Here is a 72089-nt window from a genome sequence, read left to right on the forward strand (position 1 = left end):
TCCCTTGTATTGGGACGAGGTTGGTGAGAGGAAGATGTTGGGACCAGAGTTGGTCCAGCAGACTGCTGATGTTGTTGCTGTTATCAGAGAAAGGATGAAGACTGCCCAGTCCAGACAGAAGAGCTATGCAGATGTTCGTCGCAGACCTTTGCAGTTCGAGGTTGGCGACCACGTGTTTCTGAAGATAGCACCTCTCAAGGGTGTGATGCGATTTGGCAAGAAGGGCAAGTTGAGTCCTAGATTTATTGGTCCATTCGAGATATTGGACAGAGTTGGCGATCGAGCCTACAGATTAGCCCTACCTCCAGATCTTGACAGAGTTCATAATGTGTTTCACGTTTCGATGCTCAGGAAGTATGTTGCAGATCCTTCCCATGTTCTTCGCCATGAGCCATTGGACTTGACGTCGAATTTGACGTATCAAGAGATTCCGATTCAGATTCTGGATCGCACAGTTAGAGTTCTGATGAACAAAGAGATCGGCATTGTCAAAGTTCTTTGGAGGAACCATTTGTTAGAGGAGGCTACGTGGGAACCAGAGGAGGAGATAAGAGAGAAGTATCCTGAGTTGTTCGTGCCGTGACGTCAATTTCGCGGACGAAATTCCCTTAAGGGGGGGAGATTGTAATAGCCGAGCCCGGTGTACGGTACGATTTAAGTTTCGTTTGTTATTTGAGTTATTTGATTAGAGGTTTAGAGTTGTGTTTATGGGCTATAGTATGTTTAGTATATTGTTCTTGAGGTGTTAGTTGTTGTTGGTTGTTTGTTTCAGAGTTCCGGATCGATTTTAGTTGCATGGAAATAGTGCTTGGCCGTGGCTTGAGTGCACCCGCGCTCTTAACTGGAGTGCTCCCGCGGTGTACTGTGCAGTTTTTGTGTTGGAGGGCCGTAGCATCACCGCACCCGCGGTGATGCAGTGACCGCGCCCGCGGTGTGTAGCGCACCCGCGGTGCTTGCAGTGCCGCACCCGCGGTATCTGTGGTTCAGGAATTTTGTGGACTGCCGAAAGCTCAGCGCACCCGCGGCCTTTGTGTTGGCGCACCCGCGGTGATGAACAGTAGAGGTATGGTCGAGATTTATAGTACCTTTTTGATGGATTTGACTTCATTCTTTCCTCTTTTCATTTCGAAATCCTCTCATTTCTAGGGTTTTTAGTCATTTCTTTCCTTTCCTATCTTCGATTCAGGCGTTTGTTTGGAATTTCGACTTGAGATCGACGTTCTCCTTGGTGCTAGGAAGCTTGGGTAAGCTTTTGGTGCGATTCTGTTAAGGTTGTAAATTAAGAGTTGTTTAGGTTGGTTGTTTATGTGGATTTATGGATTATTTAGCTTGTAATCTTGGATATTTAGTTGATATTGGTGTTATTTGTGGATTATTTGTTGTAGGTGGTGATCAAGAGCTAAGTTGAGGTGTTTGTTGTGGTTTGTAAGTGGAAATTCATTCCTTTTGCTCACATGATTATATATGTATGTGTTTCAAAGAGTTTATTGTGTTATTCCCTTTCATTTGATCCATAGTATGTATTGTTATATGTATTGGAGGCATTGTATGTCTCATTATTGATTAAAGGGAATACAAAGAGATATATAGAGTTCAAAGTGATTGTTAAAACCAGAGAAGAGTTTAAATGTTTTCGGATTGATAAATACATAGTCAGAGATTGCATGCAATTAGTTGATTAACGCCTATAGGCTTATATCCCTCAGAGTTATCGGTATTTATATCGATTTGGGATACAAGCACCCCAGAGCAGAGATACTATTGATATCAATCCCCAGAGCAAAAGAGAAATACCATCATATTTTTATGCTATTGCTATGTTATTGATATTCAGAGTTTACAGTTCAGAGTTGATGGTATTTATGATTTCAAAGAGATGTTTTACAGAGTTATTGTTCATTGTTATATAAGAGTTCCACTTGCTGAGATTTATTCTCATTTCAGTTATTTTCATGTGATGCAGATCAGAGTGGTGCCTCGGGACGTTGACTGTAGATCGGGGGTCATATGCATACACCGTTGGAAGGAGGATTTTGGCATGATCATAGGAATGATGTTTTGTTTTTTGTTATGTCATTTAAATGATCATGTATTTATTTTGTAAAGATATTTGATGAAATGTATTTTGAAACTCCTTCCGTATATTTTAAAGAGAAAATTTTATTTCCGCTGCGTATTTATTTTATAAGAGGATCGGGGTGTCACAGTATTTTTGAAAATAAAGGGTTTTGAGGTGATTTTATACGCCGGGACGTAAATTTTATCGGTGTTGGTTTTTCAACTAAAATACGAGCGTTTTGGCAACCCGGCTAATAAATTCACATTTTTAATTAAAGAAAACTTTGTTATTAATTTAATTAAATCCTAAATAGACTAATGGGCCTAATTTAATGGCTTATTAGGCCTAAGGTCTAGTTAGGGATTAATCTACTATTTAAAGTGTTAATTAAACTCACAAACCCTACTCTAGAAAGAAAAGAATCGGCCACACCTTTTCTTTATTCTGAAAACTCTCTATCCCAACCCTATAACTCACGGCTGTGCACACACCACACTTTTGAAGGAAAAATTTCGGTAGAAAGCTAAGGAAGGTGATAGCCGCAGTTCTCGCCCGTTCTTCGCAATCGTCAACAAACTTTCGTGCGTATATAACGCAATGGCCCGCCTTAATCTCCTTTTCTCATCCGTTACATCATAGAATTCTTTTATGCATGAAAAACATGAAAACAAGTGTCACTTTTATGTATTTTCGTTTTTGATCATAATATGAATTGTTAAGCAAAGTTTTTGATTCCTAAATCATGTGTGGGTATTGTTTAAGGGCTGCCATGACATAGGTAAGATTACACACATGCACCCCTAACATCACAGAACTCGCCAGGCGCATGAACCAACTAACGTACTACTGCTGTCAAGAGGGGAGGGATTCGGGTTCTTCACGTTGCAGGGTCTGGGGCTTGGTTGGTTTGTCCAGGGGCTAGCCAAGGGTACGGGTGAGTCAGGAGGAGAGTCCTAGCCATGCTAGGACTCGGACCGAAGGGCAGGGTGGAGTCCTTGCAAGCAAGGACTCCCACTCGAGAAGATTGCACAAATTTGTGCAGGCTTCGCGTGGCTTCAGAAGTTTTGGCAGGGAGAAGGGGCTCGGCCAGGGGATGGGCTGGGTTAAACTAGGTCCTTTAGGGTCTAGAGAAGGTGGTCTAAGGTTGGGGCAGGGGATGGCATGGGTGGTTCAGGCAGGGCATGAGAAAAAACCAGAAACGTGGTGATGCATGTAGCGCGCAGGTTGCCGCCTTCTTCAGGTGGCTTGTGCGCAGGGTCCAGGGACTGGGTCAGTTTGGGCTCGGGTCTGGGCGTGGTCCAGAATGGTTAGGGTCAGGTTGGGTCAAGTGGTTAGGGGCTGGAAGTGTCCTAGTTAGGCTAGGAGTCCTAAATATCCTAGGAGAAGCACACACGTACACATGCAAGTTTTGGGCCAAATTTCAGGAAGGTTTTGTGCGGGCTAGGTCTTGTTTCACGGGCTGGGCTTGCACAGTAGAGTCCCTAGATGGGTTGGCTAGGTTTTGGTTCAAGGTGGCTCGGGTAAATTAAGAGATGGCTCGGTGTGTTCGTCGAAGGGTCAAAAACGAGATTAATAAAGCTAAATTTAAATCCATGGGTCCACGGGGGTGGCTCATGACTTGGAAAGGTAGAATAAATCATAAAAATGTTATGTTTAAAATTTGAGATCAAAATAATGAGTTTTGGATTTATTCGGGATTTAATCGCCGCACGAAACACTAATTAATGAGTTAATTGAAAAGTCTAGTTTTAAGCTTTATAAAATCATGAAAAATTAGATTTAAGCTTAAATAATTATTAGAAGTCTAAGTTTTGAATTTGGGAATTTTATATTGATTTTTGGTTTAATTCGGGGTTAAAACGCTATAATACGTCTCATTTAAACATTAATTTAAAAGTCCTCGATTTATGCGAAATAAAAATACGAGAAAATTCATGTAAGCTTAAATAATTACTTGAGACATGTTACAGTCAATGAAATTAAGAAAATATCAAAAACATGAAATTTGACGTCTAGGGGTAAAACGGTCATTTTACACCTAGAAATTAGTAAAGGTCATGGCAGTGCCCTAAATGCTGTTTTTATGGAATTATGACTATTTTTAAATGTTTATGAATTGTTCATGATTAAATTATGATTTTTAAATTTCTAGAGATTTTTATGATTTAAGAAGACATTTAAAATACATGTTGCATGCTTGGTTTCAAAAATGAAAATTTTAAATATTACTCATGATTTTTCTAAGTGATATGAATGTAAAATGTTGAAGGATGTGAAGTGATTGTGACTAATTCGTTAATGTTGGCGACGTCGTGAGGGTTATGGTCCCAGTGGGAGCCCGACGATCGTGTTTCCATCATTGCGAATATGTGGTAACGGTCATGTGGTAACGGTAAGAATGGGAATGTCGTGAGGGGAAAAGGCCCGAGAGAGAACCCATTTATGGGAAAAGGCCCCCGAGGGAACCCCGACGAGCGTATTTCTATTCGATCATGATAGGCCAGGGCCCAGTTGACCGGTGAGAGTGTTGCTGGTGTCCCCCGCCGCCCACTACTGAGGTTTCACGTAGATGGATCCATCGTCATGTCATGTCATGTCAGGAAAGTCACAATTAACGATCTGAATTCAACAAAGGAAAAAAAAAGGAAATTTTCATGATTATGTTTAAGGTTTTATGTCATGTCATGCTGTGGAAAAAGGAAATTCATGTTTGCATGTCATGAAAATGTTTATGTTTAAAGTTTTATGCATAATGAAAATGTTTACGAAAATGTTTATGTTTGTGCATCTTCATGAAAACTATATTTAAGTACAAGTATTTTTCACCGTTATATGTTGACTGTATTACGTATTACTCGTTATAAAGATTATGGTGTGTTGAGTCTATAGAATCACTAGGTGTGATGGATGCAGGTGGTATTGAGGGAGGACTTGATGAATAATTTGACTGGACTGATGGTGCACACAATCCGAGGACCAACGCTTCTACTTTTTCCGCATTATGATGTATGACTCATGATTTACGTTAAAGATTTTTAAGACTACTTATTTATGCTTTTGAGATATTTTTGAGAGGTTTAGTATGTGCTTTACCTTTCAAATTATTGCTTTTTAGGTTTGGTAAACAGTAGACGATTTCAGTTTTATGACTATTTCACTTGATTTTAAAATGCTAGTTGGTTGATGATTTATTTTAAAGAGTAAAATATTTGCATGTGGTAAATGTACATGGCCAGAAATTGAGTGTTTTAAAAAAAAAAATTCTAGTACTTTTAAAGCAATAAAAAAGGGCAGGACGTTTCATTATGACTGGAATTGGATCAAATAATTTCATATGCATCAGTTCTAAATATCGGGTTGAGGGTTTACTAACTTTATTTTTAAAAAAGGATCTAACTTGCTTCCCAAACTGAAATGCTGAACAAAATTTATCTTTAGAAAAATCATATTTAGGCAGACCAGTTACCAGCTCGTGCTTGCTCAGTTGTGCAATGATTTTGAAGTTTAGATGGTTTAATCTCTTGTGCTACAGCCAGTTCTGAGATTGAGTAGAAGCTACTAAAAAAACTGGCTTATCGGGTGGATTGCTCCAACTCACTTTGTATGTGTTTCCACATCTGTTTCCTGTCATGATTAAGTCACCCGTTTCATTTCTAATTGAACATGCAAGCATATTGAATTCAACTGAATAATCATTATCTCATAGTTGACTGATGCTGATTTAGTTGTATTTTAAGTTGTCAACAAGTAATAAATCATTAATGATAATGCTGCCATGTATAAGCTTACTCTTACCTATGGTTTTACCTTGTGAGGCATCACCAAAATTGATCTTAGGACTAGAATATTTGATCAATTGAGATATCAATTCAGCATTTCCAGTCATTTGTCTTGAACGTCCACTGTCCAAGTACCACACTGAATCTTTGATCAGTTTACCTGTAACATGCAATCACGAATAATAAATAAATTTGGTACCCAAATCTATTTGCGTTTGGTTTGGAGGATAAAATAAACTAATGATTAGTAAGTAAATGATAAAGAAAATGATTGTTTTAGGAATGTATTATATGGTGTTATGTTTGGTATGATTTTTAAGTGTGGGATAATTTTGAATTTTTTGATGAGAGGACAAAATTGCCCCTTCTTTTTTTTTCTTCCACTCCGGCGGCGACGGCGACGGCGGCATCTCGACGGCGACGCCGGCGGTGGGTGGTCTGGCGGCGACGGCCGGCGACGCCGCCGGTGGGTGGTCTGGCGGCCGTCGACGTCGGCGGTAGGTGGCGGCGGCGACGGCCGGCGGTGGTCTGGCGGCGGCGGGGCGGTGGCCGGTGGCGGCGGTCATGGCGGGAAGTGGTGGTGAGTTTGGATATAGGAGAAGGGTAAAATTGGAAAATAGGAAGGATTAAGATTTGGATTAATAATCCTAGGTATTATTTTAACCCACCTAATATAACCTAATCATTCATAGGAGGTATTGACTTGGTTAAATAATCACGCGAACCAAACGACTGACTAGGTAGGATAAAATAATCAATCCCTCCTAATCACCCGAACCAAACACTACCTTTGGGTATAGATCTGATTAGTCCTTTAGGAACCCAAAATTTGGATCAGTCGAGCTGATCTATCAGTTTTTGTGTTCCAAATAACCTTCCCTGATTTTTATGTGACTTGTAAGTGCGGTGAGTTTGATATAACATTTGTTTTTGTTATTTTATCCTTGTTGTTCGTCCGATATCGCTTTTGAATAGGCTTGCTATTATAATAATTGTAATAATAGCTTACAGCGGACTTTCGTTTGGAATAACTGGACTTATTGGGAGATCAGTTGCAAGGAGACCAGTTGTTTGATTCAACCGAGCTTCTGGGACTGTACTCAATTCCATGTCGCTTTGCCTTGTTCATATTTTCAACTTATTTTTCAGTTGGTTTTTCTACCGAATTTTTGAACTCAGGATTCTCATGTACCATGAATGATTTGACAAAGTGAATATATTTCCCTTTGTTTGTATTCAGTTTTTGTATTGTACCATTGGTTGAGGATTCATCTCATCTATCAAAGCCAGACCAGTTTTATCTTCAACTGGTTTTTGCAAGCCTTGTATTTCCGTCGGTGTAACTGACTATTTGTTCCAAGCTTGAATTATTTCAGTCAGTTTAGAGTTTTCAGCTCTCAGGTGCTGAATTAAAAAATCACTTTCATACCTTTTCGCTTTCAGCTTAGCAATCTGCTCTTTGAAATTTAAGTTTTCAACTGATTTAAGACTATCAGCTGTGTCAGTTGAGTGATCATTTTGCTTTGTTTTAGCTTTCTCAAAGGAAATAACTAGTTTGTGGTACTCATTTACCATTTCATGCAGTGTAAAGATAAGCAATTCTCGTGTAAAATAGATTGAGCTAAAATAAAATACATGATCACTGCTGGACTCTAGCTCAGCATCATTAGCCATGAGGCATTTCACCTCCTCTTCATCACTTGAGCTGCTAGAGCTCTCAGTTTCAGATTCTTCCCTGTTTGAGTCAGCCCAGTTTGACTAGTTTTCTTCTGCTACCAAAGCTTCATGCTTCTTCTTGGATGAATTATTTTCATCCCTGAACCTTCTTCTGTGCTTGAATTGTTTTTTACCCTTCTCAACTGATCTCATAATGTCCTGTTTTGGGCTTTGTACAGTCAGTAATAAAATGGCCGATTTTTCCACAGTGAAGCACGAATTAGGTTCATCATTGGGTTCATTCCTATGATAGTTTCTTTGATATGAGCCTTGATCCTTTCTCATGAACTTCCCAAATTTTCTCACAAAAAATGACATTGCATCATTGCTTAGCTGATCTGCCGACTTTCAATTGAAACTAATGGTTCCAATTTCATTGCGCTTAAAGCAATTGTAACTAGTGGAACAGTTGGCTCGCCTTCTCCGGTTTGCATCTCAAACTCGTAGGCTTTTTGATTTGCAAATAGTTCATGTAATTCAACTTTGTTCAAATCTTTAGATTTCCTCATGGTCATGGCCTTAACGTCCCACTTCTTGGGAAGACCACGCATAAATTTCAGGGAAATATCTTTATTTGAGTGCACTCTTCCAAGTGTATTCAGTTCATTCACTATGCTTCTAACTCTTTCATCAAAATCATTCATTGATTATCTAGCTTTCGTTTTGATGTTTTCAAACTTTTAAACAGCATCATACAACTTATTTTCCTTTGTTTGCTCATTTCCTTCACATAGCTGAATCAGATTTTCCTCCTAGATTTCTTTAGCTGATTTAAACATTTTGATTTTGCTAAATGTGTTTTTGTCCAGAGTCTTATACAATATGTCATTGGCCACATTGTCCAAGTTATCTTTTCTTTGTTTTCTGTGGTCCACTCATCTCGTGGCTTCTCTAGTTGGTGTGGTGCTCCATTAGTCAGAGCAACAGCTGTATTGGCTTTCATGATTTTCATCGGTCCATATGTGATGACGTACCAAATTTCATCATCTTGAGCAGCTAGATGAACCTGCATTGTTATCTTCCAATCATCGAATTCTTCTCCGGAGAACATGGAAATCTTTTTGAAATAAGAAATGATGATCTTTATCAGTTTGAGTGTTTGTAATTATTCAATGACAAGATTTGTTGGAATATTTCATGTTCGTAATCTTGATATTGATGTTTACAAAACTTGTTTATCTGTTTCTAATGAGTTTACCTAAGTGCATAGAAACTGAAATTGATCGGGTTTCAAACTGATCAGTTATCAAGCTTAAACTGAAGCTATCGAGACGTAAACTGAAAACACCAACTGATCAACCAAACTGAATCAGTTCAACTGTAGTATCAAGAGCAGTTCAACTGATTGTCCAGTTGATAGGTGATTCAGCAGAAGACCTTTTGAAGCCCGGCTAGCTGATGGAGTGTTCAACTGATGAAGAGCTCAACTGACCAGTTCAACTGAATCAGTGAAATTAGTTCAACTGATGAATCACCTGATTTCACCAAGACCAACTGAAGATCAGTTCAGATGATCAGTTAGGAACACCAGTTAGGAGCGAACCAGTTTGCAGATACGACAAGCTTAATCCAGCTGTGCACAAAGGTATAAAAGCTATTGTACGATCAAGGTACAATAAGAGACGTTGCAGCAACGCTTAAAGCCAATTGTTCCAGATATCTGTTTGGGGGAACAAATTCAAACTGCCATAGATTATTTCACTGATTCTCACTATACATTCAGCCAAACGCCTAAAAATAGAAGCCGAAGCTCAGTGAAGACAATGATGAGAGTTGACAAGTGAAAATAAGAAGGGCACGCATATTGCATATCAGCCTACAAGAAAGAAGCAGTCAACCCAGAGGGAACACTTCAATGTGTTATCAGCTTAGATTAGAAGCTTACTTCCCTCAGTGTATGAGAACACCTTCGTGGTGCATTCCTTGTTCAGTTCTCTCACACACACGCACACACCACCACTCAAATTCCGTCTTGCAAAATGACGTAAAACTTGTGTATGTAGTTTTTGACACACAGACGTTAAACAAGTTTTGGCTGGAAGGTTATTCCTTCAGTCTAGACTAGGAGTTCAGTTAGGCAGTGGATAAGTCCTAAGATGTGTGGGTTATTAAACTTGGTGTAATTAATCAAAGCCTTCTAGTTGATCCTACCCGATGAGGTAGAAGGGGTGACGTAGGAGCTGTTGAAGTCTCCGAACATCCATAAACATATCTTGTGTTCTCTAACTGTTAACCCCTAGCTTTAAACTGACTTGATCAGTTCAAGTATCTATCAGTTCAGTTCTCACCATAACTGAACTGATACATGCGAGAACTGATCCCCCTTATCTTCAGTTAATTAGTTACACAAGATTAAAAGCTTTAATCGATCAGTTTTCTTAACGAAATATTATTTCGAGTGTTTTATGCTTGATTTAATTTCAAACTCGATCTAATTCATCGGTGTAAATATTCTTAGAACACGAGCTATCGTAGTTCATCACGTTTTTAGAGGATTTTCCCGATCCAACAAGATTAACCGCTCTGTTACTACTTGTTAGGATCGGTTAAGGTAGTTGAAGTGTTTAGAAGGGGGGTTTGAATAAACACTTAGGATTTTTGTATTATTTTCTGAAATGTGAATTAGTTCTTTGAGGAACTGATCCTAGAATCTTGTTTGTCGATATAGATCAGTCAACTGAAAGTAGTGCGGAATAAGACTGAAGTTTAAATTAAATAATACTTAGTGTAAACTAAAATGATAACTGAAATGAACACATGAAATTTTTCTGGATATTCGAAGACTTCAAATGCTCTTATGCCACCGCTTCTATCACGAGGATAGAATTTAACTAAAATACTTTGATATATTATAACATATTGTAATAATCCATTCCAGTTGGTCTTACACACTACCAGACTGAAACTCGTATTCTAACAACTCTTACACAGTTACAAACTGAAATGTGCTCTAACTAGTAGCCTGAATGCTACTGATAAATACAAAGAAAGTGGAGCTTGAGTGTGCGATCTGTAAATTAAGAATATACTCGAGAAGTGTGTCGCAATTGATTGAAGGTTGTAGTTTTATTGCTTCATGTGAGTTCAGTTGTTTTAGTCACCAACCTTCTTCAGCTGATTCAATCAGCTTTATATATTCTTCGATCTCAACAGTCGTATTGAATGCATTTAATGACCATGTAATGAAAAATATCCATTGAATCATCGTACAATACTTTACCTGTCAGTCTGTCTGCTGATACTTCAACTGATGACGTGACTAACTGATTAGAAGTCAATTGATCAGCCGATCAGTTCAGCTAGGCATTATCAGTTGTAACTGATGTCCTATCAGTTACGAATACTTCAGTTTATAAGATTTTTCAGTTTGGTTCAAGCGAAGTCTTCAGTTATGATTTCACGATTGTTCTATCAGTTAGTTTCTTTAGTTCTCTTGCAGATTAATTTATCAAACTCTAAAATTTTATAATATTCCAGCATGTACTTCGTACAGGCCTTGGTTTGATTTACAGTTTTCTTGTTGTTCTTTTATACACGATATTGATACTTTTAATAGTATGCTCATTTTCGTTTAGTGCTTTTTCTTTACGAGATTGCTTTCGTTCTCTGCTTCTATAATTTTTGTGACATGATCGATTAGGGAGATCATTGTTGAGCTACAATAGCTCAGTTCTTGAAATATTGAACACCGATGAATTAAATCGAGTTTGGTTTTCAAACCAAGCGGAATACACTCGAATAATCCTTTCTAGAAACCAATTAAACATTTTGTAAAGCATTTAAAATATACGCAAGTTGAATGAGTTAAAAAAATATTGGTTGAAGCATTTTATTAAACACTTGGTATGCAATATTTTGGTATTTGAAAAACACATACAATGCTTCTTTTAAAAAGTGGAAATGAACAGTAATGCAATAAACAAATAGACACGAATTTGTTTTATGGATGATAGGAGACTTCAAATGTTCCTATGTCACCCCTTCTTCCCCTTGGGAAGGATTCACTAGAAGACTTTGATTTATACAATTCTTTGTACAAACCCACTCCAGAAGGGCAACACCCAACTAGAACTCCTAGTATTCAAGATTTTAGGCAGCACCTCACAATAAGCATATTGTTTAATGTCTCATATGCAAAGACTACAAACACAATGTTTTACGTCTTTGTGTAAAGACTCACTCAACTAATATTTGAAGTTCAATTCTCTTGTATATGTGTGAGTGATTGTGTATGAAGAATTTATCCTTTACAGTATACATCTCAAATATATCCTCACACAAGGGCTTGTGCTCTCAACTAGCTGATTTCTTCATGCAAACTGCTCATGCTTTGAATCATCTTCAAAAGCTCTTGTTTGATCTTCTATATGCTGTATTTATAGGCCCTAACAATGATATTTACGTTAGATATAAGAATATGACCGTTTGTAAAGTTTCTCTACTGTTCTGAAATTGCAATGTCAAATTCGTCTTGCTGGACATTTTCCAGAGTGGTCAACTCTGGTCAACTGGTTTAGTTCAACTGGTCTGGTTCAGTTCAGCTGGTCTGGTTCAGTTTCAGCTAATTCAGTTTCAGTTGGTCAACAGCGGGTTCAGTTCAATTAGTCAGCTGCTGGTTAGTTCTGAATTGCTGGTTCAGTTCAGTTCAGTTCAGTTCAGTTTAGTTCAGCTGGTCAGCAACTGGTTTAGTTCAGTTCAGTTCAGCTGGTGTGCTGAAATCGGTCTAGCTGATTTCAGTTTGTACAAAACCAGTAGCTTCATCGTCTTTTAACAACATCTTAAACTTCGATTCAGACTTTGACTTCTGAAAATGATTTGTAGATCATCGTCTTATATTTTCAACGCATAGTGAATCGCTTCATTTCAATAACCGAGTTGAGAGATATGACCAAAATACCGCAGCTGCTCATACTCAACTATTTGTTTTTTTCGTGCAATCAGTTCGGTAATTCAGCGATCAGTTAGACCTTGAAAACATCCGAATTTTTCCAACTGACGTGACATACGACTTGTTTGAAATTGAGTTTTCTGATCAGCCAAGTTTGCGTACTGTCATTTGAATCATCCAGATATATCATCAAAATACCAAAGCTTGCTAGAAATTTAGTTTGTGCAGAATTCATTTTCAATTTACTTCTTGTGTTAATAACTTCACGCTTGAGTAATATGTTAGAAACACAACAACAAGTTTTGTTAACATCAAAATCAAGATTGCAAATATGAAATGTTCCAACATTTTGCTTTTATATTTTTGTTATTAGCAATTTGGCTAACAATCTTAAAACAGATTTTGTTATCGTGATTTGTCGAAGACATGGTTACTAATTCTAATGTCTCAAATGTGTCAAAGTTATTCCCTAATTATGAATTCATTGATGTCGATGTGCCTGTGGTCCATTCTAATACACCGAAGAAATTCGACGCCTCAAATTCCAAAAGGTGGCAATAAAAGATGTTCTTCTATCTTACCGTCTTGAATCTAGCAAGGTTTCTTACCGAGAATGCTCCCAAACCAGAGAGGTTGACGGAGATGTGTAGAGAGCTAGTGATATTGATGCATGTCAACACTCATATTTATTTTGTAGAAAATGAATGGTTTGGCCGATTCGCTATAAAATGTGTATAGTGAAAAGAAGATGCCTCAAGAATTGTGGGAGTCTCTGGATCGGATATACAAAACCAAGGATGGCGGTGCCAAGAAATTTATTATTAGTCGAATCTTGGACTACAAGATGGTCGACTCCAAACTGGTGATCAGTCAGGTTCAGGAACTCCAAGTGATCCTACATGATATTCACACTAAGGGGATGACTTTGAGCGAATCTTTCCAAGTGGCTGATGTAGTGCCCAAATTCAGTACACGTATAACCCATGTATTTATTTAATTATTAAAGCATTTATTTAATTTTAAAATGAGTCTTAGTGGTGCATGATTTATTTAAATACATTATTTTATATTTTTATGTTTAGGTGATGCACGTTAAAATGTTTTTTCGAGTTTCATGTTTCAGGCGATAATTCGAGGCGGGATCGAGGAAAAGACCGGCGACAATTTTTGGCAAAATTTTAACGTGGTATTTTTAGCTATGGATGGGGATTTTTTAAATAATTATTTTAGTTTTAGTATTTTAAAGGCCTAATTTAATTATTTGGTGATTTTATGATTTTTTTAAAAGAATTTAAAAAGTTAGTGAGTGTGTAATTATTTTTATATAAATGTTTTTACTTTAAGTTAGAAGAGGTTAGTATTTTAATTAGTGGTTATTTTATTTAAGCAATAATTTGGCCCTAATTAAAACACACACACACGTTACACACACAACTACACGCACACATACTTTTACACACACTAGAATTCGCCTAACACACACACACACACTATCACTATTCAGATTTTAATTATTTTTGAGAAAGAACAAAACCTAGGGTCCTTGAGAGAAAAGGCAGCCGCCCCTCCCTTATCTTTTCCAGCAAATTTTCGTGTGCTTTAGTGGAAGAAAATTGAGCCACAATCATCCCGGATCAAGTCTCGCATCATCTCCGCTTCGGTATCGTCGTATCGTGAGTTTCTCACATCAAAAGCATGTATATTCTTTGGTTTCTGCTTCGATCTTGTCATAGTAAATATTTTCATGTTTATTGTATGAAAATCGTGTGTATGTTATGTAAGAGTTTAAGCAAATATGGTTGGATCAATTTTGAAACGGTTTTTGGATCTGAAAACTCGAATTTGTTGTCTTTTTAATTACTGCGATTTTTCGGTCAATTTTCTGGAAATACTTTCAGCATATGAAACATAGAACTTTTTGACACCTTCGATTTGATATAAAATTCGAAATATTTGGATAACAAATGAGTGGGTTATGATTGTTTTCGTGGGACTGCTCAAACTGCGACTTTTATGAAAATGTGTTCTTGACATGTTCTTGAAGTTATTTGTTGCAGGCTTCGTTGGGCATCGCCGGGCTTGTGCTACTGCATTTAGATACGTTATGGGATGTATTTAGGTGTTATTTGGTGGTTCGTTTGGGACGGGATTGGCTTGGGATGTAATAGAAGTCGTAGGAAGCGAAACGATGCCGAATTACGAGTTATTGTTGTATTGAAGTTACTTGTCGATGCTTGATGACGTTTGGGGTATTTTTACGAGTTTGAATCAATGTAATAGCATCCTAGGATGAGTCTCGAGGTGTTGGTTCATGGTCCTTAGCCTTGGATTGAAAGGGTGAATGATTAAGTTAGTAAATTTTCGTGAATTTCCAAATACAGAGGGTACCCGAACCCCGGTATGGAGTCCGTGTCTATTTTCCTTCAAAATATGAAATTCCAGTGCCTACCCAGACCCGTACATGGACCCCTACACGGGTTCTGTGTACCCCCCTCTTAAAAAAATAAAAAAAATTAGGATTTGTTTCGAGGTTCTATATCATGGTTTAGTACGATGGTTAAAATTTATTTATGTAAAAATATAGGATTTGTTTTGGGGTTCTATATCATGGCTTAGTACGATTATTAAACGAGGTCAAGTCCCGAGTGATCTAGAAGGTCATAAGCTAGTTATTTCCTTTGGTGGCGAGCACGAGTTACCTACGTATAAGTTACGCAAGATAAGTATTTGAAACTTATAATAGTATGTGCAGCAGTGGCCCCAAGTGAGATCCAACGAATCCATCAACGCCAAGCAAGTAGTTGACGTGCAAAAGAAAATACTTTTAAGTTTTTGAGGTATGCTAAATGTCTTGTGACCAAATTTATGTATGTGATTGGAAAGCGGTAAAGCATGACCAGGGACCAATCCACCACGTTAAATCATGAACGGGTTTAGATCAGGATTGGAAAGCGTTAAAGAATGAACGGGGACCAATCCACCCGTTAAAGCATTAACGGGGATCTCATGTATGTGGCAGTGGATTCTTCGTTGTCAACCCAGTACTGTGGTTTAGTCTGATCAGGCGATTTATGCATGTGTCACTTGCTTTGAAACATGCCTCTACGCAAAAATTACGAAGTGTATGTATGTACAAGTAAGCAAGCATGTTCACGTTATGGCACGTCTATGTTATGTATGTATGTTCAAGTTTAGTGCAAGTTCAAGTTTCAAGTAGGTATGCTCTATTTTAAAGTCGCATGTGGTTTTATTACGTATTATTCACTACTACCAGTTTATACGTGTTGAGTCTTTAGACTCACTAGACTTGATCGATGAAGGTGATTTTCGAGGAGAAGGGGTGGGGACCAAGGAGCAGGCTTGGACTGAGCAGGAGGCTAAACCCGAGGACCGCCCAAGTTTTAAGCTTTTATGAAAATGTTCAAATACTTTTGTCAAACTTTATTTTCATATCTTTTGTGGAAACAACTTTTGAGACGTACATTTTATTTTATCGAATTTTGAAGGCTCCTGAATTATTTAAGAAAATTTTTAATTTTTCCGCAAATTTCAAGTAATAAAAAATACGGTACGTTGCAGCTGCTATTGTTGAGAAGCTACCATCAGCCTAGAAGGATTTCGAAAAATATTTGAAACACGAGAGAAAGGAGATGAATTTTGAAGAGCTCATTGTTCGCCTTCGCATCAAGGAAGACAACCAGAGTTCTAACAAAAGATTGTTTTCTCCAGTTTCTACCAAGTCAATGTTGTCAAGCATGACCAAAGCTTGAAAAGGAGAAAATTTTCTCCTTCCAACAAAAAGAAATATTGAACCACTTGATCTAACTCACAATGATATATGTGATTTAAAAGGTGTTCAAACATGTGATGGAAATAAATATTTTATTACTTTTGTTGACGATAGTACAAGGTTTGTTATGTGTATCTTCTTAAAAGTAAATTTGAAGCAATTGAAAAATTTGTTCACTACAAAAGTAAAGTTGAAAACCAACTTAGCAAAAAAATTAAGGTGCTAAGAATTGATCAGATAGGTGAAATGAATCATCATTTACTAAGTTTCATGCTCAACATGGCATCAAGCATGAAGGAACTGCACATTATTCTATTCAGCAAAATGGCATTGCAGAGAGAAAGAATCGCACCTTGATAGAAATGATGAATGAATTGTTATTAAGTTCAGGTTTACCACAGAACATGTGGATGGAAGCTGTTCTAAAAGCAAATTACCTTTTAAATAGAGTGTCTGGAAAGAAGCAAGATAAAACTTCATATGAGTTATGGAAAGGAAAAACTTCTTCCTACCAATACTTACGAGTATGGGGGTGTCTTGCCAAGGTAGCAATACCTACTCTGAAGAAAATAAAGATAGGACCAAAGATTGTTGATTGCATTTTCATTGGATATGCTCAAAACAATAGCGCTTATTGTTTTCTCGTATATGAATCTCAAATACATGATATTCGCAAAAATACAGTAACGAAATCAATAAATGATTCGTTCTTTGAACATGTGTTTCCATGTAAATCTAAGGAAGAACCAAGTTTATCCAAAAAAATCACATGAGACAAAGAACAAGAGGTTAACCATGAGGTTTAATCTACACGAAGTAAGAAAGATAGGATAGAGAAATCCTTTGGTCCGGTTCGGATTTCATCTCCTTCATGTTGGAGATTGAACCTCAAAGCTTCAAGGAAGAAACAAATTCATCTGAGGGGCCTCGATTGAAAATAGGCTATCGACTCCAAAATATAATCCAATTTACAAAATCATACATGAGAATTAGTGAATCTTCTTCTAGGAAGCAAATCACTAGGCTATAAATAGAATTTCAAACGGAAAATGAAATCAGATGGAATCATAGATAAGTATTAAACAAAAATGATAATCAAGGGTTACCATCAATTCAAGGGCTTAATTACTTGGCACTTATTCTCCTGTAATGAGAATAACATATATTCGTGTGATACTTGCAATTTCCGCCTTGCGGAATATTGAAATACACTAAATGAATATAAAGATGGCTTTTTTTCTAAATGGAGATTTAGAAAGAAAATTTACATGGAATAACCCGAGGGATTTTCTGCGAGTGGGCAAGGAAATAAGGTCTGTATATTGGTGAAGTCTCTATATTACTTAAAACAAGCGCCAAAGCAATGTTATGAAAATTTTGAGAAAGCCATGATGCAAAGTGGATTACATTCAGTGAATGTGACAATTGTGTATACGTAAAGAACGATAAAAATGATTATGTCATTTTATATTTTTACATAGATGACAAAGTTGTCATTGATAGCAATGATAAGATGATTAAATTTACCAAGAAGTTGTTAAACTAAAAATTCGACATAAAATATTTGGGTTTAGCTGATGTGATCCTTGGAATTAAAATTCATAGAACATCAGAAGGGCTAGTTCTAAGTCAGTCACATTATATGGACAAAATCCTTGAGAAATTCAATAAGGATGACTATGCATCTATCAAAGAATCGAGGGGAGAGTATCTCTCAATTAGAATACTCTCGAATCATTGAAAGTATGATGTACTTAATGAGTTGTACAAGACCATACTTAGCTTATGTAGTAAGCAAATTGAGTAGTATCACGATTAATCCAGGAGTTGAACACTATAAAGAAATTATCAGATTCGTGACCATGGACTGCACTATACCAGATATCACACTGTTATTGAAGGATATAGTTATGAAAACTAGATATCTGATATAAATATTCAAAATCTACAAGTGGATTTGTATTCACTTTATGAGGTGCATCAATTGTGTGGAAATCTTCTAAACAAACTGTAATAGCCAGATCCACAATGAAATCTGATTTTATAGCTCTTGACAAATGTACACAAGAGGCTGAATGACTACGTCGATTCTTAGGATATGTTCCAAGATGAGAAAAACATGTCCCTACTACATGTATACATTGTGATAGTCAGTCTGCGATTGGAAGGGCACAAAATAATATTTATAAGTGTAAGTCTAGACATATATGTCGTAGACAAAATACTATTAGACTGCTACTCTTAAATGGAATTATCTCTGTTGACTCTATAAAATCAAAGGATAATATAGAGGATCCGCTAACCGAAAGATGGAACAGATAGTTAGTTGCGAAATTGTCTAAGAAAATTTAGATTAAGCCTAAAGAATAAATTGGTGCGAAGGAAAACCCAACATATGCTGACTGGAGATCCTCAAGAATTAGGTTCAATGGTACAACATAATCTCACTTTAGGGGTTATCCATATCTCATTCCTATAATGAAACGTTGAATGGAGAGGATAAGCATATAGCTTTTAATTATTTTGATGATAAGCAATAAAGAATCACCTATGTGAGAGAGAAGTGGGGCCGCTTAGGAGGATTGTTAGGCTCAATTCTGGACCCTCTCGCAGAACCAGGTGTTTAATGTACCGTACTTTTTACTACATAAAATTTGAGAAAAATTAAAAATTTTCTTAAAAGAGTAGTCAAACTTCAAATTCGATAAAGTAAACCGTATGTCCCCAAAGTAGATGAAACCAAAGATCTAAAATTAGAGTTTGAAAAAAGTATTTGCTTAACATCTTATAACTAGTAGCGTGAAATCAGAGTATTTGACTTTTCATGAAAACTTAAAACTTGGGCGGTTCTCGGGTCTAGCCTCCTGCTCAGTCCAAGCCTGCTCCTTGATCCCCACCCCTAGTCTCCTCCAAATCATCATCACCTAATCGATCAAGTCTAGTGAGTCTAAAGACTCAACACGTATAAACCGGAAGTAACGAGTAATACGTAATAAAATCGAGGCAACTTCAAAATAGAGAGTACATACTTGAAAATTGAACTTGCCATTAAACTTGAACATACATACATAACATAGACGTGCCATAACGTGAAACTTTTCTTAAACATGCTTGCATACTTGTACATACTTGAACATACATAAACTTCATAATTTTGCATCGAGGCATGTTTCAAAGCAAGTGACCCATAACATAAATCGCCTGATCAGACTAAACCACAGTACTGGGCTGAAAGTGGAAAACCCACTGCCACATACATGAGATCCCCGTTCATGCTTTAACGGGTGAATTGGTCTGCGTTCGTGCTTTAACACTTTCCAATCCTAATCTAAACCCGTTCATGCTTTAACGGGGTGGATTGTTCCCTGGTCATGCTTTACTGCTTCCCAATCTCATACATAAATTGGTCACAAGACATTTAGCGTACCTCAAAAACTTAAAATATTTTCTTTTGCACGTCAACATACTTACTTGGCGTTGAGGGATTCGTTGGATCTCACTTGTGGCCGCTGCTGCACATACTAACATGAAATTTAAATACTTAACTTGTATATCTTAGATGTAGGTACTCGTGCTCACCACAAAATAATTAAATAGATTATCACATTCTAGATCACTCGGGACTTGACCTCTTTCAGTCATCGTACTAAACTATGACATAGCACCCCAAAGCAAACATAATATTTTTCCCAAAAACGAGAGTACATGGACCCCATGCCCTGGTCCGTGTAGGTCTGCAAAAGAATGTTTGGAACAAAGTAGGGACACGGATCCCGTGCTAGGGTCCGTCTAAGGGTCCGGGTAGACACGAAAAGTTGACAACTGGAAAGAAACAAAGGCACGGACTCTGTGTCAGGGTCCGTCAAAGGGTCTGTGTAGACTCTGTTTGTTGACACTTCGAAGGAAACAAAGGCACAGACCCCGTGTCAGGGTCCGTGTGGGGGTCCATGTAGCCGCGGTAGGAGAAAACCCACGAAATCTATGTTCATGTGCTGCTAACGCTCTAAACTCGATTGTACGGACTATGAATCGACACCTCGAGACCCATCTTAGGTTGCTACTACATTGACACCACCTGTACAAACACCTCGAAACGACGATATCAGACCTAAACATCAAAAACGAGATTTTCAGATCTAAAAACGTTCAAAATGCGATCTAAACAATTTCTGCTCAAACTTTACACATCACACATGTATTTTTACGCATAAAAACAACGCAACACATACTATGACATGATCGACGCAGGAAAAATAGAATATACATGCCTTTTGATGATTAAAAAATACTGAAACGACAATACCGACGCGGAAGGATGCGAGAGATGATCCGGGACGAACGTGACACTATTTTCTTGCAATGAAAATGACGAAAACTCGCTGGAAATAATCAAAGGGAGAGGCGGCTGCTGCTCTTGCTATAAACCCTAGTTTTCTCCTCTCAAAATAATGAAAAACTGAATTGAAAATATGTGTGTGTGTGTGTGTGTTGTGTCGTGTATTTGTGTGTGTCAGTGTGTGTGTGCGTGTGTTTGGTAAATTAGGGAGAGTAAAATTTGTTTAATTATTAATTAGCAACTAATTTAAAATATTAACTCTCCCTTAACTATAATAAAATCTCTAATTAGAAAAATAAAATACACAATGTAACTTTAAAATTTTTAAAATTCTAAAATTACTAAATAAATATATTAAACTTTTAAAATTGATAAAAATTAAATAAATTATTTAAAATGCCTCATCCTTAACTTAAAATAAAATACCACATTTTAAAATTACCAACATCGTCACTGGTCTCTTCTCCTCGATCTCGCATCGAATAAACGCCTGAAACATGAAACTCGTGAAATATCTTAACGTGCATCACATAAACCTAAATAATTTAAAATAATGCATTTAAATAATTAACGCATCATTAAGAATAACTTTTAAATTTAACTAAATGATTTAACCGTTAAATAAATGCATGGAATTTACGTGCACTGATTTTTGGCTCTACAGTTACTCTCTCACTTATATAAATTTCGTCCTCGAAATTGAATCTTACAAAACAACTCTGGATATCGACTTCTCATATCAGTTTGTCTCCCAAGTGGCCTCTTCCACTGATTGGTTTAGCTACCAGACTTTGACTAGCTTCGTCACCTTGTTCTGAAGTCTGCGCTCTTGTCTGTCTAAGATTTGGACAGGTCTTTCCTCATATGACAGATCTGGAGCAAGCTGCAACGGCTCATAACTCAAAACGTGCGAAGGGTTAGCTAGGTACTTCCTCAGCATTGAGACGTAGAACACATTTTGTACCCCGGCCAGATTCGACGGAAGGGCAACACGATAGGCTAGTGTCCCAACTCTGTCAAGAATCTCAAAAGGTCCAATAAACCTCGGACTGAGCTTGCCTCTCTTCCCAAATCGCATAAAACCCTTCATGGGTGCTATATTTACGAAAACATGATCACCTACGGCAAACTCTAGATCTCTTCTCCTCTTATCAGCATAACTCTTTTGGCGACTCTGGGAGGTCGTCATTCTGTCTCGAATCTTGACCACCACATCAGCAGTCTGCTGAACAATCTCTGAACCAAGTTATGCTCTTTCACTGACTTCATCCCAATGAATCGGCGATCTGCACTTCCTCCCATACAATGCCTCGTAGGTTGCCATACTTATAGATGATTGAAAACTGTTGTTGTATGTAAACTCCACTAGAGGTAGCTTCGATTCCCAAGTCCCTTGGAAATCGATCATACAGGCTCGCAATAGATCCTCCAAAATTTGAATCACTCGCTTAGACTGGCCATCTGTCTGCGGGTGAAAAGCTGTACTGAATAGAAACTTCGTCCCCATGGCTGCATGTAAACTCTTCCAAAAAGACGATGTGAATCTAGGGTCCTGTCGGACACAATAGAGACTGGGATCTCGTGCAATCGAACTATCTCTCTGATATAAAGCTCAGCATAGTGCATCATGAAGAAAGTCGTCTTTACTGGCAAGAGATGCGCTGATTTAGTAAGTCGATCCACTATGACCCAAATGGCATTGAAACCTCTGACTGACTTTGGCAACCCAACGACGAAGTCCGTGGTGATATTCTCCCACTTCCACTATGGGATAGTATTCCTGCTGGCCTCTGATACTCTGACTTCATCTTCTGACAAGTGAGGCATTCAGACTCAAATCAGCGGATGTCTCTTTTCATCCCCGGCAACCAATACAAGATTTGCAGGTCCTTGTACATCTTAGTACCTCCTGGGTGAATGGAATACGGAGATGCATGTGCCTCTGTCAGAATATCCTCTCTGATCGAATCAACACTAGGCACCCACATTCTACCTATGTATTTCACAATAACATCGGAAACTGTGTATAGTACATTGCCCTTGGCCTCATCCTTCAGTCTCCATTTCTGCAACTGCTCATCTGATGACTGACCTTTATGGATCCGGTCAAACAACGATGACTGGACTGTCAGATTAGACATCCAAGGAGCTCTGTCCTTACAATAAAGCTCTAACCCAAATGTTTGAATCTCTAACTAAAGAGATCTCTGCACTGACAACTGTGCTACAACTGCGACTTTCCTGCTCAAGGCGTTTGCGACAACATTAGCTTTCCCCGGATGGTAGCTAATTTTTCAATCGTAATCTTTTACCAACTCTAACCATTGTCTATGTCTCATATTCAATTCTTTCTGCGTGAAGAAATACTTGAGACTCTTGTAATCAGTGAATATCTGGCATTTCTCTCCATACAAGTAGTGTCTCCAAATCTTCAATGCAAAGACGACGGCGGCTAACTCAAGATCATGGGTCGGGTAGTTCTTCTCAAGCACCTTCAACTGTCTGGAGGCATAAGCTATAACCTGACCCTGTTGCATCAAAACTGCGCCTAACCCGAGCTTCGATGCGTCGGTGTACAACACAAAATCACCTTGCCCTGCTGGCATGACTAACACTGACACTGAAATAAGAGCTTGTTTCAAAGTATCAAAGCTCTTCTGATATTCATCACTCTACACGAATTTTGAATTCTTCTTGGTCAGTGAATTGAGTGCCATTGCTATCGAGAAAAACCCCTGAATAAACTTACGGTAGTAACCGGATAACCCCAGAAAACTACATATCTCTAATGCATTTTTCAGTTCAACCCATTCTTTGACTGCCGCTACATTAGCTGAGTCCACCTCGACGCCACTGCTAGATATTATATGGCCCAAAAACGCTAACTTCTCCAACCAGAATTCACACTTAACTTCGCAAATAACTTGCGACTCTGCAGGATTTGTAAAACTGTTCTCAAGTGCTGGTTGTGCTCCTCATGGATCTTCGAGTAAATAAGAATATCGTTAATGAACACTATGACGAATTGGTCTAAGTAGGGCTGGAATACTCGGTTCATCAAGTCCATGAAAATTTCTGGAGCGTTAATCAGTCCAAATGGCATCACTAAGAGCTCGTAATACCCATACCTGGTCCTGAAGGTTGTCTTGTGAACATCTGCATCTTTCACCTTCAGCTGGTGATACCCTGATCGAAGATCTATCTTAAAGAACACTGTGCTCCTTGCAACTGATCAAATAAGTCTTCGATTCTAGGGAGTGGGTATTTGTTCTTGATCGTTACCTTGTTCAATTCTCGGTAATCGATACACAGCCTCATGCTCCCATCCTTCTTTTTCACAAAGTGCGCCCCACTGTGAGAAACTAGGGCGGATGAATTCCTTGTCAATAAGCTTCTGAATCTACTGCTTGAGTTCTAACATCTCGGCTAGAGCTAGTCTATACGGTGCTTTAGATATTGGCAATGTGCCTGGCATGAGGTCAATAACAAACTCCACCTCTCTCTCTGGTGGAAAGCCTGTGACGTCATCAGGAAAGACGTCTGGGAATTCTTTGACTACTGACACATCAGATATAGACGGAGTGGGCACGTCGGGTGTGGAAATAATGCTGGCCAAGAAGGCTTGACACCCCTTAGAAATAAGTTTCCTTCTCTGCATGCAAGAGATCATGCGACAAAAACTCCTCCATCTAGCTGGTTCAAATAGAAAATGTTCCATACCCAACGGTCTAACCAAAACCGACCTTTTGTGAAAATCAATTAGGACTCTATCATTCGTCAGCCAGTCCATACCCAAAATAATATCAAACTCTGGAATCGGCAACACTATCAAGTCGGCATATACCAGGTGGCCGTGCAGCTCTAGATCAATATCCCTGACCACACTAGTAGCTGATAGCTCTTCCCCTGATGGGACTGTCACTGAGTAGCTCACGTCGAGTCCAATAGACTTGACGTCCAGATGATTCGTGAATGCCTCTGAAATGAAAGAGTGGGTGGCTCCTGAGTCTACCAGGGCCTTCGTTGCGACTCTTTTTATGAATATGTTTCCTGAGAGATGTTAGCCCAACACAAGACTTATATCCCAAATTCTAACATTAACCTCAAACATAGTAGAAAATTTTATTTCAAGTCATCAAAATATAACTAGCATCCTAATAATCCCAAATACAATTCAAAGCATGCATGGCAAAATAACAATGTACTGAATTAAACAAGTTACCAGTCAACAGTGTCGTGTCTGGATTCGCTTCTTGTGCATACATGGCGAACACTCTGCCCTGAGTCGGCTGCCTCCACCGAGGGCACTCCTTTAGCATGTGGTCACTGGCTCCACATTTAAAGCAATTTCCTGACCCATATAAACAATGTCTCAGTTGCTGACGGTTGCACTTCGGGCACACCGGGTGCTCACCCGGCCTCTGTTGCGCCTTCTGCTGTGGCATAGGACCCTTTCCCTTTGGCGGTCCTTGATATGGCTTCTTCCCTGGCTGCCCCTGGAACGGCCTCTTAAATTGAGGTCGGTGATGCTGCTGTTGTGACTGCTGTGGTGCCTGGTAGAGCCTCTTGCCCTGCCTGCCGCTCTCGATATCCCTCTGATCCTGTTCTGCTGCCAAAGCTCTGGACACGGCAACTGCATATGTAGTAGGACCATCTACACGGACATCTCGACGCAAGATCGGCTGCAATCCATCCATGAAATGCCTCAAATTTTCCTGGGCATCGTTAGCTATCAGGGGTACAAAGTAACACCCCCTCTCAAACATTCGCACAAAATCTGCTACGCTGTTGTCTCCCTGCCGCATCGCCATGAACTCCCTGGTCAACCTGGAGCGTACTTCCTCAGTGAAGTAGTTGGAGAAGAACACATCTTTTAAACCAGTCCAAGACAAAGTCTGCAAGTTAAACGACACAGACGCACTTTCCCACTATAGCCTGGCGTCTCCAGTCAACAAGAAGGTGGCACATCTAACCCTGTCAGCATCTGCCAGCTCCATAAAGTCAAATATCACCTCGATGGATTTAATTCATCCCTCAGCCACCATCGGGCCAGTCGTCCCCAAGAACTCTTTCTGACTCATCCTCCTAAATCGTTCATACATAGCTTACGGTCGGGGCCTCGCCCCTGCATCTACTGCAGCCTGGTTCCCCGCAAACTGCGCAAAGAACTGATTCATACCTGCAAGCATCTGCGCTTGCATATCTGGTGATGGAGGAGGAGGAGTGTTTCCTCCTTCAACTTGATCCTCTTTGCCCTCAACCCTTGCTTCCCGGTTAATCATACGTCTAGGAGGTATACTGTTCCAATAATTTACCCACCACGTAAACCCGATATGCATTAACATAATACCAATAGAATAAGATGCACGAAATTTGAACTAAAAACATAACATGCTGAAATCATGGCTTAATGCTTAATACATAACATAATTTAAACTTTAAACTTACAGACTTGAAGTGTGACTTCGTGAGCTTCTTGCGACTGGCAGTAGGCATAACCCTTTACAAAAACAACGCTCTGCTACCAACTGTAACGTACCGTACTTTTTACTACTTAAAATTTGCGGAAAATTAAAAATTTTCTTAAAAGAGTAATCAAACTTCAAATTCGATAAAGTAAACCGTACGTCCCAAAAGTAGATGAAACCAAAGATCAAAAATTATAGTTTGACAAAAGTATTTGCTTAACATCTCATAACAAATAGCGTGAAATCAGAGTATTTGACTTTTCATAAAAAAAACTTGAGCGGTCCTCGGGTCTAGCCTCCTGCTCAGTCCAAGCCTGCTCCTTGGTCCCCACCCATAGTCTCCTCCAAATCATCCTCACCTGCATCGATCAAGTCTAGTGAGTCTAAAGACTCAACACGTATAAACTGGAAATAAGAAGTAGTACGTAATAAAATCACATGCAACTTCAAAATAGAGAGTACATACTTGAAACTTGAACTTGCCATTAAACTTGAACATACATACATAACATAGACGTGTCATAACATGAAACTTTTCTTAAACATGCTTACATACTTGAACATACTTGAACATACATAAACTTCAAAATTTTGCGTAGAGGCATGTTTCAAAGCAAGTGACCCATAACATAAATCGCCTGATCAGACTAAACCACAGTATTGGACTGACAGGAGAAAACCCACTGCCACATACATGAGATCCATGTTCACGCTTTAACGAGTGGATTGGTCCTCGTTCATGCTTTAACGCTTTTCAATCCTGATTTATACCCATTCATGCTTTAACGGGGTGGATTGGTCCCTGGTCATGCTTTACCGCTTCCCAATCCCATACATAAATTGGTCACAAGACATTTAGCATTCATCAAAAACATAAAATATTTTCTTTTGCACATCAACATACTTACTTGGCGTTGAGGGATTTGTTGGATCTCACTTGTGGCCGCTACTGCACATACTAACATGAAATTTAAATACTTAACTTGCATATCTTAGACGTAGGTACTCGTACTCACCACCAAAATAATTAAATAGGTTGTGACATTCTAGATCACTCGAGACTTGACATCTTTCAGTCATCGTACTAAACTATGACATAGCACCCCAAAGCAAACATAATATTTTTCCCAAAAACGAGAGTACACGGACCCCGTGCCCGGGTCCGTGTATGGGTCCGTGTAGGTGCGCAAAAGAATGTTTGGAACGAATTAGGGACACGGACCCCGTGCTAGGGTCCGTCTAGGAGTCCGGGTAGACACGAAAAGTTGACAACTCGGAAGAAACAAAGGCACGGACCCCTTATCAGGGTCCGTCAAAGGGTCTGTGTAGACTCTGTTTGTTGACACTTCGGAGGAAACAAAGGCAGGACCCCGTGTCAGGGTCCGTGTGGGGGTCCGTGTAGCCGCGGTAGGAGAAAACCCACGAAATTTCTGTACATGTGCTGCTAACGCTCTAAACTCGATTGTACGGACTATAAACCGACACCTCGAGACCCATCCTAGGTTGCTACTACATTGACACCACCTGTACAAACACCTCAAAACGACGATATCTCACCTACGACACAATACAACTCAAAACATGGAAATTAACCCCAAAATGTTTCCTACGACTTCTAATGAACTCAAGTGCCTATCGACACTAACCGGCGTACCAAATACAAACCCAACGTCATACTAAACATACCTATATGCAGCAACGATCACACGTTGATTTTTAACGAAGCCTGCAACAATAAAACTTCAAGAACACATCAATAACATAATTTTTCAGAAAACGCAGTTTGAGCAGTCCCACGAAAACGATCATAACTCACTCAGTTTTTATCCAGATATTTTGAATTTTATATCAAATCTAAGGTATTGAAATGTTCTACGTTTCATATATTGAAAGTTTTTTTCCAGAAAAGCGACCGAAAAATCGCAGTATTTAAAAGAACAGCAAAAACGAGATTTTCAGATCCAGAAACGTTTAAAATGCGATCTAAACAATTTCTGCTCAAACTTTACACATCACACATGTATTTTTACGCATAAAAACAACGCAACACATACTATGACATGATCAACGCAAGAAAAATAGAATATATGTTCCTTTTGATGATTAAAAAATACCGAAACGACGATACCGACGCGGGAACGATGCGGGAGATGATCGGGACGAACGTGGCACTATTTTCTTGCAATGAAAATGACGAAAACTCGCTGGAAATAATTAAAGGGAGGGGCGGCTGCTGCTCTTACTATAAACCCTAGTTTTCTCCTCTCAAAATAATGAAAAACTGAATTGAAAATGTGTGTGTGTGTGTGTTGTGTCGTGTATTTGTGTGTGTGAGTATGTGTGTGCGTGTGTTTCGTAAATTAGGGAGAGTAAAATTTGATTATTATTAATTAGCAACTAATTTAAAATACTAACTCTCCCTTAACTTAATAAAATCTCTAATTAGAAAAATAAATACACAATGCTAACTTTAAAATTTTAAATTTCTAAAATTATTAAATAAATAAATTAGACTTTTAAAAATGCTAAAAACTAAATAAATTATTTAAAATTCCTCATCCTTAACTTAAAATAAAATACCACATTTTAAAATTGCCAACATCGTCACAGTCTCTTCTCCTCGATCTCGCATCGAATAAACGCCTGAAACATGAAACTCGTGAAATATCTTAACGTGAATCACATAAACCTAAATAATTTAAAATAATACATTTAAATAATTAATGCATCATTAAGAATAACTTTTAAATTTAAATAAATGATTTAACCGTTAAATAAATGCATGGAATTTATGTGCACTGATTTTGGGCTTTACAAGGTGTGTGTTCATGGCCAAAACGAACACGATCATGAGAATTGAATATTATCAGGGAGAGTCTTGTTTGAAATATATCTTAATTTACATAAACAACAGAACATTTCAAGTACATCGTGTCTACTGGTCAGCAAGTAAAGAAAATATATTTCATAAAGGAAGGTTGAAAGGGTAACACCTACTTATCCTATGCAGGATTCAACTATAGAACTTTATTACCAAGATTTGAATCGATTTTCATTCATGTAGGGGATTGTTTGAAATTTGAATCAAACTATAAGTTTGAATAAAAATTATATCTCATGAATGTGGGGGTGTCTTTGGCTTCTCCATATTTTTGAGTTAGTTGTGGCTCATGATTGTAAAGGTGTCTTTTGACTTTCCACATTCTTGAGTTAATTGAAACTTTTGGCTTTTCATATTTTTGAATTAGTGGGAATCTTACATGAATTTTGATGTTCATTTTGGAACTTATAAATGTTGTGTTAATTTCCTCATTCCATATACATAAAATAATGTTTACAAAAACTCAAGATCTCTCAAGCATTCTCTTGCATTTCATATTGTTAAATTTTCATTTGGCCTCCGTTAGATTTGATGATAAAGTGAATATAAGTTTTCAGTTCGCCGGTGTAATTACTTCGTGCTAAGTTGCTACAAGATTTTGCCGTTGTATCCTAAGAAACATTTGTCCATCCAGATCCTCAAAACACAGTTGGAGGGGACAAATCTGTTTTAAAGAAACTGTATTTCGTATAAGCCTCGGTTTTATTTACATTTCTCTTGATGTTCTTTTATATACGATATTCATACTTTTAATAGTATGCTCATTTTTGTTTAGTGTTTTGTATTTACGATATTTATTTTGTTCTATGTTTCTATATTTTTTGCTTCTATATTTTTGTTATTAGCAATTTGGCTATCACTTTCTAGGGATAAGATATTCTATGAGTGACGGTGTATGGACATGGAATATGGCCTATACTGGACCAACCTACGATCCATGACCAGTAGTGGTGCATAGGCATGAGCTGAGTCTCATGTTTGGTCAGCTTACGACCCATGGTTTTACACTTTTAGTGTTCAAATCATATAGCTTACATTATTTATTTGCATAGGATAACCTAGGAAAACACAACGACATGCTCTAGAGTCAAATTTGGTTTTCGTTGCATTGGTATTGGTTGTAAAATACAAAAAAACCAAATACTCTCAAGTTATTTTAAGAAGGAATGTACCCAAAAAAGTAATTTATAAGGTGTTTTTCTTGAAAGAAGAGGATTGAACATTTTGTTTATTAAATATGTGACAGTCAAGACACACACTCTCCAAAACGAAATTGGAAGATTTGCTTGAAAACACAAGAATCTAGCAACATTTAACAAATGACCATGTTTTCTCTCCACAGCCCTATTATGTTGAGGAGTGTTAATGCAACTAGTCTCATGAATGATCCCTTTAAGTTGATAAATTCTTTCATGTCAAATTCATACCATTATCTCAACGAATGATTTTGATTTTTCTGTCAAATTGAGTTTCATCGTAAGCATGAAATGATCGTAAAGGATGTTTATTTCACTTTTATTTTTCATAAGAAAAGCCCAAGCGTTCTTCGTGTAATCATCCACAATGGTTAAAAAATGAAGAACCCCACGAGAAGATGGTGTATGAAATTTGCCCCAAATGTCACAATGAATCAAATCAAACAGGGTATTAGATTTTCTATTACTTAGGAAAAAGAGAACGAGCTTTTCAAGAAAAATGGCCAAATTGACACAATCTCATTTCAAAAGAACTCAAACTAGAAATCTATTTTGAAATTAATTTGATGCGACCGAAGTTAAGGTGTCCTAAGTTGATGCGACTAAAGCTAGGGTGACAAAGACAACTATACAATCCACAACTTGGATTATTTTTACAAATGAAATCATGTTGTCATTGAAACTTGGCACACACAATACATTTGGTACAATGATGTTGGAAGTTATATGGACAACTCCAACATGAGTTGTGGATTGTTTTGAACCATTTTGTAATAGAACACTTCTAGAGCAGTATGAAGTGATATGAGAAAAAACAAAAGGAAAGACACTATACGAGTAGTGGCCCATGAATCAATCAACAATACAAGAAATTTTATTCGGAGAGGAGATGACATTTAAGGCAATACCTGATAGATTACTCTTTGTAATAACGTTACCTACAATATTTGATCTTGGATGGGCACCAATTAAAGTCAAAATCTATTGGTACTGCTCTGTAGTGAAAGGTGAAATATGAGAGGTTGACAAGGCAGCATAAACTTGGTTGGTTGATGTGTGGTTTGGAAATTAATGTTTTGATGATTTGTTCCTTTGTAAAGTTTATGTTTGGGAGGGTATACATGTAACTTGTAACATTTCTTTTGAACATGTCCTCGGCATCCACAAAAACCACATATTCGTTTTGATCCACTCGATTCAATTTGTTTTTTGGGCTTTAATGTTGGGAATTGGTTTTCTCATGTGCAAAACACAACAGAAGTTTTAAAATTTTTAATTTGATGTTCTGATAACGTATTTGCACATTCGTATGGTTTAAACAAAATTAAGCATTCATAAGGTATTTATGAATATACCTTTAATGAATAAATCACTTGGCACCAACTATCTCGAGATTGGCGGAAATAGCTCTTGTAATATTTTCTACGAACGATTGAAATATTCTTTCTTTAATCTCCAATCAAGTCCATGACTAGAACATTTACTCCTCTTCTAAATTGCACTAGAAAAATTAGAAAACAACGTTGAGATCAAAAATTAAACGAGGGCTCAAACCCAAAACTTTTTTGAAATGGCCGAAATTTTGGAGAGAAATTGAAGGAGACTTTTCGAAAATTGCAACCAATGGAGGCTAGGGTTTTGTGTCTCTTTTTAAAACCATGAGTTCTTAACCTAGTTTTCTTAATTATAAGTTTAGAGTTCCTTAATTAAACATTAATAGGCTTAATTAATTAATTTGACTAGTCCAAATAATTTAATTAATTAATATATAAGAGTCCATTAAGGACTTTAATTATTTAGCATGTTGGACTTGTACTTCTAAACGCTCATTATACATCTTATTACATTTTTTTTAATCTTTTATAAATTCAAATTTTTAGTTTAATATTTTAAGCTCTCAATTTTTCATAAATTCAACTCATTAAATTTATTCTCTCCAAATTTTAATTATCATAAATTCAACTTCTTGAATTTACTATATCACAATTTTATATAAATTCAACTCCTTGAATTTATTGTCTCAACGTGAACAAAATATTTAGTACTTGTGTGACCCTTGATGGTTCAGAGATAAATCTAACCGTGAGTTCACAAGTCTTTGTGATTTTGGACATCACCCTTTATCCGGACTTACCTCTTTTTGTCACATTTTATGTACCAACATTTGATCATGAGAATGTCATAAATCATTTTCGGATTAGACCCATCGATGGTAATAAGTCTAGTAATATCGCCTCATTATTCCCTAGGTATCACTGATAGTTCATGGAAAAACCAATCAGTTATGATTAACATACAGTACGGTTCATTCATCTCATATATCCCGATCGAATCTACAACATTTGGTTCATCGATTATTGCATAATAGATTCGATAGTTATGTGATACATTCATGAAATATTCACAGTGTCATTGCATGCACAACTAGAGAACCCTCGTCTCTAACGTACATTTTACACACTGGTCAGATATCTCATGCACTACTATTTTGTTAGCTCATATAGGATATCCACAACTGTAGGTGAGCGGCGATATCCACAACTGTAGGTGAGCGGCGAGTTCTCAACTACAATGCACTGGCTCCTACACATGTCACAATTGCACCCAACCTCGCCACCTCGTCACCTTTGCGAAGTCAGTAAACGAGTCAAAGCACAATTCTAGTATGTAGAGCATCGGTTATGTCCTGGGTCGTAAAGATTAATTATGCATAATCATAACCACTGAATTTTCATCTCGATAAATAATAACCACTTGAAAAGTCCAAGGGAAGGTTGTTCGGTACAATCATTATATGATTATCATCTGCATGATTGGAATCTTTATGTCCTTACCATGAGACAACGTACACAACATCACAAATGTTAGTCTCAAGCTCAAGTTGTGTTTATCTTTGTTTTCAGGCAGTTGAATCGACTAGAAACGAATTTAGAATATACCATGTTTACAAATGAGTTTCAAGATCAAAGTATGATTCATTTGTATTAAAGTATAATAAAAGTCTTTATCTATGATGATTGCATTAATATATAGATAAAGTAAAACGAAACCATGAAATATAAATTATATTAAAATAAAGACTATTTATTACAACTAAGCCAATAAATTATTTAGCCAATCGTTGGCTTACATGACATCTACTCTAACACAATGATCTTATGGATTTATATTCGAGATGAGTCAATCGATCCATACCTATAATAAAAAAATAATACTTTTAACATAAAAAAATATTCAAATCAACATATGTGATATAATATATTTTTGACATAAAAAAATATAACTGTTAATTCAAATCAGCTTATATTACACAATATTTCTTTAAAATATAATTAACAAAAAATGATATATTTAATTTTCAATAAAAATAATATTTTAAACATAAAAAATAATAATATTTTTTTTTTATTAATGGGAGTATCAAAAGGTTAAATGGTTTATATGTTAGAATCGATCTCTCAAGTCTCAACACACACGAGAATTGTGTGTGTTTAATGTGTACTAGTGTAGCAATCATGGAATAAGAGGTGGCAATGGAGTCCAAGAATGAGACACGTTAAGTAAATCCAGCCCGGAAACAGCTCCCATTCATCGCTCACGCTCTCACGTTATTCCATTAATCAAATCCATCCCACAGTCGGTAAATTCTTCCTTCTTTCTTCCCACTTGCTTGCTTTCCTTTCCACATTTGAGAGAGGAAGCCTCGATTTTTCTAGGTTTTTGTGTGATTTTCTCGGCTGATGGGTTCTGAAAGCCCGTTTGCAGCTCAGAAACGGACTTCTAGCGCGCTACCGACGACAGTCGCCGCCTCCAACGGCGGAGTTCGTGGCCGTGCTGCCGCTCTCCTCCCACGTGGTCGGCAGATCAATAAAACCTTCAACAACATCAAGATCACGATACTATGTGGATTCGTTACTATTCTCGTACTCCGCGGCACGATTGGTATCGGCAACCTTGTGTCCTATGAAGCGGAAGCTGAAAATCAGAATCTCCAGGAAGAAATCAATCGGATCCTCTCCGAGATTCGTTCGGATAAAGACCCGGATGACCAAGCCGAGGAGTTTTTCAACCCGAACATAACTTTCACTTTAGGGCCCAAAATCGATAGCTGGGATGGAGACAGAAAGGCATGGCTTGAAAAGAATCCGCTCTTTCCCAATTATGTTAATGGAAAACCTCGGATTTTGCTTGTCACAGGATCCCCACCAAACCCTTGTGATAATGCGATCGGAGATCATTATTTGTTGAAAGCTGCAAAGAACAAGATTGATTATTGCAGAATACATGGGATCGAGATTGTGTATAACATGGCTCATTTAGATAAGGAATTGGCAGGGTATTGGGCTAAGTTGCCGTTGATACGAGGGTTGATGTTGGCTCATCCTGAGGTGGAGTGGGTTTGGTGGATGGATAGTGATGCTTTGTTTACTGATATGGCATTTGAGATACCGTTATTTAAGTACAAGGATTATAATATGGTTATCCATGGTTACCCTGATCTGTTGTTTGATCAGAAGTCGTGGATCGCGTTGAACACTGGTAGTTTCTTGTTCCGAAATTGTCAGTGGTCATTGGACTTGTTGGATGTTTGGGCTCCAATGGGCCCCAAGGGTCCTGTTCGTGTGGAGGCTGGCAAGATCTTGACAGCAAATTTGAAGGGTCGGCCAGCATTCGAGGCAGATGATCAATCTGCATTGATATACCTGCTGCTTTCACAAAAGGATAAGTGGATGAATAAGGTTTTTGTTGAGAACTCATATTATTTGCATGGATATTGGGAGGGTCTAGTGGACCGATACGAGGAAATGATTGAGAAATACCACCCGGGACTGGGTGATGACAGGTGGCCATTTGTGACACATTTCGTTGGTTGCAAACCTTGCGGGAGTTATGGGGATTATCCGGTTGAGAGGTGTTTGAAGAGCATGGAGAGGGCTTTCAACTTTGCGGATAATCAAGTTTTGAACTTGTATGGCTTTAGGCACAGGGGATTGGTGAGCCCCAATATTAAGAGGATTAGGAATGAGACTGTTACTCCTTTGGTGTATGTAGATCAGTTTGATTTTCGACATTCAGTTCATCAAAAGGGTGAAAATGGGAGTTAGGTTCTGCACCGCCGCATTCAGCAAAGCTGTTAGGTAATGTTACTTTTTCAGTTACAAGCTGCAATTAAGTTGTTTGTATTTCAGTCCGTTGTTGAACTTGTTAACCAACAAATTACTTGAACTTGCTTGTATTTAACATGTATTTACTATTTACTATTTTCCGCAACTGCGGCATATCATTATTCAACTAATTTTTTCAGTTACAAGCTGCAATTAAGTTGTTTGTATTTCAGTCCGTTGTTGAACTTGTTAACCAATAAAGTACTTGAACTTGCTTGTATTTATATGTATTTACTATTTTCCGCAACTGCGGCATTTCATCATTCAGCTAATTCTTTGAAAGTGCATTCGCTAGATTCATAGCTTGGTTACCCTTTCAAAACATGCTATTTCAGTATAAGCTTGTTATGTTCAGCTCTAATATGATTTCTCAATGGTTGGTAGAAAGTTGTTTTCCCTGGTTTGCCTTGTAACAAGTAGCGTTCTTTTGCAACTAGCCAAATAATTAGTGTAGAATATAGTTATACTATGTAGCGGATTGTTGCAAAATCATTGAAGGATAGTTTGACCTTTTACTAAAGTCGAATAGGCTCTATCATTGATATTGAGTATGTTTTCTAATTCAAACACTTGTACAGTCAGAAGTCTTAGAGCTAAAGATCTAGTTATAGATGATATAATCCGCCACTAGTCTTCACCATTTTGTTTGTTTTCAACAACCAGATTGAGGGATTAGAGTTTAGACACATTATGTTTGCTAGCTACTTTATTTTTAATGAGACTTCAGTATTGCAGCTCTATCAACATCTGATAACTATTTAATGAAGCATGTTCACCAAGTCATTCTCTTGAACTGTGAATGACAGTGAAGATGCTTGGCTAGGCTGTTTAAATGATTGGTATAAGAAGATACGTTTACCTCATTCTGCATTCGAAATCTGATAGGGGGTATACTTTCTTATTCAATAGTCAATACATATATTATGCACTCAAAAGTTTAGAAACAAAATGTGAGTTATATGCATTATAAGCCTCACTGGAATCAGGAATTAAGGCTGAGAGTTTGCACACGGTATTATGCATTGTTGTCAAAACTTCATTGGTTCATAATGGAAAATTATTAATTTCATAACTTGTTGACAAAATAATTGAAAGAATGTCGATATTGCCTGAATTTTGAGTTTTGGTAGTAATTTCTTTTTCTCTGATGTTTGTAAAAAGCCTTCTTCTGAGGCATGCTTGATACTTGAATGCAAAACCATTAATATTTTAACACTGAGGTTAATATCTGATGAAAAATTTATCCACATTTATGAAATATACTTTCTTATGTAAATGATGTTCCAAAGGTATATTCAGCACCCTAGTCACGCCATGTGAACAAATTTTTTTACCGTACTCTGACGATTTCCTGGGAAAGTTGTTGAGACCTTAATAACTTATACAGTAACCAAAGGGCATTTATTTGAGGTTCTCGATCCATAAAGGCCAAGTGTACTGACAGTTCTCCACACACCAATACTCCCTGAAAAAGCAAGACCTTCGCATCTAAAACCATATAAGAAAAAATTACTCGCTTTTCGTGATAGGTAGCCAACTTTTGTGTTTATTTTTTTATTATAAGTTGCCTAAATTTAGGAATTCCAACAGAAAGAAATGGCTGTCTATATATACTTTATCGGAGAATCTAGGATGTCAAGCATCTTTTTTCCCAGACAATTCGACTTTGATGGAAAAAGACTCCTAAGAGTGCTAGGGCAATCACATGAGAGCTGGACCTGCAATGGGACAGCCTGGGCTTGGAGTCTACTTCCTTTAGTGCCAAACCTTGTTCTATAAAGTAATGGAAACATAGGGCCACGAGCGTGACTTGTATTCTAGGAATTTTCATTTCTCAAAACTTATGGAAGTTTTCTATTTTTTAATTTTTTTTGAAGATTGAAGGATATGATCTGGGTAAAACCTTGTAATTCCCATAGTTTGCTTGAGGATTTCCCTCCTTATATATAGAGATCTCATCGACGGGGTGTGACAGAGACCAACTGGTTTGAAGATAAAATCTCTTGATCTAGCTGGGAGAGCTACATTTGTTCGAACTGTTACCGCTGCCAATCCTATTCATGCCAGTAATTCTTTGCGAGGTTCATATCTGCAATCCTTAGGCACCCTTCAGGTGTTCACAACCATCGGGGTAGACTCAATAGAACTTACTTTCGGCCACTGCCATACAAGAAAATTCACCTTGTCGCAGAACAATACCAAAAATGAAGAGAGTGGGGATTGGATATCAGGGAGTCTAGAAACATAATTATCTATTTGCTAATTTTGCTTGCCAAAATTGGGTGGAAAACGATTAAGGGAGAGTAGTCTGTCCTATTGACGAAAAAAAATATGAAAAAACTTTTGATTTCCTAGGAATGGGAACTCTTACATCTAGAAAGAGTTGGTTAGAAGCAAAATAGCCTTTGGCTCTCGCTCATTTAATGGAGAGGAGGTAGTGGGGATAAATTTCTCTTTGGTTTAGATGGTTATGTAAGGTAATGTCTGCGGTATTCTGGGCAATGATAACCTTGAGGAGGATACATCTGCAACATTCCAGATCTTGAATTTTAAAGTTCACTGGAATTTCTATTCCATCCAAACCACCATTTCCAACCCGGAAATCCTTGTACTTATTACACCCAACTGAAATAGAGAGGATAAAGAACTTTGACTATTTCCATTGATTGGTCGGTATGATAATAGTCATGTTACTATGACCTTGCTTGGTGAAACCTATTTTTTTTTTTTATCAAGTTTGCTCTTTTATGCAGCTTCACCGTAAGACGCTCTTGGAATTTCATCTCATTGCACTGTTTTGAGTGCCGGAGAACACGAAAGAAAGTTGTCCTTTTAATGTTTCATATTTATGCCGAATACCAAAGTTCTTTCATTGGGAATGTTGTAAAACTCACACTATCCTTGTCCAGAAGGATATCGTGCTTTTGGGAGAATGCAGAATGATAAGTTCTTCATACGTTTATTACTCTTTATGATTTGTATTTGGCACAGAAGTAGATTTGGTTAGTGAACTTTACAATTATAATTAGGCAAGCACAGTGTATATGTGCACTAAGTTTTTAGTACGCCACGATTCTCGAGATATATTATAATTTTGTGTATAATAAATATAGTTTTAAAAAATTAAGGCCCTTCAATTATTGAAATGGGCAAATTTTTGATGGATTTGATTCTATTTGCCTTTGTGAACATCTTTTGCAAATGACAAATTTCAAACATTTAAACAAGAGTATGTAAGTGAATGATAAAACGATGCTCGATGTATATCGTAGGACATTGCCATAATTTGCATTATTGCTCTCATGAAAAAGTTTATACTATGATAGAGCACAAAAATGGAACTTTATGGTTCCTCACAATGGTTGTACTCAAATAATTCTACATCACTGCTTTAATTATGTTTGGCTTTTTGAACTAAATTCCGAAACAATAACTGGTCTAATTATACTTGGCTTATTTAATTAAATTCCGAAACAACTGAACAAAGTTTAATTCAATCATTATGTAGATGACAATACATGTGATTTATCAAAGTAGTTTGCTCGATGGTACTCGCCCTATGTTTCAGCATAAACAATATATATGTTTACTATAAATCTTAGTAAACACAGCCGTCACAAAACTCGCAAAATGAGATGCTAAAAGATGAGATAATATATTGAAAAATAATGACATGACTTTTCTTAAAATTTAATTATTGTAAAACTCCAGACAAATGAAATGATGCACACCAAACGATGCCTCATGCTAGATTTGTCAACTTCTGTAAATTGAATAAGTTTCACTTTCCATATCTCTCAGCCGCCGCAATCAAATTTCTCAATGAGGCTCTGAGGAGCAAAGAAGCTGACATATGAATGAAGGACCAGAAAGACAGATGATACATATAAAGACTAATTTTATCGATTCAACACAACAGTGTTTGCACACGCTGAGTCTATAGATGGATTCGAGCCATTTTAGTCTCTGAAAAAATAAAATAAAAAGATATCCTATGGCAGTCCCGGAACAATGTGTTTATTCATCAATATATTGAAGAGCTTGCATAAATTGAATCAAAATTTATTAAGCCTAAACACTGTAACCTGACTATATGACTGAACTAGCACAGCCTACTCTTACAACTTCTCTATACTTTCTTCTATACACAGCAAAGTTTTATGGAAACTTGAGTACATACTAATAGCCAAACCAATTTATATGATACAACAAAGGAATTAGTGCTGATATACCTACAGGGTTAGTGTTCTCTGTACAAACGTCGTGGTACATTTTGTTGAGATCTGCTTTTACAATTTGAGTCGCCTATCCTTTCGCAAGCAGATGTCCCAAAGGGTCAAGGCACCTAAATTTTCGCAAGCAGATGTCCCAAAGGGTCAAGGCACCTAAATTGAGCCAAATTCGATGAAACAATCCAACCAACTCGAAACATTTCTCTCAACAAAGGTGAAAGTGCCGAAATCATTCCCCCGACAACTCATTTGGCCTGAGGCTTGTGATAAACTAGACATTTGCAACATCTAAGCTGCAAAGTACCATGGTTCACTTCTCGATTTCCTTATCAGCAAAACTCGGGTTTCCTAAAGCCTCGACAGCTCCCTCCAACTCCATGTTCTTTGAACCCATAAACCAAATAAGTTCAGTAGAGTTAATAGCTCATGGCCGATCAACAATCTCAACTCATCATATACTGACCAATGCAAAAGAAATCATCAAAACATTAAGCAATTCTCAATCTTTTACGCCTTTCTTGGTTAGATTTATTCCCTTCGCATTCTCCATTTCAGCCTCCTTTTGAGCTTTCTTCTTTTCTAGTTCAGCCTGTTTACAGTTTTCTTCACGAGCTTTCTGAAACAACCTCACAAAGTTTAAGAGGGTTGCAGTAACTGCATACATGTTAAGACATCGACTCAGTGATCTGCAATCCCAAAAGTCAATCGAGAACAGAAAAAAGATCATCATGCTACCTTGCTCAAATGGGCATCGGGCTGGATCCTCACCAAAATATAGAGCTAGTGCATCTGCATTTCTTCCCTGGTAAACAATAGCATTGATGAAAGCCATTATGACCACGGTCACATGTGAGGTTATCTAATAATCTTTACAAAATAATCCAGGTGGATAGGTACCGCAGTGGAATACAGATTTGTTACGGAGGACACTTCTATCTCAGCAGCACCGACAAATTCTGTCAAATTCTGTCAAAGAAAATAAAAGTGAAACTTCTGGTGACATTGTAGCTTTCAAATCTTCGGAATGAAAGAACAAGGAAAAAATAATCCACAAAACAGCAACTTAAAGCAGGTAAAAATAATACCCTGCGAAAAGTTTCAGATACAGGACCATCATTCTCTGAAGTAGCCAACTCCTGCTTTACCTTTTCTAAGCCCTTGATAATGGCTTGCATTTCCTCAGCCAAAGATTTCAATTGTATCTACAAAGAAACTTCTAATTACGCAAGCCCTTCTACAGTGATTTAAAATCTATGGTGAACTCTGAGAACAAATACCAACCTTTGAGGCCGTTTCCAGGCTAATAAGATCTTTGTGAAAGTCTAAAAGAGATGGTGATTTAGATGCAAGTACCTAATATAAAAGATGATAAAAACACAAATGAGTTACTGAGTAGTGACCTTTCTCAAGATGCCTAAGCACTCTAAAGTAAATGGCTACATCACGGAAAGCAGGGTAGTCTGCAACAATGTGAAGTTGTTCCAAAGTTTAGTTTTTTTCATGCTACAGATTCTGAGCTCAAATTTTCTATGTGGTACACTATGGCTTTCAAAACCTGCTAATCAGATGTACCTGTAACTATATTTTACAGTCTACCTGTAACTATATTTTACAGAGACTGGACAAATGTAAGTAGTCATTACTTTGTTGTTGTACATAGGTAATTACTTATTCAAGCCCTTTTCCTTTCTTATAAAGGTTCATTGCAGGTAGTCGCACAAAGTAACACTAGGCAAATAAAATTGATGCACTCTAAATTAGCATCATATACGAACGGAAGGAGAAAAAAAAATATAATGCATTGACAGCTGCATTCTATCTCGTGGATGTGGTGTAATGTAAAAGCTGCAGTAGAGAGAGAGAAGAAAGAAAGAAAGAAAGAAAGAAAGAAAGAAAGAAATGGTAGAAAGGTCTGGATCAATTAGTGAGGAAACAAGAGAATAAGTAGCAGTTTGACAGATGCCAACAAAGCTTCCTGCTGTGCTTTCAGTTCTTAAAAAAAAGGACTGTACATCCAGATTCAACAAGAAACAAATGTTCTCCCTGGTCCATTGTAAAACATGACAACATTGGGACAATTATCCCAGTAAGATGGAATGGAACAGGAACGGACCGGCAGGTTGAAGAACTGGTTTCATAGAATTTTTGCCTTTCTGAAAACCGAACACGTGATACATTGAAATACCTTGCAAGGACCAACAGAAAAGTCGTAACAAATGCGAAGCTTCATCCATATATCCTAATCTTTTCTCATCCCACCATCTCCCTTCCATCAGCCATGCACTGTATCATACTCAATCAGTGTAACGACCCGAATTCTTATTTTGAATGAAATGCTAATTAAGATATAATTAAAGAGTTGTTAATTAAGCATCATTAAAGAATTGATAACTCGGCAACCTGTTGGGATCCACGAAATTTAAAATGGACCACACAATCTACTTCATATTACATTATCTCGATAAATCCAACTAGACGAATGATATTATATAACACATGGCAGATAAGATTGATTTCGGATCTTCTGAACTAGTCCTGATACAAGCTATAAATAGAAGCTGAATTCCTACACCGCTTTCCCACAGCTAACTGTCTCACGAGTTCTAGCCATATACCTTAGGTTTTCTAGCTATTTTATAGGACAGTTCAGTGTCGGGAAGCTTCGGAGTTAGTGTCAACTCGAGAAATGATCGGTGAACCAGGGCACGCAGATCAAGATGGACAGGCAGATCGAGACGAACACATGTATAATCCTGAAGCGTTCAAAAATAATTTAAAGATCGTTAGGAAGAACATTAAAGCATGTTTGGTAATTCACGATATGGTTTGATAGTGATTTCTTTATGTTGGTATCGTCTAGGTTCAGACGAGTAAACTTTATGTCAGATTGTTTTAGTGAGGTACGTGGTGTACTGACTGAGATATCCCAACGTAGTATACACCCTGATATGTTGCATATTTATTTGATGCACAATACATGTTTTATTGTTTTGGCATTATATGCATGACGTATCATGTTGGGTCAGATATCTTTTGTGATGTACCGCGCTTTTCAGGGCCGCTCAGCCCTATTTATATTGTGGACGGTTGGGCATCGAGAGATACAGTGTCCGACGGGACATGCCGACTCTGATGACCCTGGAGATTGTAGGTCCACGTCTTAATGATAAGTGTGGGAGAGAGGCTACACACTCAGGCACCTCTAGACTAAGCATGAGATTTTTGACTTGATCATTGATATCAGAGCATATTGAATGTCACATGCATCATATCAGTTTGTATACTCGTACATTCTCGTATTGGGCGACTCGTACATTCTCGTATTGGCCGATTGTCGCTCACGTCCTTGTTTTCATCTTGGGCACCCATTCCACGAGGCAGATCTTAGGTTGGACGGTTCAGACGGCCATAACAGTTTGGTTTTCGGTGGTGATCCAGTGGAGGTTTTAATTGGTTTCTCGTATTCTCGTGCACGATTATATTTTTGATATAATTGTATTAATGTTTAAGACTGAAATTATTATTTTGTTTTCGTTTGGATTGTAAGATGATTAAGTTATTTGATTTTCGTTACTTAGTTGTTGTTATCAAGTTTTAAATTTTGTATGCTTATTAATCTGTTCTCAAGTAAGAATGCTACAACCAGCCCTTTTGACATCATCCGTAAAATTATGTCAAGTTCATGGTATGACTTTGTCAGTTATCACTGAAATCCAATTTTCCAATTTCTCTCATGGACACACCTTTGCCATTTTTCTTTCTACATTGATTCTCAAGCCAACCACCAATATTGTTTAGCACAGATGGGAGGGGAAGCACCTCAGAAAATCTGTCAGTTTTGGAAGATAAATGTAGACATGAAAACAAAAAATCATTGTTTTGGAGAACTAGAGGGATACACTAACTCATACATATTCTCGAATTTGTACTTTTAGAAGTACACATTGTCAATGAATTACAGCACACATTTATAAATTATATAGGAATTGAAGATACATATCCCACCCACTGGTCGAGTCGGATTCACTCTGAAACTGGGAAGGAAGAAGATGGTCAATCATAATTTGGATTGATTCATGCAGGACAAAAAAAATTAGCATTTTATCATATTGAACTCAATATTATGTATATCCTAGGAAGCAGTGGAGGTATTTGGAAGACCGGCTACAGCAAATTAAGAAAAGGAAGGACCAAAAAGCAACAGGTCAATACCTTACACAGATAATGCATGAGTGTCATCTTGCTATTGGAGGCACGTGTGTCAGTGAGTTTCAAAAGACTGTCCAACTTGAATCCAATCGCTGCACCTGAATGTGGAACAATGATGTCAGAGTAAGATTCTTCCCAAATTTTTTTCTGCCACGTGATATAGCAACCACAACACATTAATCCAGCTTGGGCCTTTGGATTCAGTTTCTTCACACAACTACAAAAAGACAGGGGGGGGGGGGGGGGGGGGGTGGGAAGAGAGACCATATGGAGGGAAAGAGATATGATAGAAATTAGAAAAGGTAGGCAGACTTGGTCAAGGGTATGAATCGTATGATCCAGCTTTGAATTTACTGGTGCTTGTTTTTTTCTCTTTTTCTCTTCTTTTGTTTCCTTTTCTTTTTTGTTTTTTTTATTTTGTTTTTTGTTTTTGTGTTTGTCAATGGACATGGTTTGGACTTTGGTGGGTGATCAGATGTGGAAATCATATAGCCTTTCATGTTCATTTTTGTAGTTGGAACTTCATTTATGCTTGAGAATCGCAGAGGTTGATTGAAAAATAAAAAACTTCACTTATACAGTAAGGTAAGACATTTATCAGCATATGCAACAAGGCCACACAGTCCAAAAACCATACATGACACCTTTCATGAAAAGGTTAGTACCTCTGGCAGTTCCCTGATTCAAAGTATTTCCAAGGTATAAAATTTTCTTCATGATTTCTTTCAGTTTGAGGGATTGTCGAACCTAATGCGAGTAAAAGGTAAATTTATCATATCCAGAATGTAAAAACAACCAACACACAATCAGTGGCATTTTTAATGTACCTCTTCACAAGAAGAATTTACGATGGTCAAGCTTTTTTTGAAATCAGAAACCTGAGATGAAACACAAATTCAGGCATGCACACTATGAAATTCTCAGGAAGTTCATAAATGTCCCACAACAAACCTGAGAATAGAACAGAATCTTGAATAAGAAAACTCTTAGTTTAGATTCCACTCGTGGCACCTTCATTAGCTCCAGGAAAAACTGAAAGATTGAAGTAAATCATCGAACAATGGATACCTTTAGATTTTAAAAATGTAAAAATTGTCATTTAAATTTAAAAGAAAGGTAAACAAATAGCACACATTAAAAGAAAGGTAAACACAAAAATAACACACCACATATACATAAACAAGTTACAACCAAAGTAAGATAATTGCCAATGCCTCATATGCACTTTTTCCCAAATTATAGAGGATATTAACCAATCTTTTCTCAGAAATGCATTTCTACGTAGAACTGGAAAAAGAATTTTTACAACTGATCAAAACGTTACAAACCAATTCTCTATCACAGCTATCTGAAATTTGATTTGCTAAATGGAAATATTTACTATTTCAAAGCTCTGTCAATTTTTGTTGAATAACTAGCTGTTCTGACGCCTTAAAAGTTTAACCAGGCTCTGACTTAAGAAACAGTGTAATAGGCATTTTTGAGGACTGTGATGTTGAGATGATTTACTATGGATAGAAAGTGGTGGTCCAGTAGTACTAAAAATCAGGTCTCCAGAGATATCTTGTAGTGATTTCTATCAAGTATTACAGAGCACGAAAAATAGTTCTGTGACTACACAAAGATACCAGCAATAGATTTACGAGGAGTCAGGAATCCCATTTCTATGTTACAAGCTTCTCCAATGCAGGCATTAAAAGACGAACAGTGTTGGTCCAGTCATTGGTGTACAAGTACTTGCAATTGCACTTGCATAAACAAAATTTCAGGTATTGTCAAAAAGTACCAACACAGTATCGATGCTGACATTTGGGTACAGTCAAAATCTGGATGCACACTGAAGTTTCAATCAGTTCAGTATCAAACCCAGTTCAACTCGCATAAACAGACATTATATATTTATATGAAGAAAGAAATCCAAAAAACTCGAAAAACAAAAAAAAAAAGTCAAGCTCTTATGCCATGGAAACTGTCCATTTATAGGCTGATCTCAATATCAGTTGTTTGGAATACGCTTAAAATTCTACCTCTTTGCATGACAGACCATTATTAACTAGTACTTGATCAAAACCATATGCTACTACGAAAAAAGAAGCGGACTAAATCCATACACTACAGGCACAAACATGGCAAGCAAAATCAAGAACAAAATCAACAGAAAATAGCACAAGTCATGATCCAGTGTGCACACCTGTTCACATTTGCCCAAATTATCAAGGTCTCCCGTGTATCCCTAAAAAGTGAAATTTAAAAATCAATGAAAAGAAAATAATGGATCCCCAGATTAGTGAAATACCATGAACTTGTGTAAAAATACATGAGGAAATAAGCTTCACCTTGAGAAGTTCCATCTCTTCCTTTGTTGGACAAAATTTAATAAGATTTTCAACTTGATCCGCATCTAAAATTGATTCATCCAAAGCAAGTACTGCAGCCTGTCAAAGTGAACCATCCATGCTGTTGTAAGAATATCGAAAAGCAGCAATTTAGTAGGCATAACCACAAACAGTTAGGAGGTAGGATCACCTCCACCCATAGAGTCTATTTGAACACGAAAGAAATAGACAAAAAGGGTTGAAAAGGACATTTTTCTGAAAGCTGGTGAGTGGCCTGGTCTTAAGATATTTAACTTCAAATTACTATCTAACTTTCTCTAAATTGTTTCTCTTTTTTGCAATTATGTTAACCACTGTTCTAATGGGGAATGACATGTCACGCAAACAATTTTTATAATCTGCGATACGTGTTTTCTCCATTCAGCAGAAAATAAGCTTTTGAACTCCATAAAAACTCGACATCGGATTATGACAGTCAGTAGTCGGTTCTAACACCACCATATCCTCTTATATAACTATTAGGTACATTTTCTCCAGAATATGTAATCTGAAGTTTGTTGCTTTTTTATTGTTATCCTCGAGTCATTCTGTTGGAAATTTCAAATGATTCAACACAACAAATTTATCTCCTTATGCACACAAGACAATTTTAAACAAAAAATGTATTCAAAGTACTAAAACGGTTTCCAAATAATAAATTAAATTACCGAAAGAGATAAGATATCAGTTTAGCTGTTTAGGTCAGACATTTGGTTGTTGTCAACTGAAAGAACTTACATATTGAGAACAAAAATAATAAATAGGAAACTTATAGCATATTTAGCTTACCATCATGTCTGGAAGTGGCATTTTCACTTTGGTGAGCATAATTTCGGTATTATTTGCCCTCCTAAGGTCAACCTGCAAAGAGAATGTGTTGAATTGAGAAACTAAAAGCAAGAAAAAATTAGTCAAAGTGTGAAATAGGTCCCCAACCCACGTATTTAAATTGGTAATCAGACACATTCATGATCCAAAAGATACACACCGCTAAAAACAGAGGGGGGAAATATTAATAAAACGAGATAGAAATTTTTAGCTACTTATACATTGAAATAGTAAAATCTAATTTATCACCGCTGTGCAGGTTTCCCTTCCGATTAAAAAGGTGCCAATATAATGAACACCAACTCTGAAATTATGCTGATATCTGGACAGAGAATAGTATAATTGTGCATTTCACAAAAAGATTCCATCTTCATGAGTATAACACAAATGAATATACCATTTGTTAGCAGACAGTTTACTTTTAGGTGTTCTCAAGCTATTTGGGCTGTCGCCTATACATAACTTTAATCAACTGAACTTATATGTACATCACAATTTCACTACTACAACCTCATTAATCATGGTCGCCTAGAATCTATTAACCTTATATTTTCCCAGAAACAAATTTCTTGTGAGACAAGACGATTATAAGATTCATACAACATTACCATATGGACTTTTTCAGGCTTAGATCCAGCAGACTTCCGGCGACCACCAGATTTGCCTCCTGCACTATCTGACTTTGGCACTGTCGCAGAGAATAGAGTCTCAAGTTCCAACACATCAAATTCTGGTGCACTAGATTACAGTGCAGAGTATCAGCAGAGAAAGGAAATCGAGAAGCAATAAAGAAAGAAAATATAAAATAATTGTTACATAGTGCTATGTTAGGTAATTCTTTCTGGGGATTGGGGAAGGAGTGTTAGAATTTTCAAAAAATTAGTAAAACTAAATGAAGAAAGACAAGAATTGCCCAGTTCAAAATAAAAAAGTTAAATCAGCAGAGATAGAGAAATACACTTGAGGTTCTCCATATCTCTGCAATTCTTCCCACAAGCTTCCTTGTAATGCCCTAGTAACCTTGCTCCAATGAAGTGGTTTTAAGGTAGATCTTCGAGGTGCCGGAGCACCTAACATACCAGGAGGACGTGAAGGCACACGCCCACCACTTGCAGATAACCCTCTCCCATCTACTGCTGGTCCTTTTGTACCAAATGGTGGTGGTGGGGGTGGTCCAACACCTGGAGGTCTAGGAGGTCCTGGAGGTGCTGGTGGACCGGGTGCCCGACTTCCAGGAGGGGGTGGTGGAGGTGGGCCTCGTCCTGTGGGCGGAGGAGGTGGAGGTGGGCCACCAAACATGGGCGGAGGAGGTGGAGGTGGGCCTCTTCCTATTGGCGGAGGTGGTGGGGGTGGACCACCAAACATGGATAGAGGAGGTGGAGGTGGGGCTCCACGTGTAAGACGAGGTGTTGGGCCTCCAGGAGGAGGAGGAGGTGTTGGGCCTCTAGGAGGAGGAGGAGGAGGTGGAGGCGAGCAACCAAACATGGGCGAATGAGGTGGTGGAGGTGGGCCTCCGAGGGGTGGAGGAGGAGGTGGTGGAGGTGGGCCTCTACCTATGGATGGAGGTGGTGGAGGTGGGCCACAAAACATGGGTGGAGGAGGTGGCGTTGGGGCTCCATGTGTAGGAGGAGGTGTAGGTGAAGGTGGACCACCAGGAGGTGGCGGAGGTGGTATTGGGGCACCTGGAAAAGAAGGTGGTGGTGGCGGCACTAAGGCCCGGAGCATAGGAGGAGGCAAAGGTGGTTCAGGGACTCTATTGATTGGTGGAGGTGGAGGTGGCACCCTCATAGATGGAGGGAGTGGTGCCCTATGAACAGGGGGTGGTGGCGGTGCAGAAGACAAGGATGGCGTAGTGCCAAGCAACGGAAGTGGAGGTGGAGGGGGAGGTGGAGGTGGAGATGACACCCTCGTAGATGGAGGGAGTGGTGCCCTATGAACAGGGGGTGGCGGCGGTGCAGAAGACAAGGATTGCGTAGTGCCAAGCAATGGAGGGGGAGGTGGAGGTGGAGGTGGTGGAGCTCCACGTAAGGGAAAATTTGGGACCCCGTGGATTGGAGGTGTTGGTTGGTGGTTAAATTGGATGCCAAGTGAAGCCGGAGATGGAGGTAGAGGTATCTCTATATTGGAAGATCTTTGCGAGAAGGATACATGAGTAAACGGTGGAGGCGGTGGTGCGGGTGGGGAATTTGGCGTAAGTGCTAGAACATAACTCCTAGATGACCAAGGAGGAAGAGGAGGAGGAGGAGGAGGCGGTGACGGAGGTTTAGATGGTAAAATCCGACTAACATTCTGAAAATTAGAAAGGTTGGAAGGTGGAGCAGGTGGTGGAGGTGGAGGCGGAGGCGGAGGTATTGATGGAAAATTTCGACTAATGTTCTGAAAATTGGAAAAGTTGGAAGGTGGTGGTGGTGGTGGTGGTGGTGGTGGTGGTGGTGGTGGAGGTGGAGGAGATGGTGGGAGAAAAGTCACCCCCGAATTGGTACTTAAGTTTGAATTTTTAGAAGGCAGGGATGGTGATAGAGTAGAAGACAGCAACTGAGTAAAATCTGTACTTTGAGAATGTGGCAGGGAAGGAGGTGGGGGAGGGCGTGGTGAGCTTTTAGGAAAAGCAATGGCAGCACTTGCAGATGAAAATATTGGAGGTGGAGGAGGTGGTGGCGGTTGAGGAGGAAATGATGGAGCTGGAATATGTTCATGGGCCTCACTCTCTACCTTTGGTGATGAGGGTAGACTTGTGGAAGAGACCTCTCGTACGGGCGACAAATCTAATGATGATGGACAAGATGAATGCTTCCCATGGCCTGATGCAATTGGCCTGTCAGTTGTAGCTGTAGATTCTGAAGATGCAGTAAAAGATGGGGATTTAGATTTTTCCCCTGGGGAACCCTTGCCAAGAGATAGTGCTGCAGGAGCACTGTTATGTCTTGACGGAGGATAATATACATGCATTGAATTAGTGTAAGAACCTTTATTAGTAGGTATCCACCTGGATACAGAAGTTGGCTTTGCTTGTCTTGCTAGGGAACCCAGCGACTCTTGCTGCTTAGTTTTCTTATTGGAACTAGCAGCATCTGAAGCAGGTTTTAAATTGGTGACTGGCTGCTTGATTGTGACCATTGAGAACCCCTTAACCAACTTCTGATTATCATTATCAGCGAAAGAATTCTGTTGTGAACCTTGATTTTCAATCTTCTCCATTACAGAGAGCGGTTCCAGACTTTCCTTGTTCTTTTCTTCAAAATTTCCATGCATACCGGCATTTACAGATATGGTTACTGCGTTAGTAGACACATCAGATATCCCCAACATGGATTCTAATTTTCCATTACGTACGAATTTATTATTTGAATCCACCTTGATGTCTTGTATGTGAATTGCCTCATCTGCGGCACAATCTTGAAATGCATGATGATCCAACTCATCCTTCAAGATTTCTTTGTGATGATTTTCATCAACTCGAGCGCTAGCTTGGGCTGTAAGGTCATTAGTCTCCCCTCCCTTGCCCTCCTGACCATCAATTACACTGCTGAAGATCTCTTCTGCCTCAAAAAATTCCTCGGGTGAAGCACCTTCGGTTTCATTGCCATCATCACTTTCTGTTTCTACGGTGGTAATGAAAGGAAGAGAATTTAAGTCTGAAAAGAGCACCTGATCCAGAAAAAAAAAAGGGTCAAAATCTGAATCCTCATAAACAGAGAGACATAGCACAAGCAACACAAAATTTCTACCTCTGCTCTGAATTCCTTTGAAAATTGGTATTTGGCATCCCAGAGAACATCGACTTCATCACGGGCCAGTATCAAAACATTTGACCTGACAAATGCAGTATGCAACATAACTCTTAATATTATTTCCTCCCTCGCTAGATCATTTTCAAAATGGATACATTCAAGAACGACATCTCCTTGAACACGGCAATGAATACCAATTTTCACTAGTTCACACTCTTCCTGCAGCAAAATATAATAAGAACCCTCATAAATTTTTGTTTACAGCTTACCCTATTCAATATGAAATAGATGAACTGTGGCTTACCTGACTATACAGACGAATATGCTTTTTCAATTTAGAAGATGAAAACAAAAGCTTTGAACTTCTAGTGGATTCTTTCAAAGAAGGATCCTGACCATATACACGAACTACAGGTCGGCATCCTCTCCCACCATCATATAGCGGAAGGTTTCTAAATATTATAAAGTCCAAAGCCAGAGGTGTATCTGATGGGGGCCAATCAGACCCAAAATTTCTCCTAGAAATGTACTGAAGATATCTAAGTTGAGATGGCTGTGGATTCAAAGGAGACAAAAGATGAAGAAGCTCCCTCGGTGCCTGCTTGTACACCATTTCCAAAGTCTTCTGCTCACCAGTGTACTGTTTTCTGTAAAGAAGAAGACCAGCGAGCATAAATGCAAGGACAGGCCATCCTCCCCTTTCACAATGCATCAAAAGAACATTTTGCTGGCCCTCGAGGGATAACCAGCTCTCACTGGATCTTAAGAAATGGTGGATCATCTCCAATGGTAAAAGGGGACACCCTTCATATTGCCGAGGGTAATCCATGACTGTCATATCATACTGAGATAATACATCAGAGAGTTGGCTCCGCCGTTCCCCTTCTTTGAAATTAAAAACCATAAAAGCAGCGTCAGGGTAGTGATCTTGTAACTGAGCCACAATCCCATTCATGTATGATCGGTATTCATCTTCATCAAGCACATCAGTGGAGAAGCAGCAATCGAACACTGCATCGAGAACAAATCAGATAGAATCACCATATCATGCAAATCACAAACTCGGTAAGAGTCCTAAAAGCTGTTTCCCGTGGAACCATGTTACATTGTAAAACACACAGCCATAAAATACGGTTTTCAGCAAATTCAATACATAAAGTATTTCATAATTTATTACTTAAATTTGCAAAATAACAAATTAAAAATAGGAAAACCCATAAAATAATAACTGTTGTTGAAATTCAAGAATCAGTTTCCATCTTATGATATGTAGTCAATGCCTTCGAAAACAATATGGCTCTCATTAAAATCATAGAAATTTTACACCGCCTTTAACGAAACAAAAATGAAGTAAAATGATGTCACGGACTAATGATCTGAAACCCTTTTCACCCCACCTGAAATCTTAATGACTGACAAGTTTAAGATTTTGTTTTGCTGTATAAACTCAAGACGAACTAAAATACCAAACTCTGAAATATCAACACTCAGCAGCTCTTAATACTTTCAAAACAAACTACAATATATCATTTTCAGACTTAATCCGAGGATAACCAGACTTCAAAACTTCAAGTTCTAGTAAATAGTTGTTAAGGGCCTAGCCAAGTTAAACAGCAACAAAAATTCTTGCAAGCAATCAACCCCAAAAACTGGTTGATTAAAACATGATTGAGCTAAAAAAACCACACAAAAAAAAAACAATAAGAAAGGGGGCCACGACATACCATATACCCTTTCAGAAATCTCAAGAAGCCGATCAGGCGGCTTCCTATAGAAGAAGCGTCTGAACAGCGCCATCTAATGGCGCTGTTTTACCCCCGATCGGATCCAAAACCCCTTCTTTCCAGTTCAATTTCCCAAATATCCCCGTTCAAGTCTACCCAGCTAACCCCCAGATCTCCACAATCCGCCAATCACTGCCACAATGCAATCAAAATCCAAGAATCAAAGAAACCCACGTCAAATTTCACAATTCCAGACGAGGGTTTTGACCTCGAAGCAATCCAACAGTAAATCACCAGAAAAAAACTGAAAAATCAGATGAAACAGGTCTAATAAATCCAAGAATGAGAAACCTCAGGCAGTGTCAGTAGTAAAAATCAATGCACATTGCAATCTTAGGGTTTGGGGTAGAGGAAGAAATGCGACGGGGCAATTAAAGTCGGATTGTGATTGAAAAATAGATGAAAATAATGTTCCGACAAACGATAAGACACAAGTTTTTTGGGCAAAATGATGAAATAATGTGATCTTTCGCCATTTGCATAAGAAAAGGGGGGAAATTGGATCACAGGGGAAATGAAATGATAGAGACAGACCCGACCCGGACAAAATGGACCCGACTTTATATTTTTGTATTTTTACTCTTTTATTAGTTGTCTTTTTTTACTCTTTATTCATAATATAATTATATAATTTAATTAATTTTGTTTGATAATGTCACGTGGGCTGTGATTCAAAACACGGTTGTCAAAAATTGGACATTTATGAGTTGTCTAAAAAAAAAACATAAAATTACATTCTATAATGTAACTGTGATTTTTTTATATAAAAAAATTGAGTCCTTGCCCTTTGATAATTATGAAACCCAATTTTTAAAAAATCGTATATTTGCTAGTAACTAAGTCGAATTATTCATGAATAATTCGGTTAAAACTCAACTCGAATTATTTGATCGAACTCGATTCGAGTTCGAGTAGCTCGATTATATATTCGAGTCCAGTTCGGTTTTCAATTATTTGTACTCGCGAGATACTCGAGTATTAACTGCTCGTATATTTTTTATTAATATTATAAAAAATAGTGGATAATTTTGTAAATATATATCTAAACTCGAGCTCGAACCCAAGTATATTCTAGAACTCAAACTTCCAAGCTCAAGTAACTCAATATATATGAGTCGAGCTCGAGCTTTAAATGGGTTACTTGATCGAACTGGAATAGATAATTTTTAAATTGAACCAAGCTGGAATAGGACATCTACTCGTATTTATAACAGCCCAAAGATGGGCCTTGGTTGCTCCCGTGGTGAGGATAATTATTAGTACGATTACTAAACTAATTGGTGGGGTTTTCCATTGATGCATTACTAATCTTGCGTAAATAGATATTAATATTTTATTATAGGTAGGTATAAATGTATATTTGATGTGACTAATTACTTAAAATCTCACATTTTTAATAAATAATTAATTTTTGTCGTATATAATCTTACATGCAAATGTATTTTGGCTGATATATATATTATTTTAATACACACTTACGAGAATATAACGGACAATGAGTTAGATTACATTCGTTTATGTTGAAAATTAATATTTAAAGTGTGGGTATTGAATATTTGAATGTTGAATATTTGAATGTTGAAAATAAGAGTTGTAAATATTGAAAATTAGTGTGTGATGATGTAGGTAAAGATGTATTTTATTTTTGGATTATATGTAAGAAATTCTATAAATAGGCTCACCATTTGTGAAGAAATTCATGATTTTGTAGAGAGAAAAATATTATAAAGTGTGTAGTTTGGTAAATTTTGAGAGTTTGAGATTTTTACTTTTTACCATAAATTTTTATTTTTTACAACACGTTATCAGCACGAAACTCTAAAAGTCCTCCATACTTTTCCAAGCTCCAAACAGAAGAAAAAGGTAACAAAAGTAATAATATTTATTTTACTGTTATTTATTTATTGTGTATATATTTAATATATAATATAATGTTATTATTAGAAATAATAAAAATAAATTTTTCGAAAACTTGTTATAAATTCTGGGAGGATGTTAAGACGACATCTCACACTCCCGGTAAGGAATACGACAAGTATAAAACCCTATAAGATTTTAAACAAAATAACTTATGACGCATCATTATAATAATATGATATGATATACATAACTATTTAAACATTACTAATATTATATACATCATATTATTACCATAAAATTATACAAATACATACCTTTATTTTTTGCACACCAACGGTCATAAACGGTAACAAAACGGCTAGTTTTGTTCTATAAATATGATCTCACAAACACATTCAATCACTCCAACTTTCTCTTCTTCTCTAAAAATTATTCTTCATTAAAATTTTTGAAGAAAAAAGAATATGGCTTTCTCAAGGTTATTTTTAATTATTTTGGTTATCATACTCACGAGTCTTTTATTTATCGGAGAATATCCTCCTCGTGTGTTTTCTTTATTTTTACAAATGCTTGTACTTGTTGTTTATCCATTACTTTGTATTGCAATATTCATTAACTAATAAAATGCATCGTAGTTTTTTTAGTACCACCATGTCAAATTTGACAAAGCTCAAATTTGTTGCGCTCGACATCACGGAGAAAAATTATATGACATGGACTCTCGATGTAGAAATACATCTCGAGTCATTGGGTCTAAGTGAGACCATAAAAGAAAATGGCATATCGACATCACAAGAAAAGGCAAAAGCCATTATATTTTTACGTCGACATCTCGACGAGGGATTGAAATGTGAATATTTAATTGAAAAAGATCTCATGGCTTTGTGGAAATGATTGAAAGAAAGATTTGAACATATATAAGGGAAGTTATACTTCCGACCGCCCGTGCTGAATGAAATATGTTAAGATTAGATTTTAAGAAAAGTCAGTGATTATAATTCAGCGATGTATCGAATAATCTCGCAGCTAAAATTTTGTGGACATGAGTTCACAGAATCGGAAATGCTTGAAAAAACAGTTTCCACATTTCATGCATCAAATATTACTCTACAGCAACAATATAGAGCACGTGGATTTGCGAGATATTCTGAACTCATCGCCTGTCTTCTTGTGGCGGAAAAGAACAACGAGCTATTAATGAGAAATCATCAGTCCCGAACCACTGGATCAACAGCATTTCCAGAAGTATATGCTGTAAGTAAAAATGAATTTAAACCTCGAAACCAAAATCAAATTCAAAGACAAGATTTTGGTCGAGGTCGTGGACGTGGAATTGGCCGTGATCGTGGTCGAGGCCGTGGTTTTGAAAATAATATAGATAGTTATTTTTATAACTCAACTCAAAAGAGCGTCCCAAACCATCCACTGAAAAGGCATCATGAGGATACAAGTGTTAATGAGAATCACTCAAAAAGATATGAAAGTTCTTGTTTCAGATGTGGTACTCCAGGACATTGGTCCCGTATTTGTCGAGCCCTTGAGCATCTTTGTAAACTTTATAAAGAATCATTAAAGGGAAAAGAAAAGGAGACCAACTTCACTGAACGCAGTGACCGTTTGAGTGATTCAACTCATTTTGATGCTGGTGATTTTATGAATGATTTCTCTGGAAATGATCAATTTGTTGGTGGGATAGAAATGAACAATATTGATGCTATAGATTTTCTCAATGATTTCTCTGAAAATAAACAATATAATGGTAGAATATAAATGTACAATAATTTATTTTTCATGTATTCATATAATAATGTTTTATTGTATAATTATGATATGTGTTATATTTAAATATATATTGCCAGTAATTTTATTTCATTGCATATTTTTTTGAAGTTCAAAAATAGAAAATGCTATGAGCAAAGCTGAAGTTTGCATACTCGATAGTGGTACAACGCACACTATCCTCCGAGATAAAAGATATTTCTTGAAACTAAAACCAACAAAAACAACGGTGAATACAATATCAGGTCCTGTAGACTTGATTAAAGGATGTGGTAAAGCACAATTTTTGTTACCTAATGGTACAAAATTTTTGATCAATGATGTTTTATATTCACCACAATCGAAAAGAAATTTGTTGAGTTTTAATGATATATATTCTCATGGTTATGATACTCAAACAATGAATGAAAGGAATGAGAAGTATATGTGTCTTATCACATATAAATCAGGAAAGAAATATGTGATTGAAAAACTATCAATGCTCCCTACTGGATTGCATTATACACATATAAGTCCGATTGAATCAAACATGGTAGTTGATAATTCTTCAATATTAACCAATTGGCATGATCGATTGGGACATCCTGGTTCAACAATGATGCGAAGAATTATAGAAAATACACACGGTGATCCGCTGAAAGACCAGAAGATTTTTCAGAATAATAAGTTTCAATGTAAAGCATGTTCTCTTGGAAAACTTATTATAAGACCATCACCAGACAAAATCCAAACTGAATCACCAATGTTTCTTGAACGTATTCAGGGTGATATTTGTGGACCAATTCATCCACCATGTGGACCATTCAGATACTTTATGGTATTGATTGATGCCTCCAGCAGATGGTCACATGTATGTTTATTGTCAACTCGAAATGTTGCATTTGTAGGATTACTTGCTCAAATAATAAAATTGAGGAATCAATTTCCCGATTATACAATCAAGAAAATTAGACTTGATAATACTGATGAATTTACTTCCCAGACTTTCAATGATTATTGTATGTCTATGGGCATCATTGTTGAGCATCATGTTGCTCATATACATATACAGAATGGATTGGCTGAATCATTGATTAAACGTCTGCAACTGATTGCTAGACCAATGATTATGAAAACAAAGCTCCCTATTTCTATATGGAGACATGCAATTTTACATGCTGCTTCATTAATTTGCATCAGACCAAGTGCATATCATAAATACTCCCCATTGCAGCTTGCATTTGGTAAAGAACCAGACATTTCTCATCTGAGAATTTTTGGATGTATGGTGTATGTGCCTATTGCACCACCGCAACGAAAGAAAATGGGACCTCAAAGAAAGGTTGGAATTTATATCGGTTATGATAGTCCATCAATCATTCGATATCTTGAACCTCAGACAGGCGACGTGTTCACAGCACATTTTGCTGATTGTCATTTTAATGAGGAAATCTTCTCAATGTTAGGGGGAGAACAGAAACATACCGAAAAAGAAATTACATGGTATGTATCATCATTGTTACATCTGGAACCAAGAACAAAACAATGTGAAAAAGATGTACCGCAAATTGTACACTTGCAAAGAATAACAAATCAAATACCAGATGCATTTGCAGACACAAAAGGGGTAACTAAATCATATATACATGCTGCAAATGCCCCTGCTCGAATTGAAATTCCAAAGAAACAAATTGAAGATACTCATGATGTCATTAAACGTCTGAAGCGTGGAAGGCCAGTAGGTTCCAAGGATAAAAATCCTCGAAAAAGAAAAATCATAGAGAAACACGATGATCACAAAATAAAGAATGATGTTCCTGAAGAAACACATGATGATCATAAAATAGAGAATGATGTTCCTGAAAAAACACATGATGATGAAAATGTTCTGTCAGAACCACAAACTGACGAGAATCATGAAATCTCTATCAATTACATTAATACTGGAAAAATATGGAACCGAAAAGATATAGAAAAAATTGATGATATATTTTTCTTATAATGTGGCAATCGACATCATAAATGATAATGAAGATCATGAACCAAAATCTTTTGGTGAATGTAAAAATCGGCAGGATTGGATAAAATAGAAAGAAGCCATCCATGTTGAATTGGATTCGCTAAATAAACATAATGTTTTTAGGCCTATAGTCCTTACACCTGAAGGTGTAAAACCTGTTGGATACAAATGGATTTTTATTCGAAAGCGAAATGAGAAAAATGAAATAGTAAGATATAACGCTCGACTTGTTGCACAAGGTTTTTCTCAAAGACCTGGAATTGATTATGAAGAAACGTATTCTCCAGTGATGGATGCAATTACGTTTCGGTATTTGATTAGCTTGGCAGTATCTGAAAATTTAGAAATGCGTCTTATGGATGTTGTTACAGCTTACTTATATGGATCACTTGATAGTAATATATATATATGAAAATCCTTGAAGGATTTAAGATGCCTGAAGCACAAAGTTCAAAACCCAGAGAATGTTATTCTGTGAAATTACAAAGATCATTATATGGGTTGAAGCAATCCGGCCGAATGTGGTATAATCGACTAAGTGATCACTTGATGAAAAAGATTTATGTAAATAATTCAATATGCCCTTGTGTTTTCATTAAGAAAACAATATCCGGATGCGTAATTATTGCTGTATATGTTGATGATTTAAACATCATTGGACGAATAAGGAAATTCAAGAAGTTGTGTCATACTTGAAGGAAGAATTTGAAATGAAGAATCTTGGAAAAACCAAGTATTGTTTGGGTTTACAAATTGAACAAAAAGAATGCGGAATGTTTGTTCACCAGACAAATTATACAGAAAAGATCCTTAAACGTTTTAATATGGATAAATCATATTCTTTAAGTACTCCAATGGTTGTTAGATCATTAAACATAGAAAAGGATCCATTCCGTCCATGTGAAGATGATGAAGATATTCTTGGTACAAAAGTACCATATCTAAGTGCTATCGGTGCCCTTATGTATCTTACAAATTGTACAAGGCCTGATATATCTTTTGCCGTAAATTTGTTGGCAAGATTTAGCACATATCCAACAAAGAGACACTGGAACGGAATTAAGCATATATTCCGTTATCTACGAGGAACGACAGACTTGGGACTTTTGTATTCAAAATATGATAATCCAAGTATAATTGGTTATGCCGATGCTGGATTGTTGGAAACTTAATTCCGGTGTTTTGACAAAAAGACTTACCAACTGAACTAAGCAACTAAACTGATCATCAACTGAACACGTCATCTACTGATTGTTCGATACAACTGAAGTTCACTCTCGGCAACTGATTCTCTCCCAGCTGATCTCTCAGCTGTACACATCATCAGTTGAAAGCGACAACCGACAAATAGTACATTTACCCGCAACTAGTAGTGGAACGCCGCATTACAGAATGAACAGTGTACGATTGTCAAATTATATCGACGTGGCAATCAACGGTTAGAATATTCAAACATTCTTTAATGTTATCGTTGAGAGGAGAGCCTATAAATAGTCGAAGACAGCAACTGAAGAAACACCGACTTTCAGTTATCTCATTCTACTTGCTGTTACGCTGCAAAAATATCTACTCAGAATCAGAAATCAAAGCTCACGCTTATTAGTCATATCAGTAGTATTCAAGACTACATTCTCGAGCTTAAATAGCACTTTGTAATCGTTGATAGATTTTCTAAGTTGTGCTAAAGATCAGTTACGATCTATAAAAGTGTTGTATGCTAAGAGTTTCAGTTTTGGCAAAGTGATAAGTCCAAACTGAAGTGGGTCAGTACAGTGTCGTGTATTTGATCAAAGTCTTTTAGTGGATATCCTATCTTCGTGATAGAAGGGATGACGTAGGAGTTATTCAATTCTCCGAACATCCAGAAACAAATTGTGGTGTCATTACTTCAGTTACCATTTTCAGTTAGATATTCTATCTTTCAGTCAGTTAGTTTTCCGCAACTGTTTTATTCAGTTTAACTGATTGTTATTGACTGACGGGATATTCAGTTTCGGTTTGTAACAAAACTAAATTTATATTGTCGAGGAATATTTTAAATTCGAGCAGTGTTTATTCAACCCTCCCCTTCTAAACACTCTTTATTCGATTAACCGATCCTATCAAGTGGTATCAGACCAAGTCAAATCCTATCAAATATTATCTATACTTAAATTGTTCACTATGTCTTCATTCAAGAAGATTCTTATGTTCTCAAGAGAAGACTTTGACGATTGGAAGATCAGGATGCAGGCTCATCTAGCTGCACAGGATGATGACATGTGGTACGTTATAACTGACGGACCCATGAAGATTTTGAAAGCCAATACAGCAGTTGCAATCACAGATGGGGCACCGCACAGAATTGAAAAGCCTAGAGATGAGTGGACTACTGAGGACAAGAGGAAAGCAAATCTAGATAATGTAGCAAAGGACATATTGTACAAAACACTGGACAAAGTAACGTTCAGTAAAATCAAGATGTGCAAGGCAGCCAAAGAGATTTGGGAGAAGTTACTTCAGCTTTGCGAAGGCAACGAACAAACCAAAGAAAACAAACTTTCTGTTGCCGTGCAGAAATTCGACAACATCAGAATGAAAGTTGGAGAAACAATGTATGAATATGATGAAAGAACAAGCTGCATCATCAACGAACTAAATGCACTTGGAAAGGTGTATTCAAACAAAAAAGTTGCATTGAAAATAATCAGAGTTCTTCCCAAGGAATGGGATGTGAAAACCATAGCAATGAGGGAGTCTAAAGATCTGAACAAAGTTGAACTCCATGACCTATTCGCTGACTTGAAAGCATATGAGTTTGAACTGCAATCTCGAGAGGGAGGACCATCTACCCCAGCAGCTACTACTGCCTTAACTGCTGTAAGATCAGAACCAATTGGTTCAGTTGAGAAAGATGCGGATCAACTAAGCAATGATGACATGCCATTGTTCATCAAGAAATTTGGAAGATTCATGAGGAAAAATCAAGGGAATTTTCAGAAGCATTACCAAAGAAACAATTCCAGAGAAGAGTCAAATGCATGCTACAACTATGGCAAACCAGGTCATTTTATTGCTGACTGTCCCAAGCCTAAGAAGGACAGTCAAGTTTCAACTGAAAGAAAGAAGAAAGTGTATGAGCACAAGAGGAGATCTAAGGACGACAAGAAGCCTTACAGAAAGAAACATGAAGTACTCGTAGCTGAAGATAGCAAAGCCAAATGGGCAGACACTGACAACGAGGAATCAGAACCAGAAACTTCATGCAGTTCTAGTGATAATGAAGAAGAAGTAAAATGTCTGATGGCTGTTGATACAGAACTAGAGTCCAGCAGTCAACATGTATTTGATTTTATCAGAGAAGAACTTATTTCGACATTGCATGACATGGTTAATGAGTATCAAAAGCTTGCTTTATCGTTTGAAAAAGCCAGAGCGAAGCAAAATGATCCCAAAGACGATAAAACAAAAACTGATGAATCAGTTGATATGTTGAGTCTGAAAAAGGAAATTGCTGAGCTCAGAAATGAAAGAAGCAGGGATCAATTAATGATTCAAAAGTTGTTGCTTGAAAATTGAAAGCACACTGAGCTTATTCAGGCTTGGAACAAATCGTCTTATGCTTTAACTGATATACAGAATTCTCAGAAATCAGTTACTGATAAAACTGGTTTAGGATTCTGTAGTAAAGATGATTTGTCTTCCAAAGATACTCAGCCAAAACTGAATATAAACAAAGGGAAATACATTCACTTTGTAAAATCAGTTATGGTACAAGAACAAGTTGAGCCGAGTAAACTGATTGAACAACCAACTCAAAGTATGAACAAGGCCAAAAGATGTGGAATTGGTTATAGCCCAAAAGTTGTGACTGACTCTCGAAGTCAGCAACCAAAAATTTTCAGCAAAACCACTCAAATGGCTACTCAAATTACTACAACAGTAAACCAGTTCAGAAAAGATACTGGCTGAACAACCAGTTGAAAAAGGGCAAATCACATGATGTATCTTCTGCACACCATACACCAAGCACACACAGACCGGGAAAGACCATCTGGAATACAACAACTGGATGGTCAGTTAGACTGATCCAAGTCTAGATTCCTAAAGGACTAATCAACTTTGGACCCAAATAGAAAAGGGTACCAGAATCTTATCTCGTGTTTGATTGCAGGTAATAGGTACAAGCATTGAATCTATATGGTACTTGGATAGTGGATGTTCACGCCACATGACAGGAGATTCAAATTTATTATCTCAACTGGTGAAATACACTGGACCAAACATCAGTTTTGGAGATAATTATAAAGGTAAAACTGTGTGTAAGGGTATGCTTATCCATGGTAACTTCACCATTAATGATGTATTACTAGTTGAGATTCTTAAGTATAATCTGATCAGTATCAGTCAATTATGCGATAATGGATTCTCAGTTTAGTTTTACAAACATTCTTGTTCAGTCAAAAACTCAACTGAAGACATCATCCTAACTGGCAAAAGGTGTGGAAACACTTACACAGTCAGATGAAATGATCAACCTTATGCACCAGTATGCTTTATTGCCTCAAAATCTTCTAAAAACTGGTTGTGGCATAAGAGATTAAACCACCTGAATTTCAAGTCTATTGCACATTTGAGTAACCACGATCTTGTTACTGGATCGCCCAAAATGGATTTTATCAAAGACAAAATTTGCTCAGCATGTCAGTTTGGTAAACAAATCAAATCTTCTTTTAAGAACAAGGGTCGTAAATCTTCTTCCCGATGCTTAGAGCTGTTACATATGGATCTATTTGGTCCAATACCAGTCATGAGTTTAGGGAGAATGAAATACACCTTGGTGGTTGTAGATGATTTTTCAAGATTCACTTGGGTTATATTTCTCAAATCCAAAGACCAAACTGCTGCTCAACTGATTAAGCTTTTCAAAAGATTATTAAATGAAAAATCAGTTGGAATTGATAGAATCAGATCTGATCGAGGAACTGAGTTTATCAATCAAATTCTTTCAAATTATTTAGAGAATGCCGGAATTAAGCATGAGCTCTCAGCAGCTAGAACTCCTCACCAAAATGGTGTAGCTGAAAGGAAAAATCGGACCCTCAAAGAGGCTGCTAGAACAATGCTTGCTGATTCTGGTATCTCTCAAAGATTTTGGGCAGAAGCAGTGAACACTGCGTGTTACACTGAAAACAGATCAATTATTAATAAGAATCATATGAAAACACCTTATGAGATCTGGCATGGAAGAAAAAGTATGGTTTCCTACTTTAAAATATTTGGCTGCAGATGTTTTATACTTGTCAATGGTAAAACTCATGTAAAAGCCTTTGATGCTAAATCTGCAGAGGGAATATTTCTTGGTTATTTTTCAGTGAGTAAAGCTTATAGAGTCTTCAACAAAAATACTTTAAATGTTGAGGAATCTATTCATGTTGTTTTTGATGAAACTGTACTAACTGATAAGCCAACTGATCAAGTTGAGCTAGCTGATAGATTTACAGATATAAGCTTGGATGATGATGATGAAGAAGACGTCCATATCAATCAAAGCAACCTCCAAACACCCGAACCAGAAGTATTGGATCAACCAGAAGAACCAGAAGGTGTTCCTAATGATCAGTTAATAGAGCAACCAAATGAAATTCAGTTGCCAACTGAAACTGCTCCAACTGAAACTGAAAATGTTCAGTTACCCACAGAAACAGTTGCTGATTCAGAAGCAATAAATGCTGAACTCAGATGGAAGAAATCACATCCTCCAGAGTTGGTAATAGGTAAACCATCTGATCCAGTAAGAACAAGAAAAACGACGTTAAAACAAAATAAACATTTTATTTAACCATAAATATTGGCCAAGACTACATTTTCATATTTTTCTTCTACATCAGCTATCCACATCCTCAACCAAACAGCTAGAGCTGAGGAAGATGTCTTGCAGAAGCTGTGCGAAGAAGCTATGCGATTAAGAGTCTCCAGCTCCTTTCGAAGCATCAGCTGGTAGAGATGACCATCTTTGAAGACGTCCACCCCCGCAGAAATGTTTAAGTTCTCCCGCACTTCTCTCAGCTGTGCCATCCGTTTGAAGGTGGTAGCCTTTCCATAGTTGTACAGGAGCTCAAGCTCCTGTAACTCTTCCCAGTAGGGAAGACTAGCATAGAAGACCTCGTCTTCAATGACAGATTTTCTGGCCTGCAGAGAGAATGGAGAAACGTTTGAGCTACTTGCACCTTCCATTTTTTATATTATCTGCTGATATACTTGTGACTAACTCTCTAACTCTTATTTATAGACCAGGTCAAGGAAGATGAAAGGACAATTTTTTTAATGACGATTACTCTACCAAGCATCAGGATTTCCTTAACTAATCTTGCTTATATTATCATCATTTTCTTTAATGCATTTATTAAGGGGGAATATTGGTTTTTAAGAGATTAACTGAGAAAACAATTGATTAGTCAGCTCTCAACTGAAAAGACACAGTCTGACAACTGATCGTTCAGTTGAGCGTCTCACTAATCTTCTCATATAAGTTAACTAATTAAACCTATTATATTCAAAATCAAGCGACGTGACTGTCTTTCAAGCATTAAATGTTGTTTTTCAGTAAATTATTAGTGTCAACGTGGACACCTTTGAAACCGTTCAAATACACACGTATTTGGCACACGTACACTGTAATGCCCAAGGATTTGATTACCGTAATCTGAGATGATTTATTGATTATGAATGGATATGAGTATAGTTGGACCGCTCCGAGACCAAATTGGTTAAAACACATGAGTTATGTGATTTTCGGGCAGAACCTGTGGCGCCCGAGCGGTAGAATATTACCGCCCGAGCGCCAGTGTTCAACAAGGAAAGTGCTCGGACAGAAAGCATGGCGCCCGAGCGGTAGAATATTACCGCCCGAGCGCCAATGCATGATAAGTCAAGTAGCCGGGCAGAAAGTGCCGCGCTTGAGCGATACTTTCTTACCGCCCGAGCGCCGCCTGGAAATGATGAAAAGAAGACACGTTTCAGAACCATGCAATTGGGATGTATATAAACGAATAACACTTTGCAACTCTTCAGAAAGAAGGAAAAGGATCGAGAAAGGGTTTCTGGAAAAGAGTGAAAAATCCTTACGCCTTTTGTGAGAAATCCGTCCGTCTGATGTTGAATCTGACTTCGGTACTGTGTTCCTATCGACGTAGACTACAACTGGACGTAAGTTTTGCTACGTTTTGATATGATTTGAAATTATGGTATTGTCAGAATCTGATAGGATTCATATATGATGTTCTTGTCATGTTAAACATCGTATAATCGAAACCGGATTGAGGAACAGATACCATATGAAATTATTACGGTTTTTAGAGTTGAGTTGATTGAGAATTGATATCAGAATTGAGTTGTTATCGATTATGAGATATTAGAATTAATATCTGATTGATATGGTATTGTTGGGTATATTGATATTATACCGTTATGCCATCGATAGTGAATTAGATTGAGTATTGAGCAGGACAGATTTAATTCGAGTGGTGTATTGATATTATACTCCTCGATATTGTTCTTGTCAGATTGAGTATTGACAGGCTTGGGGTTCGAGACTTCGACCGAGTCAGAGTATCAGAAAGAAAGGTATAAATTAATGTTGAGTTGGGATTGCACAACTCGAGTGTGGTTTGACTCGAGTTTCCCTAAATCACATACTTAGTTTATTACATTGATATTTGTAATTGTTGAGACTGATATTTGTAGTCTATTGATTTATAGCCACTGCATGTATTGACTGCTGAATTGTTTAGTCATTGGCTGAGACGCCTAGTCACCGACTGATTCGTCTAGCTATCGGCTGTTTCGCCTAGCTATTGGCTGATTCGCTTACTTATTGACTGAGTCGTCTAGCTATCGGCTGTTTCGCCTAGCTATTGGCTGATTCGCTTAAATCTTGACTGAGTCGTCAATTCTGTGGCTGTTTCGCCCAGACATCGGGATCCCTAGGATAGAGTTGAGTCGAGTCTGAGACGACGCGTCAGTGGAGTCGAGTCTGAGACGACGCGTCGGTTGAGTTGAGTCTGATATGACATGTTGATTTACAGTGTTTATGCCATTCATGATTATTGAATGTTTGATATGAATTTATGTTTCTGATTTGAGACATGTTATGAATAATTCTTATATGCTTTCGTATAGTGTAGTATCCCGATGCCTAATTTGAGTTAATTATTGGATTAATTATATTTCGGTGGGATCGGAAGGACCGAACAGGGTTCGGATCGTCCGATCAGGGTTCGGATCGTCCGATCAGGATTCGGATCGTCCGAGACAGGTGGATGGAACCGTGGAAGACATGCAGGATTCGGATCGTCCGATCAGGGTTCGGATCGTCCGAGCCAGGTGGCTGGACACGTAGAAGACATGCAGGGTTCGGATCGTCCGAAGTGTACCGGATCGGATCTTCCGAAGTGGATCGGATCGTCCGAACGTTGGCTATAAATAGAGGCGCGAGGCTTCACTTCTTCTCGCCAAGTCCGAGCGTTCCAGAGCATTTTAGTCGTTTCCGATTGGTTTCTAGTCTTTTCCCGAGTTTCAGGCACTAGCGGGGAGCTACTGGTTTTGTAGCGGAGCTGTGCTCTAGTTGGGAGTTAGCGACATCAGTGGGCTTCGGACGCAGGCTTGATTCTAGGGCGGATTGTTAGGATCTGCTGGTTTGAGGTACGAAAGTACTATCCGAGATATCCTGGTCGAGTATACATTCTTATATGTGTTGCATGATTATTTGGTGCATTGATACATGTCATATGATGCATGCTATTATGTCACGTTTATTACTGCATGTTACATTTCATCTTGAGCCGTATCTCTTTCGAGATAGCCTTTATTGTTGAGCTGTATCTCTTTCGAGATAAGCTATATCTTGTGGGGCCGCTCAGCCCTGTCTTGTGGACGCATGGACACCGAGAGTACACAGTGGCCGACGGGTCCGGAGGGCTTCGGTGATCCGGGACATTTTAGGTCCACGTCTGATCTTGTAGTGGATGCAGTGACCCAGAGGAGTACCGCGCGGCACTATCCACTTGGCGCCTCTAGACTGAGCATTTTGAGATCTTTTGTGACTCCTGTTTCTTGACTACCCTGGTATCATATCATAGCATGTGCATTTCTTATAGACTTGTATACTCATGCTTTTGTACTGGGCGTTCTTATCGCTCACGTCCTCGGTTTTGTTTATCTTGGACACCCCATTCCCACGGGGCAGGCCTCAGGTTGGATGGCTCAGGAGGAGGATGTTGAGGACGTGGAGTAACCGGTTGGTTTAGATCTTCAGTACCATTTGATTCGATATGGTTGTACCGCATACTTTCATTTTAATTTGAGTTGTTCTGGATTTTCGATTGGGTTGTATAACTTTCATTTGTTGACCTTTTCCGCCATTATCTCTGATTGTTATTAATTAAGTTAATTGCATGCTTAGTTCTTGATTAGTAGGTGATTCTGGAACGGGTCACTACATATAGGCTTTTATATGACTGCATGTTTACATTGTTTATACTGGGATATTTATATCTCACCGGAGTATCCGGCTGTTGTCTTGTTTTGTATGTGTGCATGACAACAGGTGGGACAGGTTCAGGGTCAAGAAGAGGATGAGAGAAGACAGATAGCGTGGTGATTCCGGACTTGGTTTAGAAATAGGGTTAGACACTTGATATTAGCTGTTAAACCCTAGTTGAATAAATGTATGTTGTACAGGACTTGTACTTTTATACTGAGATGTATGTTCATGTTTAATATGTAATTTGAGTAAATTACATTACGTTTCCGCTTTGTATTTTAAAACAATTTAGACCCTGTTTTATAATTGATTAATTAGTCCCAACGATGATTAAGAACTTGATTAGCGTCCGGGTCCCCACATACACACGTTGTAATTCAGATTTTTTATGGACTGACACGTGTCTAGAATTTGAATAGTCACGTACATATGTACCATTCCCCGCTTCATTTCAGTTTTACTTTGCGTTTATCAACATATTTTTGAGAGCAAGAACAAGTTTCATCCTTCAACTTTTCTTTCAGGAATTCACTCAGTTCGAAATGGCAACTCAAATTCCCGCTTATATGCTAAATGCCATGGCTATCAATTTTGGGTCAATTCTATCCTTCGGTGATGATGATGTCAAAAAAGTTTTTCAAAAACTTGAGATTGCTGGATTACGGACGTTCTTGGGTACATCATCTCAAGAAATCTACCCAAAAGAACTTCAGGATTTCTATTCCACCGGTAAGGTCGACTCTGATGGCAACATAATTTATACTGTCAATGATCAGTCTCTGACCATTTCTAAAGACTCTTTTGGAGAACTTTTCTCTCTACCTTCTGACGGATTGGCACAACTCTCGGATGTTAAGGCGTCTGATATTGAAGAGATGCAAACCGCACTCTCTGCTGATGGACGGAAGATCAAAGTCTCCGATCCAAAGAAAGAACTGAAGTATGAAGTTCAGTTACTTGTTGATGTTGTAGCCAAAGGGCTTTTGGCAAAAGCTGGATCATTTGCTGCCCTTACTTTGGAGAAATTTCAAGCCATTTCTGTTCTTATGGCTGATCGTCAATTCAACTGGAAGCATCTCATATTTAATATTCTGAAGAATATGTTCCTGTCTTCTAAACAATCAAAGGGTTTTGCTGTGCAACTTAGTTATCTGCTGAAATTTAAAGGGTTAGTGGCTGATGACTCAGAAAGATCATCTAGGTTTAAAGTTTTTAATGCGAAGAACACTATGCCACTGAGAACCAAACTGGACATTTCTCCTGCTCAGTTTGTCAAGATCAAACAGGAGATTGAGACTGAGAAAGCAGCCCCAAAATCAGTGAATAAAGCCAAAACTTTGGCTCAACTGAAAGTGGCTAAGAGGATATTAATTTTGAGTACTTCTGACTTAGAGAAAACTCCATCTCCACAGATTGCCAAGAAACCAAGAACCCAAAGGGTTAAATCAACAACTGCCGTAGTATCCTTTCCCGCTGATACAATTATTTCTTCAGATGCTCAGCAACCCATAGAAGCAGTCCCTTTGAAAATCATTCCACCAGAAGCTTCAGTTGGTGCCAAAAAGAAATCAGTTAGGACCAAAGCGCCTCTGATTCAGATCACTCGCACTGCTAGTGTGGCACCTGCTCGACCCAAAGGGATAAAATTTATAGAGGTGGTGGAATCAACTCGAATAGGATTGGAAATCCCTCACATTCTGAGCACTGATAAAGGCAAGGGTAAGCTGATTGAAGAGCCCAGACCTTCGACTGCCATTCAGACACATATTGACCTTGTTTGGGCAAAGGTTAATAGCTATGCAGCTTCAAAAATTCAGTCCTATGATGCTTGGACAACCTTTCACACACAAATTTTTGCCAAGAAATTGAAGAAGAAATCTCAGCTGAACACCTTCATCAAATTGGAAGCTTATGTTCTAACAACGGTGAAAGCTGCAACAATTGCTCAGGCGATGGAAAGGAAATCCTATTTGTTTGATCAGGTGAGAGCCAAGAAGTTGGCTCAAATTGTCAGCAAATTGAAAGACAACTACGTTCCAACAAATCCTACTGCGTTTGCTGATCAAGCAGTAATTACTCAGCTTGATACCGATTTGCTTGGGTTACAATCTCAGATTTGGGAAATGGATCAGGAGTTGGTTCTTGATCAAGAAGATTCAGAAAATGATGAAGAGGATACAGTTGAAAAACCATCCTCAGAACAGGCTTTGGTTCCAACTGAAAAGTCAGTTCAGGAAATGCCTCAAGCATCTTCTGCTGAACAGCAACTGTACACGGAAGCCGAGCTCTCTTTTGCAAACATTGAAGAAATTATCCAAGCAGTGGTGTAGGATACTAAATTGAGTGAACTTATGTCTAATCCAGTTGATCACTCTGCTGATCAAATCCATCCAGAGGTCACCATCTCTTCAGAAGAACCAGTTCAGCAAGATCTATTTGCTGACCAAGCTATTTCGACTGATGTGCCGATTGATTCTCAAATTCATTCTTTAGAGGCACCAGTTTTGGTTTCATCACCATCTGCCATTCATCAAGCCGGTTCTTTTGCTGATCAGAATCCACCATCACCGCCTCCAGTTCAAGGAGAAATTATTGTAACTGATGTTCCAGTTCCGCATGTTGCTGATACAGTCTCAACTGAACAAGCTTTAATCATTTCTGAACACACAACAAGCGAACCAGGAATCTCTCATCAGTCTCCTCCTCCATCTTCATCATATTTTGATCTTATCTTTGAAGAAGTTCAGCATATGCAGGAAAGTATGCAACAAATAATCACTGTCATATCGAAGATTCAGAACACTCAGCTGTCACATACTCTGAAGTTGGACTCTTCCCATCAGTTCAACTTAGAAAAACTAAACGCCATACAAGCAGCTATTACCTCTCTGACCTTTGCAGTTGAAGATATACAGAAAAACAGAGGGATATTTTCCAGTCTCACTGCCACTCAAGACTCTATCAACAAACGAGTTGACAGTGTGGAGTCTCTTGCCTCAAGAAAGATAGATTTGCTTCAAGTTGCAATGACTGCTGCTATCAGCAATATTTCCGACTCTGTCCATCTCCTATCTATTGATGTTAGAAGATTATCTTCTAAGATGGAGCTGTTTGACAAAAAGGGGGAAGAGACTTAAACTGATTTTAGAAAAGCAGAAGTAATCTTAAATTCTTGTATCTATGAAGAATATGAGTTCAGTTGAATCTACATCTTATTTTACCTACAAGAGTTCAGTTATTCAGTTATATTTTATTTTAAGTTTTGTCAAACACCATAAAGGGGGAAATTGTTGGAAACTTAATTCCGGTGTTTTGACAAAAAGACTTACCAACTGAACTAAGCAACTGAACTGATCATCAACTGAACACGTCATCTACTGACTGTTCGATACAACTGAAGTTCACTCTCGGCAACTGATTCTCTCCCAGCTGTACACGTCGTGAGTTGAAAGCGACAACCGACAAATAGTACATTTACCTGCAACTAGTAGTGGAACTCTACATTACAGAATGAACGGTGTACGATTGTCAGATTATATCGACGTGGTAATCAACGGTTAGAATATTCAAACATTCTTTAATGTTACCGTTGAGAGGAGAGCCTATAAATAGTCGAAGATAGCAACTGAAGAAACAACGACTTTCAGTTATCTCATTCTACTTGCTGTTACGCTGCAAAAATATCTACTCACAATCAGAAATCAAAGCTCACGCTTATTAGTCATATCAGTAGTATTCAAGACTACATTCTCGAGCTTAAATAACACTTTGTAATCGTTGATAGATTTTCTAAGTTTTGCTAAAGATCAGTTACGATCTATAAAAGTGTTGTATTCTAAGAGTTTCAGTTTTGGCAAAGTGATAAGTCCAAATTGAAGTGGGTCAGTACAGTGTCGTGTATTTGATCAAAGTCTTTTAGTGGATATCCTATCTTCGTGATAGAAGGGGTGACGTAGGAGTTATTCAATTCTTCGAACACCCAGAAACAAATTGTGGTGTCATTACTTCAGTTACCATTTTCAGTTAGATACTCTATCTTTCAGTCAGTTAGTTTTCCGCAACTGTTTTATTCAGTTTAACTGATTGTTATTGACCGACGGGATATTCAGTTTCAGTTTGTAACAAAACTGAATTTATATTGTCGAGGAATATTTTAAATTCGAGCAGTGTTTATTCAACCCCCCTCTTGTAAACACTCTTTATTCGATTAACTGATCCTATCATGGATACTTATCTGACCCACACAAGGCACGTTCCCAAACTGGATATGTATTTACTCGTGGAGGCACTGCAATTTCTTGGCGTTCACAGAAACAAACGTTCGTAACAACTTTATCAAATCATGCAGAGATTATTGCACTACATGAAGCAAGCCGTGAATGTGTGTGGTTAAAATCAATGACCCAACATATCCAAATCTCATGCGGATTATCATTCGACGAGAAGCCTGTGATACTATATGAAGATAATGCTGCATGTGTTGCTCAAATG

The 72089-nt window shown here is 37.7% G+C and overlaps 2 protein-coding genes across 9 annotated transcripts; one reads left to right on the plus strand and one right to left on the minus strand.

The window, feature by feature from the left end:
• Positions 1–33610: 33610 nt before the first annotated feature.
• LOC140803271 (probable xyloglucan 6-xylosyltransferase 5) lies at positions 33611–38303 on the plus strand. Its single transcript, XM_073159060.1, has 2 exons — positions 33611–35251; positions 38032–38303. The coding sequence occupies exon 1, from the start codon at positions 33854–33856 to the stop codon at positions 35216–35218; it is 1365 nt and encodes a 454-aa protein (XP_073015161.1). The 5' UTR covers positions 33611–33853; the 3' UTR covers positions 35219–35251; positions 38032–38303.
• A 974-nt stretch (positions 38304–39277) lies between these two features.
• Positions 39278–52963, minus strand: LOC140803272 (formin-like protein 20). 8 transcript variants are annotated; one of them, XR_012111816.1, is made up of 19 exons: positions 52378–52960; positions 50958–51664; positions 50651–50872; positions 49889–50570; positions 47881–49759; positions 47531–47660; positions 46884–46955; positions 46056–46154; positions 45911–45952; positions 44671–44751; positions 44547–44597; positions 44385–44466; positions 43723–43817; positions 40792–40863; positions 40596–40712; positions 40408–40476; positions 40246–40312; positions 39664–40164; positions 39278–39623 (listed from the first exon to the last, which is right to left on the minus strand). XR_012111816.1 is itself a non-coding variant. In XM_073159061.1 (17 exons), the coding sequence occupies exons 1-17, from the start codon at positions 52448–52450 to the stop codon at positions 40010–40012; spliced, it is 4824 nt and encodes a 1607-aa protein (XP_073015162.1). In that variant the 5' UTR covers positions 52451–52960; the 3' UTR covers positions 39629–40009. The 8 variants fall into 8 exon arrangements, 2 of the variants coding, with proteins under 2 accessions (XP_073015162.1, XP_073015163.1); XR_012111817.1 differs by having other exon boundaries at positions 39664–40126; positions 47881–50570; positions 52378–52961; XR_012111815.1 differs by having other exon boundaries at positions 47881–50570.
• Between the last annotated feature and the right edge of the window lie 19126 nt (positions 52964–72089).

The sequence above is a fragment of the Primulina eburnea genome, chromosome 10 (genome assembly GCF_022965805.1).
Source record: "Primulina eburnea isolate SZY01 chromosome 10, ASM2296580v1, whole genome shotgun sequence".
In the NCBI taxonomy this organism is placed as follows: domain Eukaryota; kingdom Viridiplantae; phylum Streptophyta; class Magnoliopsida; order Lamiales; family Gesneriaceae; genus Primulina; species Primulina eburnea.

Coding starts and splice junctions, on each gene's coding strand:
- LOC140803272 (XM_073159061.1), bottom strand. CDS start 52,450: ATGGCGCTGTTCAGACGCTTCTTCTATAGGAAGCCGCCTGATCGGCTT. Junction 44,467..44,546: donor TAAATTCTTCTTGTGAAGAG/GTACATTAAAAA, acceptor TACTCGCATTAG/GTTCGACAATCCCTCAAACT. Junction 43,818..44,384: donor GAATCAGGGAACTGCCAGAG/GTACTAACCTTT, acceptor TTCCACATTCAG/GTGCAGCGATTGGATTCAAG.
- LOC140803271 (XM_073159060.1), top strand. CDS start 33,854: ATGGGTTCTGAAAGCCCGTTTGCAGCTCAGAAACGGACTTCTAGCGCG.